Genomic DNA, 72,089 nt, shown 5'->3' on the forward strand with positions numbered 1-72,089 from the left:
GCTTGTGTGGGACTTTGCTGTCTCCTGCACACTCTGAAATAAGATTACATGATGGAGAAGATCAATTTACTGAGAACATTTAAGCTCAGAATATTAAGCTTTTTGTGCAATCACATCTCCTCTCTAGCTGTGTGGCAGAAAAGCTAGCCACAAGATCCTTGACAAATTAGATATTACCACATCTAACTGTGTATATTTAAGCTTATCAAACTGAATCGTTGCATTGTGACCGTGCTCTTACACAGACAAGGACTCCATTTAATAAATGCAGTGCCATTTAATAGTAATTAATCACCCAACTAAAATGTCACATTAAGGTCAAAGAGACCAGGAGACAAAAAAGAAGAGAACATTAAATTCAGCTGACAAACATAGGAAAAGAGAATATAGAGCCAAAGAAAGTTCTGGGACATTGGCAGTGGTAAAACATTTAATCCAAACTTTTTTACTTTCCATTCAGTTCAGAAATAATCACATTCACTTGGTTCAAAGCAAGGTCATTTTTGTAACTTTTAAATGAAATTTCCTCATTGCGTGTACAGTGACAGCCCATTGCAAGCTTGGAATTGTTGGTGCCTTTTACAGATGTTGTATTCTCAGCATTTGCTGTTTCCTACCTCCCTGTTTGTCTCCTTTTTTCTTTGCTATTATGACATTCTTCATTTGTGTGGAATTTTCCTTAATATGTCCTGAATGCGAGCACTCTAGAAAGTCTCAAGTTTTTGAAGTTTACAATGCAGAATTTGATTTCACATTACTACTGTGTAGTGCTTTAGCTTTTGTCGTGGTTTAATCATTCAACGGCAACAAAACCAAAAAGAAGTAATTCAGTTAAGTAAGAGGATTATTTGTGTTCCATGTTTCTATAAACAGAAACTCTACATAGGAAGCTGTTTCAGAGGAAACATATTTGCCATCTGTGGAAGCAAATACATATGGAATTCCTCATTCTAAAAGTGGGATATTGCAGAAAAGGAGAAATTCCACTGTTAATCCCATTTCTTCACAATTGTGTTACAATTTCAATGTAAGTGTATGAACAGGTTTATACATGTGGCTGTATGTGTATACACTTGCATTATTTCTCAGTGTCCTTTTTCTTTTCCTTTCTTTTATAGAACTTAGAAGCAAGCAATCGCTATCCACTTTTAAGACACATATTTTGAGAAGCTAAATATACTGGTTTCTGTCCATGAAGAAATGAACTTGTAAAATACAGTCAAGGATGAAAATATGTTATTGTCAGTGGACATTACAAAATTCAGACAAATGGCTTCTAAATAGACTTGTTTTTTAAAGCATCTATCATTTCTCCTTCCTGTTCCAGAGTTCTCAGTTTTATGTCCAAGGATTTTTGTATTAGCATTGTGAAAAAGAGTAATTCTTCAAAAATTACTCTACATTTGGCAAGATCTGTCTTTATAACTTCTGCGTCAGTCCAAAGAATTTTGGCCTTTCCAAAGGTTAAATATTATCTTTCAAAATTGTGTAATTCTGTCTTTGTCAGGAAATGTCTCCATTTTCTATAATAACCTTTTCTTTCCTTACCTTTAATGTCAAAAAGTTCACATATGAATGCTCAAACTTATGATATTGAAATATTTGTCACTAATTTCTCATACTTAGATGCAAGGTAAATATTAACTTGGTACTGATCCTGGCTCTGACACATCTGGAGAGGCATTTTCCTGCGTTAAGTGAAATCATAGTTTGCAGTGCTGGCTATCATACACTGACGCACATTTTAGTTTTTAATGAAGGTTTTGATGAGGCAAAATTCCAGAGTTCTGATGGTAACATCTGAATTACCTTTGCAGGCTTTGTAGATGAAAAATTACCATTCTCTATCAGTTGTCTACATTTGTGCTGATTTCTGGAAGAACAGAGTTCACTGTATTTCCACAGAGCTTCTGGGACAATCCTACAGACATGACCTTATTTCTTACACAGCCCTGACAGTACTTCAAGAAAACCATGTTTGACAGTATAGGTTGAAATATTATCTCGTTTATTTCACGAGCCAGTGGTTTCCAAACTGTGGTCGCATTCCAACCTAGTGGGCTGTCTTTAGTAGAGTTTGGCTGGTCTGTGGTCTGCAGCAGATCCTGTGGTTAGCTGGTCTTCCATTAGGAAGAAAATTTTCTGGCCAGTAGCACAGCCTCTTCCAAGATGTGTGATCCATAGCTCCTGGAACACAACAGGGTTTTACATTCGACTTTTGGTATCATAGGCAGATTTTTTTTTCCAAACCTAGTTTGTGCTGTGTTTGAACAAACTAACAGTTGGCCACACAACAATTGGTAGCTCTAGTAGTAGGTGATTTGCCTTTTAAAGGCTATTTTCAGCAGCTAGAGGAAAGCCAGTCATTTTTGTAAGTGCAATACACAGCTCATAGCAGAGGTAGTTTGGAAATGTTTAGCTGAAGTATAACATTCACCAACATTTCCAACTTTCTGTTCTGGTTCTATTGTTTTCTTTTCTTTCATTGGCATCTCTATAATGGCACTCCACCTCCACTTGTGTCTTGCGTTCATCCTTTCATACACTCTGACTTTGGCCCTTCTCTTTTTCTTTTACTTCAACTTTGGTTTCTGCCTTCAGTTCCTTTCTCACCCTCCTTCCTCCCCTCTCTCAACTTTGCAACTCCTATAAACTTGCTGCATTTCCAAATATGCCTTCTATTTGTCCTGGCTGTGCAGGCCACTACTTTTACTCCATTGCCTCTCTGCCTGGAGTGCACTGAGAGTGAAAGGGCTTCGGTCTCGACTCTGTCCTTTCCAGAGACTGCTCTCGTGCTATCTGCTGCTTCAAAAAACTCCTTGTTCAGCTCCTTGTAGCTCTAGATTGAAACATGCTCTTCTGACAGACTTCTTGGGGACAAACTAGTTGTTGTATGTACATCTGAGCATGTGCAGCGTGAGCTTTTGAGAAGACTTGGCTAAATATGGGTGCAGGTATGTTGCTGTTGCTTTGGTAACCTTGTCAAAATACCCTGCTAAACAAACAAGTACACAAAGAAGAGAATATCTTTCTTTATATCCCAGGTGTTTGAATAGATTGGAAAATGTTTCTTTGTGAAAAAAGAATCAGGAAGCGAACTTTTCATTATAAAATGTACATTTTTTTGCCAGAAGGCGTGGCTCCAACATATGTAACATTGTTCACTGTGTACATTTGCATTTTTTTTGCACAACAGTATGGGTGTAACACTGTGTCTTCACTTCCCACCTGTGATTTGCTCGTGATCAGCACATTATTTTCCATGGAGTTGTTGCCAGAAGATGGGCTTTCAAAACACAAGGAAATATGGAGTAGTTTGCTGTCTAAATGAAATGCTGTAGTTTGACTCACTATACCTAAAGGACAGGGGAAAATGGAACTTTTAAAGTAAATTCAATTTTAGTTACAAAAAACCCCACAAGTCTTGTACTAATGTCTGTCAAACCTACCTGCATTTGACACTTTTGTTAATAGTGACATAAACCCACCATTGCAGTTGCCTCACTTTAAACTTCTAAGAAATTACTTGCTGCAGTAGATCTCAAGAGAGAAATAAATCACTGATCTAAATCCTAATTTCATCTTCACTAACTGTTTGCATGAGGCTGATTATGTCAGTGTAGTCCCATAATTAGCAAAAACTGGGGGCTCTCTGTCCAAACCCATGGCCTCTACATGACCAAGGCCCAGTTTAAAAGGGTTTTGTTTTATGAGCTGAACTTAGTGCAAGTATAACTGTGACACAATGAATTGGGACAAATACTTTTAAAATCCCTACACATAGAGCAACCTACATAAAACACAGGGAAAGAAGCCTGCTGGCCTGCAAGGGGGGATAAATATGCCCTTGATACTCTCCTCTCCTGAGCCTTGGGGACTACTGGTGCCTTTGAAAGGATTTCTCCCACGATGAGGCTCACAGGGAGTCAAAGCAGACACTGCATTATGTATACATATATGTGTAAAGGCTGTATGTTCTGGTCACAAAACGGGGGAAGCAGGCTGGGCTCATGAAGTCCCTTTTCTTCCAAAATACTTGCCCGCTTCCTGAGCAACGCCATAAGGAGCTTACCTTGCTGAGGATCCCTCACCCCCTCCAGGGGACAGTATTCCCCAGCCTGTGCCTGCGTTGCGACATGCTGGGTGTCTTTTATTTGTTTTCTTTCCCGGTGATACTACCCCTCTTGGGGCAGACGCTTTAGTGAGATGGATCGCACTCAGGTAACTGGCAGTTCAAGGAAGTCCTTCCCCGGGTTGTTTACACCAAGGCGTTTTAGAGCAGCCATTTAGCTTCCACCCTGTCCCACCCCGCTGACCAGCTGTAAGTGTAAAGGCCGCCAGTGGGCCTGCAGGTCGCTGATAAACTAAACCCCCATTTGGCAGGCAAGGAAGCCAGAACGATAAGGATGTTGATTTATGTTTTATCTGTCACTACATTTTCAGTAAAGTTGGGCAGCGAGCCTTAACGAAGCCAGGGCTGTTATCACCTCTCCTTAGCCCTTTAAGTGCAGCAGGCTCTTTGGTGTCTCTCGCTGAATGCCGCTTTGTTAATTGCGACGGTAAACAGGACACAGCGCTGACCATCGCCGTGTTTTGCTCAGGCGGCACTTACCACAAAACCGCTGGATTTAGGAAAGGAGCCTGAGTCCAGGGGGAGTCACACACGAAGGAGGGTTCGTAGAAGTACTCAGCATTTCCTGGACTTGCTTCTATCATTTAAAATGTATTGCATACCTTGAAGTGAATGTAATGGCTGGCTTAATTGGAGATAACTTCACTGAAGTGGCCGTAGTTACCATTTATGTCAGCAGTGAATGTGCCCTTTAATGCTGTGCCCCTCAGGTATGGCTGTTCAACATAGGAAAAACCTGACAACATTCATTACCGGTGAAATAAATGTTGTGAATTATACGTATGATTAGGTACCATTTTCCCCTCATTTTGGATATGTGAGCATTATTTCTCTGAAAGCATCGTAAGATTTTACACATTATATTTAATGGCAAACACATTTTTGGTTTTGTGAAGCACCACATGCTTTTTGAGGCCAGTAGAAGTGCCCACAGAGAAGAGGATGGAAAGAGCTGGGAAAGAGATGCAAGCAATAAAATATTAAAAATATTCTGGCAAAACCAGAACATGGAAAATCTGAAAAAATCCACCCTAATCAATTCTTGTTACACCCTATGCAGAATGGTAAAAATACAGATTTTTATTTTACTTTGTTCCCTTTTGATTCTTTTCCTTTTTTTATTCTTTCTCTCTCTCTCCCCAAATATTTCATCTTACCTTTCAAGTCTGTCATTATATTTCTTTCTAAACAAATCTAGAAAGAGAAAAAGGAGCTAGTTCCTGCTTGAGGTCAGTGGGAACTTTGCCATTGACTTTAAATAGGTCCAGAAGAGGGCCCAACAGAGCATGTTATAGCTTCCTTTATTTATCTTAGGTTTTATTTTGAGCAATGTGTCTTTTGTATGACTGCATTATTTCCACAGTGAACACCACAATGATGGACTCATATACATTATTATATACACACGTACTGAACAAAGCGGTTCTGATAGTTATGCTCTTTTAAACAAGAGTAAAAGACAGCTATGAAAATACAGCACAAGGATGCTTTTTTGGTGCAGATTCAGTACAGCATTAGTGTTCTCCATAAGTTTTTGAATGGTGCTACTCCACACCAATTGTCAAAAAATCTGTTGATTACTGAGAAACAGCTGATTAAAAAGAATTAATGCTTTAGTCTAAGAAACCAGGCCCGAAGTTCATTAGGTTTTGTAAATTATGCCCATAGCTGATCTGTTCTTCCTGAGAGAAATGGTAGAATGAATCACTGTTCTCCAACTGGAATACAGCAGGAACTGTACTGAAATGTTTGAGCTTAATATCTCTAGGCTAATGGGCCAAGGATAACAATACAAAGTTTGGCAGAAATCTGGCTGATAACTGGGGATATCAGCTATGGAGTGTGGTGGCCATTTGTTATACAAGATTCAGATGAACAAATGATAGAAGGGACTATTTCAGTTTTTTGTTGATGGCAGTTGTGAACCTTGGGTACTTTGTAAAGCTGTCTCTGAGGAATCCCCAAAGGGCCATCTCATGTATAGAGATAATTTATCTCAATTACAAATGCACTGTATTCAAACCGTACCAATGTACATGCAATGTACAATACAACTGTACAATGTAAATACAAGAAAGAAATGAAGATGGTTTTGCTGTAAAAGTGGCTGCTGCTATGAATTGTAATCAACAGCCCCTCTTTGTCTTGTCAAAAAATAAGGTAGACTCCCAGCTGGATAAAATCTTCAGGTCACAGAGGTCTGGCAATGAGGATGGATCAAAGGCATATTTTTCTCTCACAGTCATTATGAGAGATTCTCTGGATCAGCTGTTCTTAGGACAGACTAGCCTGAAAGTGCAGCACCTCTTTCACCCAAGTGAAAAGGGCCAGCTGAACTGTGAGGGTGTGTTGCAGGAACCAGAAAATATCATTGTTGTGTCCATTCCCTTCTGCTAGCTGAAGTTAAAAATCAATTTTCCTACCAGTTAATGTAGTTATTTTACTTGTAGGGTGGCTTTGATGCTGCTGGGTTTGTATTCCACAATATGTTACAGCAGCTGTCTGGAGAACATATAACATATTTACTTCTGGTTGTCACGGAAGGCACAACAGAAGCATTTATGGAAACCCATGGGTGAGGAGAGGCCACAGAGCTTCCAGCAACTGAAGTCCTGCTCTCTGAACAGAGGCACACAGATAGTGCCCTAGAAGCAGGGTGAAATACCAGCTCATGGCAACATACACAGTGGGATTGGTGTTTGCACCCAGAAAACATTTCTGAGGATGAAAGAAACCTGTAGTCATTAGTTACCATAAACATATACTGTTGGCAACCAGTTGTCACTCTAGCAACTTCAAGAGAAGAAACAACTGCTTGCTGAATGAGCAGCCCTGGCTGCAGTATAGCAGTCTAGTATATTTGTTGCACTGGAGCTGAGTAAGAAATTTTATAAATATAATCTATTTTTTTTAATTGATAAATTTCCCACAAGCCAACATGGCTAATCTACAGTATATTTGCTTTCCCAGGTATTTGCTGAAAGCTTTCTGAGAACATATCTTCAGTGCTCATAATAAATTTGCCTGCACATATAGCTTTCCAGTGTTTTTTTATGTATTTGGGGCAGAGGAAATAAATCTCTAAGGATTTGGATCTTATAAAAATATATAATGTGGAAATGTAGATGTTCTTGCACCAGCTCTGGTGTCTGTTTTTTCAAGCTTTCCTACAATTAAACGGAATATTCATGGAAAATAGGTTAAGAAAGGGTGTCAATAGCAGTGTAATAAATCCAGTATTTTATTCAAGTGATTATCCAGGAACAGTTTTGGGCCACTTTCCCAATTCTTATTAAAAATAATATAAAAAAGAGAGAAAGAAGTCCTCTCATCCTTTTATGAGTTATGCCACTTTAGAAGTCGCTATATTCCATTACACAGTCCTCCACCCACTTGTTTGCCCAAATAGAGTTTGCTACTAGATGGAACCAGAGCAGCTGCCTTGCCCCAGAACAGCTGCTGGTGCTCTATATTTGCAGCTTCCTCTTGCTCTCTGATACTCCATAAAACTGTTTATACTCCCTGTAAAAGTATTTTCACTCTGTTTGCTTAGTGACCATGCACCACAAATATTCTCTTTACCACTAACAATATGAAATGAAAATGTTTGCAAAACTTTATTTAGTGCCAGTACCTAACAAACTATAGAAATGCTCTGAAGTGAAAGTGTGTATGCAATATGTGTATGCATGTATGAATGAAGTATTTACTTAATTTTTCGGTGCAGCAGAGAGGTGGTGATGTACTTTTACTAGCACTACTCCAAGACTGCATGCATTTGGTGTCTAGTGCCTGGTTTTATAACTCTTTGAACCTTATTTATGGTCTGTGGAAGAACTGAACTAAGTTAACTATTTTTGCAGCTTTTTTTGGAGCCTTGGCCATATCTATTCAAGATCATATGTTTATGCCACATCAATGCAAATTTGGGTTTTTTTTGTACCTCAGATCAGGTATTTGAGCTAGTTTGTCCTGCACTGCTTTGATACTACCCATCATAAACCATCTGCACTTTTGTTCCTGCATTGCTGTAACCTGATGTGTTCTGAAAGAGGAATTGTCCCAGAGCTTTTATTAAGGTGACACATTGGAAAATATTTTATTCTATTTAGGAAGGCAATTGTTTGCCTTAGAAGGAACTCAGCTTAGTAAGAGGGAATCATAGTGCTTTTTAATTCATTGAGTTAATTGCTGCTACCCCAAGAGTCAGAGGTAGGCTTGTTTGCTCTTCTGTTTGCAGCTGGCTTTTCTTTCTCAGATGATACACAGGGTGGCTGGGCAACACTTGGTAGCTTTCATCCATTCCTTTGCTACTTTCATTTGGTATCTCACACACAGCATGTATCTCCAATGCCAAATCCTCTTTATCAAGCCCACAAAAACAGGCTGTGATGTGTTGCCAGCAGGAACAAAGTGCAATGGGGTAAAGTCTTGGAAGGGAAAGCTTTGCTTCTTCACAGAAAGTGCTCATACCCAATAGCAGCAGGATTTGCTCTCTAGCTGATCTGCTTTCAATGCAAGGCAGGATTTAGGCAGAACCACCACAGTACCCCATTTCTCTGAACTTCAGGGACTGAGAAATGAATACTTTACCTCTTGTTTTGGGTATCTTTAAAACATGCAGTTTGGCTTAGAATATTTATTGCTTTTCTTGTGATTCTGAAATCCATGACTATTGTCAGCATAGTAAATGTATTTGTTTTATGCCTAAACTTTGTTCCCAGGGTGTGTGTGTTATAGAGATTCTTTAGTTCAGTTCTTTTTACTAACATATAAGTGAATAATAATATGATGGATTCCATATTTTTATACATTCCAATTATCTTGTAAAAGGGATTTTTTTCTATTATTATTTTTTTCTGTTTAATAATTTGTTTTACACTGCAAACCAAGGGCATAACTCAGAAGCCTTCAGCTAGATGTAGTGTTTCAGTTCCTTTCCTGCTCTCATCAAGCGCAGGAATCAGCACTACATGGAGACAGACAGGAAAAATTTTATTTCAAAAATACATCTCTGTTTCCTCCTGCATTACAAGAGTCTCACACTCAAACATTTAAAGACCTTTATCTTTCACAGCAACTAAGGGTCAGTCTATAGAGGAACCAAAATTGTTGCATGCCACCACTAACAGTACTGCCAGAAGCACTGCCAGAACATATGTTTTCTTAACAACACAGTTAATACATGAACCCAGATAATAAAAAACTATATTCTGACAGATGACTTCGGGCTAAAAGAGTTTGCAACAAGACAGTATACTTTCTTTCCCCCTGGGATCTCTGTAGCTTACTTGTTCTGAAAATTGAGTTTTGTGGTGTGGAGACTTTTGAGCCTTCAAAAATCTTTCAAAATGCTCATGAAACTTGCCTCAATATCTCTTTGATGATAAACATCTTCCATGTAAAACAATATTTCTTCTCAGTATCTCTTGACAGTGAAGAGGTTCTTTTTCTTTGGAGGATTAAAGACATTGCACCTGCTCCTCTTCCTCTTTTTATTGTGCATTAACAGATAATTTGCAATACTTTTACCTGGTAATCTTCCACAACATTCACGTTACAGCCGATACCTCTATAATTCAATTAAGATACCACAGATTGGCTTCTGTGCACTGAGGAGCAGGGTTTGTGTTTCTGTGAGTTCCTCTTTGTCTTTGGGAAAGTAGCCAGAGCTACCTCATGCACCCTAAATTTAGAGGGGCCTTTGTTTGTCCAAAGTAGTTCAGAATATCTAATACTATAAAATGTGTGGGAGAGATGGTTTTATCTTTTAAGCATCCTTATCCATAGCTTCAGGAATAACTAACGTTTCCTTTAAATCTGTAGACTGCATATGTTTTAGATTAGTTTCATTTGTGTTTTTGTAGGTTTTATGAGTTTTTTTAAAATAATTTTCCTGTTTTCTGAGTAAATTATATGAAACATCTGCCCTAAATTTAATCTATCAAGCTCATAAAGGGAAAAGGCAGACGTTTTATGAGTGATATTATAAAATTTAGATAATTATCATGTTTGTTTTAGCAGTTTCTATTTTGGTCTCTGCACTGTATTCTTCCATTAAAAGACAATTTTTATATGGTGTACTGGTCAAGGAGAACAGCCAGTGATCCCATAAAAAGTACATTTAATAGTCGTCCTGTTAATCAGCAATATTCTATGTATTTTTAACAGAACTATATTCATTGTGTAAGCATAAACCTAATCTCAAACTTGTTATATGGTTCTCAGATTAAAAAAGGAAGAAAAGTCTCTGTGTAGACAGGATATAATTCCTGCAGCCTTCACTAGCTGTCCAACTTATGCAAGTTCAAATAAGATATATAAAGTATGTCTGGAGCAATGGATGCAAGATGGACTTGTGGTACCCTTTTCCTCTGCCATCTGCATCAGTTCAGTGAAGTTTTGCCATCCTGTATCTACCATATGTACAAATCTTTCTAATGGAAGGTGGAAAATTATTCTAGGGGGACATCATCGTGTGCATGTTTGTCCTTATCTCCTTTACTCAGCATCTGCCACTGTCTGCTGTCAAAGACAGTATCCTGTGCTAGTGTAAACCTCTGGTATGCCCTGATGTGGTTATCCTTGCTGCTCATGTGCTTATTCTTGCCCCTTTTTTGGGTTTTTTTGGTGTTTTTTTTTCCTTTTATTCTAAAGCAGCTACTTCTACTAGCTTTGCAGGATAGAACCAAACACATGATCAAAACCGGATGACAGAAGTATCTTACTTAAGAGAAGATGCTGATGGCTTAGCTTCAAAAAAAAAAAAAAAAGTGTCAATAAAAAAGTCACTGCAGCTCTCTTCCTTGTAGTCCTCCATGAGAATACTCACAAAAAAACCATATTGGAGCTGTAAGTAATCTTCTCAGAACTGGATCACAGCCTTTCAAAGCTCATATGGATTCACAATATTTTGACTATGTTGGTGAGGCCTCACCTCTCCTGGGCAGTTTTTGCTCCATCTCATCTTATTCTTTATTCCATTCTTTAAACTCTTTGAAGTGAGGTATAACTTGCTATTGCTCTTCTAGTTCACATATTTTCTTTCCTGATTTCCACAGTACTTTCCTCAGCAAGTGCATGCTCAGCTTGTCTCTTGGGACTTCGTGCAGCCCAGGAGGTCCAATGTGTCTAGTTAGAGTAAGATCTGTGCTGGCTTAGTGGGAAAGGCTGATCCTTTCTGGCTTCAAAATTTTTTGCATGCTCTGTAAAAAATGAAAAAGTGATTGAAAATAAAATGCCCCATAGAAATGTAACAATTTTTTTTGTTATTTTTTATTTTTGCTTAGCAATGTGAAATCAGTGTATTTTTCTGAGGGTTATTTATGCTTCAGAGGAGCTGAGAGGGGAAGGCAAGAGAAGCATGCGTGTTATTTTTCAGTGTAGAGAGTCTGAATTTTTCTCCCCCCACTATATATCAGTGGATAGAGAATTCATTCATTTGGAACTTACTAAGTGGTGCCAGAAGGCAACTGAAAATAGTAGCAGTGCTAAAAGCTCAGCTGTATGAATGATATGCAGTTTATGCCCAGAATCTATTATAGATTGTTGGAACTTCAGGGTTTAAAAGACAGATTTTTCAGAATTTCTGTTGATCCAAAGTCTATGCCAACAAGGCTCCAAGGTCACTAGTTAAAATTCAAATTCTCCCTTATGGGTAGAATATGCTATAGCATGCATTTGTAGTATCTGTTCTCATACTAGAAGGTAGGAATAACTTAGTTACTCTCTGAAAATATCTGACTATCTTTTCTTGCTTTCTGTTTGAGGATTCTTGATTTCCACAGTCATCCATGGTAGAGTTTTACTGAAATATTTTTTCACATTTTTCTGACCACTCATTATGCTAAATTTAGGGTTTTCTTAGCTTCTTTTTGTTGTCTTTGCTGTTATTCCTGGTTAAACACAAAACTTTTCCTTCCTGATCAGTAGTTTAAATGGGATAAGCACTGCAGACCAAACAGAGAGATCTGTGACCCCACCTGTATTTCAGGCTCTCACTGCAGGCCAGTACCACAGCTTCTGGGGGAATTTAAACAAGCCCAGGATGCCCGTGAGAGGCACTGCAGCTCTCCCTGCTCTCCACAGCGCAGTGAGGCTGTGGGCTGAGTAACACTAGCAGGAAAATGGAGCTGCCTGCTTTAGGATGTTGTTGTGATACGGCACGAAATGATGACACAGACCCTGCTGCCCTCGAGGGGAACAAAAAGGAAGAAGAAGAAGAACTTTATTTTCTGACTCCAACATTTATAGTTTTCCAAAGGTGACAGTGGATTGGAGGGTGACAGTGCCACCTCTCCAATGCCACTGGACAGACCAAGGGTCCATCAATTCTCTCCACCTCCATGAAAGAATGCAAAACATAGGTTATTTACAGAACTGTGTGTGAGAAAGTTTGTTGAAAGAATGCAAACATCAGAAGGCTTAACAAAGTCTTACAAAATCAGGGCGACAGGATGTGGCCACTTGCAATTTTAATTGCAATAATTTCTGGTAGCTGGCTTTGATATTTATCTTTTCTAGGCCAGGGTCTATGACCAGTCATTTAAACTTTAATTTTTAACTAAGCTGTACTGCTGTGTTGGTGTGGCCTGCTTCCAAGAACGCCATAATTCCTGTGAAATCAGTGGGTTTTCCAGTTCTTCCCAATGAAAAAGTCATGCTTGCCTGTAATCCCTTGTTGGGAGTAGGAGCACTAACTGAATTGAATATGAATAATAGCAAGGGGCATTTTTACCTCAGAAGCTAGGGAAGGAAAGGGAGTTTAAGTGACGGGAGACGTTGGGGCTTCTGTTTTGTTGCAGTGTGAGTGGAGCCAGAGGGCAAATTCTTCCCTCCTGCTCAGTCTCATTATTCTGCCCTCTGTATATCCCACCAGCCCACTGACATCCAGAGTAGAGAAGGGAAAAACACACTTCTGGGACCTAGCAGGAGAGCTGACTGCGTCTCCCTATTCTCCTGTATATGTGAATCCGGCATACGCCAAAGCAAAGTGCAAAATTAAAATATTTTTTCCTTTATATGTTTTCCATAATACCATTACTTTGAGAATTCAAAATGCCAGAAGGGATTGCCAGTGTTTCATCTGGTTAGCTTACATGCTGATTGATGACTTTGATAATATGTGTAGTTTAATGATATTTACGCTGTCTGTCCATCTGGTATATTAAAAGAATGTTGAGAAAACAGTAGACGTGCTAAAATCCTATGGTAACAGCTCATACATTAGTGGTGTTTTGTTGTGAACAAAGTAATTTTTCAGCCGAGTCATAAAGTAGCATAAAAACAAGTGTGGCACTGTTTGCTTCAATGAGGCTGTTGCCATGTGACCACCATTCATCTGACATAATTTCTGACATAGCTTTCCTTAGTATGATATCTGATTAAGGCTCCCAGCCCTGGTGGAGCCAGACTAAGTAGTCTGAGTGAGGTGGCTGAGGAAAGTTAATGTGTCAATGTTGCTACTGGGTGAGAGCTGCTCCAAGTTTCCTTTGGAGAATGAGGATAGAAATGGCTGACGATCTTTCTAACAGGAAGCTTCCAAAAATATTTGAAGATCTCGTAGTAATTAAAGATGTGCTGAGCTCCAAAGGGAGATGTAATCAGTTCAGGAAAACATAAAGATACCCTTTCTGTGTGAGGAAATGCAAATATCGAGAAGAATTTAAAAAAGAAAAAAAAATGCTAAGAAAAGAAATTAATCACACATTTGCAGAAACTAATTAAATGTCTGTGCAGCTTGTGAATATATTTCTGGCTTGTACATGTAAATAAACAATACTCCTTTTTTAGGTCTAAATTTCTCTCTAATTAAAAAAATATACATAAGGCTTGAGGTATTCTTGTTCCCTTAGGAAAAGATAGTTTTCAACAGGTTCAGTGAAAAGTAATTTGCAATGTTCATCTGAGATGGGATAAATTCCACTATTTCTGCTTTGGCTTTTGAAATCCACAAACATTATCACTGTATCTAGTAATCTGGAAAACATACTGACTAGCCTGCTCTTTTTTGAAACCATATAGACTAGCCTGAAAAAAATATTGTCATTTTCTTTACAAAGGAATTAATGGATTGATGAAATATTTCTTTTTTTTGTAATTCCATTTCTTAAGTCTGTTGTTAATCTGTGTCCCAATTTTGGTTTTGAATAAGGGAATTATGCTAATATTCTTCAATTTTTCCTTTTAAAAATAGAATATGGTAGTTTTTTTTCTATGCACAGATGCCTTAATTCTTGATGTATTTATTATACTTTGAAGTGCCGTGGGACTAAGACCCAACTTAGACTGGTATGGGATTCAGATCCACAACGAAGACCTCCAGAGTGCTTGAAGAATTACCTTCTCATACCTGAGGCTCAAGTGATTTGGGAACATTTACATTGTCGGGATGACAGGGAAACATAAACCAAATAAGTTTCAGTGGGAAGTATGATTCCCTGTGTCTAGATCGTCTTGGGAAAAGGATTTAGGTCAAAAAGAAGAATTAAGTGTTTGATATTGGAAAGAGGCAACACTCCTCAAAGAGTAGGTTACATATATTTTAACAAGCACTTTTAGGTCGTGGAAATCTTTCATTCTGATGCTAAATGGCAGTCTGACCCAGAGTATCTAGGTACTGACTCTGTCTAGATGACCAAAAGTCAGCAGTTCAGGAGAAGTACTGCATTCACATGGCACTTTTTCTTAAAAGCACAGCTGTTGGCACCATCAAGGGATACAGGCCATTGCAAATTCAAAAGGGAAAAACTCAAAGGATATGGCTTCTTGTGAAAATTTTCAGATGAGTCTTATTTTTTCTTGTACAAATATACCTGAAGAAAAATAGAGCCTATTTCCAAGAAATATGGAAATATTCTTGGTATGGGTTACTCACCCACATTCAAAACCTTTAATAGTCTAAATTCTGTATCATTTGGCTTGTGGCCAGCCAATGGGAAATGCTAAGATTTCATGGGGGATTAAATTGGTGCAATTTAAACATTAATTCTCCAATAAAACCAGTGAAATTAATGGACAGACTTATAGTTTATTTTTGCAAGAAAAATGTAGTAGTCTGCCCTATCTTCATATAGTTTGCAAAAAAATTAATAAAATGTATTTGTTTCTACTCAAAGGAATAATGATAAAATGGCTTTGAAATTGTTAGAAAAATGCTGGCTATTAATGTACTACACCCTTTTAAATGACTGATCATATACATTTAGTCTTCTTTTCCTTTAATTAGAATGTGTTGTAATGTGATAGATCCATTTGACATTAGACTCAGCAACACATTACTTAGATGAAATCACACTTAAGAGTACTGCAGACTGGATCTGAGTAGCTCAGCTGATAAGGCACTAGTTTGTCATCTACGAGACAACAGTTCAAGACTTCTCTGATTTCTTAAGTCAAATTAATTTAGTTATGTCAGCTATGCTGCCATAAGATGATAATCCAAGCTGCATGGATGCCAGGCATACTATTACCTTCTTTGGCTAGATTGAAACTGTGTCAGAAACACTGGGGGTAGCTAGAATTCATTGCAGGTGTGGTGAGAAAAACAGAACACATGAATTTCAATAATTCTAAAATAACTGTCAATATACAATTGCTCCTTTGATTCAACTGGACTATGTTTTTTTATTTCCTGTAAGACCCAGAGTGAAACATGCAAAACCCACCTGCACTCTGGTTGGACCTAGGATCTATCTATTAAGTTTACTTAAAATAAGCCCTCAACAATCTCACTGGAATGCCCACGTTGCTGCCTTCTCTGTGCAGGGCTCTAGCATGCATTATTATCATGACTCAGCAGAGGAATTGGTCACTCTGTGTATTTCTATTCTCAACCCACAAGATGCAAACCATTCCTCTGAAGTTACACAGTCTCCACTGAAAAACTCTCTCTTCTAGGGTGCCTATTTCCTCCATGGATTTCCACTGTGACAGTAAACCTTTACAGGAGAGATACGAGGATAACAGAGCCTAAATGCTTACAGAGAAAACACAAACATTCTTGGGCAAAAGTGACTCACTCAGTGAGAGATAAAGGGGCTGGAATTTTCCTAAGGAAATGTCTTATTAACTTATGTTTTATGTCTGTATCTCTGTCAGAAAAAAAAACTGTCATTCCCTCTTCTTCAATAACTTCAATTTCAGCCAAAATTTTGTAGAGGGAGAAAAGATGAAAGTAACCCTCCAGTTTTGTCAAAATATGTGGCTGGGTAGAGAGACAAAGTATTTTATCAATCCCACTGACCAAAAAAAAAAAAAAAAAAAACCAAAAAAAAAAAAACCCAAAAAACCACCAACAACTCAGCATGAACGTTCAGAATATCCACTTATGAAAGTATTGCTCTGAAGATTCTGCAACATATATACCCACTGTACTTCTAGCACTGTGCATAGATTTCCATCCCAAAATAAATCTGCTGTTTTGTGAATGTCTGTGAGAGAGCATGTTGACAGAAATCAGCATAAAAGAAGAATGAAATAATTCTGATAGTTCAATGAACTGCCCAAATTTATATAATGTTGCAGAAACCTGGAAACATTGACACCATTCAGAAATCTTAAATCTGAAAGTAATGATGCTAAAATAACATCCCTCTCTATTTTAGTGCCAAGAGAAGGTATTTAAGCTTGTTGCAAAAGATTAGGATATCAGAGACAGAAGGAGAGGTGCAAATAAAAGTTTGGAAGTTGTATTGACTGTAGAGATTCCATCAGTTTAGTGTAATTCAAGCAAGGCAACTGATAGCTCAGCTTGAAGATAACTGATCTCCTGAAATTGTGCCACTGTCATGCTGTTTCCAAGAGACATTGTTTGCTGTGGAGGTATGTAATTGAATTTCTTATTCACTATTAATAAATATCCTTTACATTAGTCTTCTCATGCAACTTTTATATCCCTATCTAAATTATAAGATTTACTGAGCTGGTAGCATATCTTCAGCTTTTGCAACAGTCTCAGTGATGATCAAATTTCTCAGGAATGATTGTCCACAGTCCTTCAGAGCTTGTAAAACTTTTACATTTATCATAGAGCAAATAATCTGGTAAGCAGCCAAGCCTTCATTTTCCATCAAAGAATACTAAAAAGAATCCAATTCCTGGAATCTGATGCAAATGTGTTTTCCGTGAACTGCTATGTATCCATGCACGGTTTAGAATACTACATCAGAGAAGTTATTTAATGAGTAAAATATTGTTGTTCTCCCCCTCCCTCCATTAGAATTCTACATATCAAGTTTTCCAAGACACATATGCTCTTTTTAATGACTGGAAATAGTTTCCTAGTGATTAAATTCTGCTTAGCTCTAGTAGACTCTTCCAGAACTTTTATAAGCCAGCATAATGTATGCATCTGATGATAGGCTATAAACATTCATTTTTAGGTCACTAAAAGCAATGCTTGGAAAACTGAGCTGTCCATAACCAACTTTGTTTAACAGCTCGTGTGATAATCATTCCTAAAATTATATCTTGTGACTCAATAAAGACATTTGGCAGTGCATAAGTGCTGTCCAGCTGTCCAAGACGTCCAGTTACTTAGAACTGCGATGTCTAAAGTTGCATTTCCACAATACTTCTGAGTCATGAAGGGTTTTTTTTGCCTTGAAGTTCAGTAGGTTGCTTGAAATCAAGATGCAACTTCTTGAAGATTTGAAAAGCAAAAATCAACTATGTCATGTGAAGGTTGTGTTTTCATGCTGGCAGGGATTTTTGGTTTCTATACTTTTCAATAACTTCCAGACACAAACATTTGGGTAAATTTTTAGTGTGAAGCAGAAGGCAAGTGTCTGGCACTTTACATCTCAGAAGCTTCAGGACATAACTGGTATCTGTACATGCAGGTGATTTGGATAAAGTTCAGCTTGGCCAAAGACAAACAGTGATGGGGACAAGGTACCATCTCCAGTGCAACTTCTGTGGCGAGGCAATCTCATTTATTTTTTCAATCACACAATTTTTTATTAGCATGTGAAGTTATCGGCTCTGCTGCATGCAGGACATGGAATGTGGTGCTGTTCCTGTCAGCATCTTCTGTGCTCTTTGGTGTCTCACTTCACAATACGTACTGAAAAGTTGGGTGGTGCTGCAAAATTAGGCATCTGCCCTTCATACACAGACTGGCAAAGGTTCAACCTTCCTAAGCCATCTTCCCACAGCTGCTGACAGGGAACACAAATTTGTATGTTGTGTGAGACTTTCTTTCCTGGTCCCCCATGACTTTATTTAACAAGTTGAAGCATTTGCTATAAAACCACCTTGTTTGCATGGTTTCCAATTGTTCCTAATGTCAAGAGGACATGACCCAGCACAGTGCAAGACATCTTAGCATGGATATCTTTGGGCTCTGTATCACCTTCCATCGCTCCCACAACAATTTACGTATTCACCTCTGTAGTGATTAGAAGAAAGTTCTGGGACTTCGTGAGACAGGGATGGCACAGGAATTGCGCATTTATTCTGCAGCCTGAGAAGCCAACCTTGCCCAGGTTCCCTGCCATTCATCAGAGTTCACATCTCTGTGCCTGGTGTGTGCCCTTCACCAGCTTTTCGTTTCAGTAACTCCTGCATGTATGCCAAGAATCCTGTGGATCAATGACACCCCAGTTTCCATCTTTTACAGAATTAGGATGTTCATCTCCCCCATTTTTTATTCTGGTGGCCAAGTTGCTTGTTCTTCTGGCATCTTGACTCTGGATCCCTTCACTTATAAATTTTTTCCTGTTTTCCATTGATTCTTCCTGCTCTGTTCTCTGGGTTCTTGCATTTTTTCCATGTTTCCAAATCCACTTTTTCATTACTTCCTCTTTACCCCACATCCGCTGTTGCTTTGTTGCCTGCTGTTTCTGTCTTCCTGTATCGAAGCTTTTGTTTCTTCCCACAGGCTGCTCTGGAAAGCTTCTTTTATTTTTTTGGTAGACTCTCAGCCATTATCTGCTCACATATAAGATTGATTTGCTGCCTTTGAGGTATGCAGGCAGTAGAAAGTAGCAATAGTAGAATTAAGCAGTCTGGAGAGCATGGCTAATCCCCAAGCAAGGTTTTTCTTGTGTTTTCAATTGCATGAAAATCAAAGCATCTGCATCTATGAGTTTCTGGAACCCTTTGGCACAGCTGAGCCACTCCTTGATTGCCATCTTATAAAAAGAGAAGCTGGGGCTAGTGCTGGATTTTCCTTTACCATGCCACTCAAAAGCTGATGGCATGATCAGGGAGAGAGAGAAAAAGAAACTAACTGCTATGGAAGCTTTGTGGAAGTTTCTTGAATGTTGTATAATTTTCTTATATGATCAGTGGAAAGGTTTTTTGCAAACTTTTAGTCATAAGCACAGACTCCGTTAAAATATGCAGGTTCTCAAACGCCAAATCAGAATGGTTCATAGTTACTTACTGGCATTTTGAAGTTCTTTAAATTTGGTACTTTGAACCTCCAAAGAAAGGAACCATGCAAGTAAAGGTTTAAAAAAACCCAGCAACAAAGCCCAAAGTGAAATCCTGGAGTTAACATTTGGTTTTCAACATTACTACTTCTAGTTCTTTGGAATATCTTGGCATTGTAGTACAGTTTTCCCATATTTCAGATTCTGCATGGATCATCTCAACCTCTATTTCATTGTACAACAGTTTAAATCCAGCTGACACCTTGAATTTCAAAACTAAATAAAGTAGATCTGGAAAATATTCAGAGAAGTGGGGACAGGATTGTATCAGTGCAAAGAAAAACCTGCTTTGAACAAAAAAATAAAAAGCATTTAGGGAGAGAAATAGAATGGGGGAGGCAGAACATGAAAGAGACCAATAAGCTTGTGACTAGCATGGAGAAGTTAAAAAGACATTAAATTGTTTGTTATTTCTCTGAATATTGCAACTAAGGATCATCAAAGCAAACAGAGAAGAAGTTCTTAGTGCAGATGAGATCAGCTGAGAACTCATTACCAAAGAATGTAACAAATGCCAAAAAAAGTTTGTGGTTTGTGGAGAAGTTTGACATATTAATGAAGCAACTATTTGGTGTGACTATACATATAGAAATAATTTCTTAACCAATCTCTAAATTAAAAAAAAAAATAGCAGATTCTGAATTTATCTTCATTTTCAGAGGATTTTAAGGTGTCCCACTCTTGGGAGCCAAGTGTCCTATAGGGACTATAAATAGTGTACGTAGTACTATATTCTTGTAATTGCTCATGTCACAGAATTTTCTGACAGGTGATTTTTACTTGTTCTAACAAACATATAAATACTTACCAATTAAAAAAAAATTATTGTATTGCATATATTGTGATGTGGAAGCTGAAGGCAAGGAAAAAAAAGGGAACAAGAGCACTACAATTTGTACAGATTTATTATTATGCTTGAATTGATACTTCAAAAGATCTTGTTTTCTACTGGCTGTCCTTTCTTGGCTGTCATATTTCAACAACCTAGTTGAAATTTTCCATTTTATTGGCTCTTTTGAATGACAGGTATTTAACATCCATTGCCAAAGTGATGTATTTGAGAACTTTTTAAATAGAAGTGAAAATGTGGCCATGCCCCAGAAATGCAGAATACTGTTTGTGAGTAAAAGCCCAAGTTGAGAAATCTACAGATACAGCTGCTGGGAGGGTATTTCCTGTTCTAGTTCTCAAGACAGATTTGGCAAGACACAACAGTGGTAAGGAAAATAGATTGCAGGCTTTTAATCTCTGCAAGCTCTCGAAGAACTCAATCACTCAGAAAAATTGGCCCTAGAGCTCAGTGTGTACTTATTATCTATTTTACTGCTCTGTTCCATTTTGTTTTAATGAGTCCTGTTAGATAACATGAAGTCTGGTAGCAATGTTGGATTTCTTTTGAAGCAAGTTTAATTTTCATCTTGATCTTTTACATTTTGCCTGCTCTTGGCTTTAGAATATTTAGCCAAAATCTTTGTTTCTGTGTCCACTTTCTTAACAGTTTTTTTTAAGATTTGGAGAAAATTGAGAAGAAAGTGATTGCAAAAAAAATTTAACAGAGCATAATACAGAAAGGTGTACTGGGATCAAGGGAGACACCTTTTCTAACCTATCAAATTTAATACTCATATAGGTAACAAACCCAACTGTACTAATTTTTTCTTTACTAAAATATATATATCTATAGGCAGTTAACTGATTAGCCATTCTTAATTTAGTTTTTTAATAGCAAGCTAACATTTTCCTTAATGGGGAAATTTCCCTTCCTGGGGAAGACCAAAAAAAACCTAAAAAATAGGCTGCGTGTCCTTTCCTCTCTTGCAACCTATTTTGAATTTGGGCCAACATGGGCTTGGAATTTGGATGCCAGCTCAAAGTTAACTGCAGACCCCACTACTAATCTGTCCTGTGTACTTTGTCACAATCCTGAACTAGGCCTGTGTGCAGATTAGGAGAATGAAGCTGGCAGAAATTTAGGTCAAGGGATGGCAAGAAGCACTTGTAATTGTCTCCAGTGGTCATGATTAATGCTCAGAACAGCACTGAGAAGAAAGTTGCAGTGACAAGGCCAGCAGGCCCTCAAGGGGTGAACAAAGTCTCAAAATGCCTATGAGTTTTGGGAGGCAAAGGTCGTAGGAACAATATTGGGCCACTCCAAACCTATGTCATAAACTGTCAATAAAGAGCTCTTGTGCAGGGCAGGCCTCATGTTTTCTCTGCCTATGTTTGTTTTTCCCCAGCACCCCATCAATTCACAGTGCAGGGTTAATAAAAATCCACACAAGTCTCAAGGTGTTTCCTTTAAACTTCTTTGGAGGTTGTGTGGGTAGACAATAACACACATCTGACTTCATGCTCAGACCTCTAGTGGTCCATGCTCTTTTTGCAGTGCTTTTTAGCACACATTGCACATATCTGTCATGATTAAACTGTTGGGCTGCATTTTTTGGTTAAGTTTATCTGGACCAAAATTTTGCATGTAACATAAATTGTAGGGAACTGTCACAAGAAGAAGACGTGAATCATTTTGGCCACACTGCCAGCATATCTGATCAAATTTATCACTGCATGACAGAGACTCAACCCCAGGTCTGGTAAAAGAGGAGATGGAGCTCCTCTGTCTGATCTTCCTGGACCTCAATTCATTTTTATTCAACTTTTTAAAAGGATATCTATGGCCTATAATCTCATTTTGTACTCTTAAACATCTTCTGTCTGTCTTCAGATTCCATAACATTTCACAAAATTATGCTTGGGTTGAAAATTCATATTAATAGCAAGTTTGAAAGAAGAAAAGACTAATACCTTGCAATCACAGCAGCTATTAATCAAGTTTAATTGCCACCAGGTCTACTTAAAAGATAGCTGATTTACTTACACTGCATTGCACAGTGAAGGAGTATTACATGGAAAATACCAGAAAGAGACAATTATTTTAGCAGGTGCACCCTCTTTTGAGGTTGAGCTAATTTCCAATGTAATGAGATAAGTTCCCATGTTTTGTTTATTCTTTTCTCATAACAGTCTGGAAAAAGATACTCTTTTACAGGTCAGTTTTACCATGGATTTCTGTGACCATAAAAGAAATTTTATAAATAAATGACAGAAAGCCAGATTGATGCTGTTCAAATGTGGCTGGATTTTGCAACCCACTGCTTTAAGATACAGATAGAGCAACTGAAAATTATTTGATCAGTTGTCTGTCATCTCCGAAGGCTCTGTGATGTTTTATCTCCAGTTCTAGTAATTTAAAAGGTCAAATGATTATTTTAAAGAAAAAGCAGCTAAAGCAGAGTGTCAGGAAGTGAGATAAAGAAAATCCTTTTATGTTTGAAAATATAGTCTTATCTTAAAATTCACTTTTCATGTAAAAATAAGGCCAGCTCTGAAAAGAACAAACAATATTTTATTTTGTAAAGGAAGCAAATACAATTGGTGCATTTTTTTCAGTAGATTGCAAGCATGTTTTTTAATACAACTGTCAGTCCTGCACCTATCATAACAAATATGGGTTTATGTATATACATATATGTATTTTTTAAAATTTAGTTATTTTTCCATATTGAACATAATCCCAAAGCTCATATCCTGACTAATCATGAATTACCACAGTAGAATAAAGATTGGCTGAAATAACCAACAAAACACTTTGATACTTTCATGGTTTGGAATTTATCATAAATTTGCAATACACACCTGGTCAACTGAAAAGTTAAATACATGTTTACGAATTTTTTATCTTAGTTTTATTGTAATTAAGCTATCTTAAAGCCTATACTAAAGTAATTTAGTTTATTATATTAAAAAAATATAATTTTTTAATATATATTCAGGGTATTTATTGGCTGCAGAACAGTTCTTAGATGTTTCTGTGTACTAATTGCTGAAACTTCCTCTTCACCATCTTATGCACTTCGTTTCACAGAACTTCTGCAAGAGAGGAATTGGAGTCCTGGCAGAGTGACCAGAAGTGTGACACTCAGGAGAGGAAAAGGTATTTCTGTTAACATCTTGCATGAGGCTTTAATAGTAATCACCTTTAAAAAGCTTGAGGAGATCTACCTGGGATGCTTAACAGAAGTCTGCTTTTAGTATAAACAATACATGAATAAATGTAAGCCAATTAACTTGCAAACAGAGCCCCTAAAAACACCTTGCTAGATGAAGACTGACCAATAGGACTCATCTCTGATGCATCTCAAGATAACATGGTACCTTACTTGCTTTTTAACATATATCCTCATCTGAAAGCAAGGTGGTTAAATTGATATTAAAATTCTTGGAATTTTAATATCAATTCCAACAGCCCTTCAGTCTTTTCTGATTTAGCCTCATATATTCAGTCGCAACAACCCCATGCAGCACTACAGACTAGGGGAGGTAGCTGGAAAGCTCCCCAGGGGAAGGGGACTTGGGGGTACTGATTAAACTTGGGGGTGCTGTTGAACTTGATCCAGTGTGTACTACTGATGAGGCCACACCTCGAATCCTGGCTCCAGCTCTGGGCCCCTCACTTCAAAAAAGACATTGAGGGGCTGGAGTGAGTCCAGAGAAGAGCAATGAAGCTGGTGAAGGGTGTTATGAGGAGCAGCTGAGGGAGCAGGGGTTGTTTAGCCTGAGAAAAGGAGGCTCTGAGGAGTCTTATCACTCTCTACAATCACCTGAAAGGAGGCTGTAGTCAGGTGGGAGCTGGATCCTTCCCCCATGCAAAAAGAGGCAGGACGAGAGGATATAGCCTCAAGCTGTAGCAGAGCAGGTTCAGGTTGGACAGCAAGTAGAATTTCTTGATGGAAAAGGTTGTTAAACATTGGAACAATCTTTTCAGAGAGGTGGTAGAGGCACCATCCCTGGAAGAGTTCAATAAATGACTGAAAATCACACTTAGTGCCGTGGTCTAGTTAACAGTGTGGTGATCAGTCAGAGGCTGGACACAATGATCTCGGAGGTCTTTTCCAACTTATATAATTCTGTGATTCCATCATTTCACATTTTTTCAGCATCAATGTACTGAATAATGAAATATATAATATAGCAAATCTGTCAGATGAGAAGAGTCTACAGAGTTCGTGTTCATCTATATGCAGTCTGAAAGGCAGTAGCATTGAGAACTTTGAGAACTTGTGCAGCAAAATAAAGGCTCTCCAAAAATGTGTGTTTATACCCTACTGTAAAGGTGCAAATGTAGTCAAAAGTACAGAGAACTGTGCAATTCCTATTTGCACATTTATGTTTACAGATTGTTTTCTTCTAATGACTTTATATCAGTAGAAGTCATTGTATTTCTACATATCCCAAACAAACCAATTGATTTATTGGCAATGGTTGCAGTTCAATTGCTTTCATTTTACAAAATTATTCTGGAAATATTTGGTAGCATTTCACAATAAGCAATTCTGTGAATTAGAATGTTTTTTTCTGTGAAATTCTCACGTATTTTTAACGAATATATCTTCCATCAGACAAACTTTTTTTATTTATACAAGAAAAATATTTCACAGAAAAAATGCTGGACTTTTAAAAGAAGTTACTAAATGACTAATGATGAAGTAATATTATCAGACGTTATCACCACAGAATTATAAATAATCAGTAAGTGGAGAGAATTATTTGGAGTAATTTCATTGACTTGAAAAGAATTTTCTGTTAACCTTGACAGAAAATTCCATCACTAATTTTTGTTTCCTCTGGAGGAATATTTCTAGGTGAGGAAATAAGCCATGCCTTTTTAATGAATTATCTATTGCTAATTCTTCCCTCAAATCCAGTCATCAGGTCAAACTTTTATTATTGCCTGTCAAGAGCTTTAAAATGTTTTACATGTATAGGGGAAGAATTATGTTTATTAGCATCCAGCCTTCCAAACTGCCCAAGTCTACCTAATACTTAGTTGCTTCTCATTTTAGGTTAGTTAGTTTTCTACAGCAGAAAAGTGAGGCATTTTATTAAACTTCCCCAAATTACAAGTATAAAGCTCTCTCACAATGAAACAAAAAAGTGACTTTTGAACCACTGGTATTGGTAGCAATATCCTCTTTCTCCCATCAAAACATAAAAGGCAAGTTAAAGCCTTATTTCTATATAGAGTTTCTGCTTTTTGCATTAGATATACTTCATAAGATGCATAGCTGAAAGCTTTCCCTTTTTTATTCAAAATAATGTGAAAATTTCCACCTAGGTTAAATGGAATGCAATATGGTTCACAAGGTTTTGAAGTAGGGACTAGGAAAATAATTTGGCTAAAATAAAACTGACCTGAAGCTTTATGCAACAAAAGTTGCATAAAAGTTGCATTAAAAAGTTGCAAAGTTTTTAAACAAAACTTTGTAGTTTGCAAAAATGTGACTTGAAATAATCTGCAAATTTAACAAGTCATCATGGCAGGGAAATAATACAATTTTTGTCTATTCTGTAAGGCCTATACTCTTATTTTAGGGATCTTGATTTGGTTTAGATAATCATCCAGGTTTTTAGATGCTTATTTAATTCAACCTCTAAACTTTTTGAGTTTGCCCATCTCCAAATTAAAAATCCTCTCTGGGAAAGTTATCCAGATGTAAGTTCTACAAAAGCACACCTGGCAAAACAACATCTGCCTGACAATGACTTAGTGAGCCTCAGTAAAGGCTGACATATGTGCACATGCAATTGGACCTTATACCAACAAAGTGTTTTACATATTAGTGTACACTTGGGAGTCCTGAATCCTGACAGAAAAATATGATGGCTTTTACACTTTAAATTACAGTGAAGCTGTATCCACAGATGGTGCAGGTACAGCATGTGCTCTTATACAGCTGGCAGGTAAGAGGAGGTCATTTCCCTAACAGCCTCTTCCTGATTTCTAGTGTTTGCTACAATGCAGTTGCAATTTGAGATCAGCATTCTGAGTGGAGTTAGTTCCAGCTGCTGATACAATGCTGACTGAAAACTCCAGTTTCAATGAAGAGGCTTCTGTTGATGCTTACAGATGGCAAAATGTCATTTCCTCTCCTCTATTTAAGAGATCTCCCATCTCTTTCTTAAGGTATGTGGGGCACAATTTGTTGTGGTTTGGTCAGACACAGGCCTTGAGTAAGTTAGCAGAGTTTCTTTGAGATTAGTCAGCTGGAGAACTCACAGAGCCATTCTTATGTGCCAAATGGCCATGCTTTGAAGATAGGGAAAGTAAATCTTACGCAGTCAGGTTCTTGAAAACTAACAAAGGAGCTTTAATTCTGAAGGAAAAAGGACTGATACGTAGTCTGTTCTCTTGTGCTGACCTTTTTCTTATAACAAAAATTCCAGTAAATATTTATACTTGGCCAAATTCTGAGAACAGGACATGGCCCAGCTGACCACCAGCATCTAAGGGTGGAATAGAAGGACACTTATGTTCACAAGACAGAGCAGCAGTGCTGCACTTCTTGCTTGAGTGCTGCAGAAACCCTCTAAGGCAGGATTTATTAATTTTTTTTCAATGAAAAATGTAGTGGATTCCTCTGAACACCCAGCCTGACTCATGGTCCTTCTCCTTCTCAAGCTGCCTAATACCTTTATGCATTTGTGAGAGTTCTGCATTACAGAGTTCAGTCTTAGAAGACCAAACCAGTACTGCTATTAGAAGGGCAGGTCTGAACTTTTATCAAGGTATCTTCAGAGGATAAATGGGCTGAGATAAAAGTTGTCTATGAGAGCTAGGAAAACTCTCTGCCCACTTCTAGTAGGCCTAATTTAAGCCCAGAGTGCACTCATCCATTTTTAAAGTAACCCCTTCCTGCCTCTTGTTTTGGCATCTGCAGCTCATGGAAATGTTCTTCCATTTCCAGACAGAAAGGAGTGGCTGTACCATAGCATAGGATTAACCAGGAATAGTTCCACAAGCATAGTTGTATAGCCTAGTGACGAGGAAAAAATGAGCCAGAAGTGTAAGTTTACAGAATTTGCTGTAGAAAGACACTGGGTTCTGCTGGAAAAACATAATGAAAATCATTCCCCTGGTCCAAGCTGGGTTGTTTATATGTTGTCTTTAATCTCTTTTAGTTGGGCGTTAATCTGTTCATGTTCAAAGCCTACACTATACAGCTGCCTCTTCCAAACCATTTCCAATCATTTCCTTGTGTCTCAGCACCATGCTACCTCCCAGCTCACTTCTGTACTATAGACTTTTCCAAAAGCTTGTGTTGGTCAGGTGTATGGTAACATGTGACTCAAGTTTGGGCAGTGGTGTCAGCAGATCTAAGGGCTGCCAAGGTGTAAAGCTGTCTCCTTAACAAAGGCACTGCTCCTAACAGTGTGTATCACACTCATCCCCCTCTTTCTTGTATTCATGGAAGCGTCCTTTTTAGATGTTGAAAATTCTGAAATCAGATTTCTTTTCCTGGAAAGGGGTGTAAGTAGTGAGTCAACGCAGGTTAGGCTACATCTGCATTTGGAATCAAATAGCCTCTTGGGGCCTGACCTCAGAGACCAAGGCCAAATCTTTTAATGAGAACTTAGGCAGTGTCTTATAGCAACACAATTGACTTGTTGGGAGGTTTGTATAACACCTACCAAAGTAAATTTCCATAAAGTTGTGGCATTTACACACTTCAGCAGCACACCTTTTATATTTTTTTTTCTTTGAATGGGTAATTAATTCCTTGTTTTTTCACTAATAGAACAAAAGTTCTGTAAATAATTAGATTTTTATAGGTATTAGAAATAACTGAGTAACTTCAGATTAATATCCCCGTGTCAAAGATCAAATATAAATTTGACACAAGCCTAGACAAAGGACCCAGCCAAAAGTAAATCTTCTCCATTTTAGCAGAAACCTCCAAATCTGACTAGATAGCCTGAATAGACTGAAACATTGATGTCTTCTTTCATGAATAATGAAGATTTCAATGATTGTCAACACAGCTTCTGAGAAAATCTAATAATTGTTAAATCACCAGCTTTAGTGAGATAATGAAAAAGCAGTAAATATTGAGAAGAAGGTAAGACTAATGAACTGAGATTCATGTAATTCACAGGCTTTATCTTGAATTTGTTCAACCCAGAGAAAGAAAAAGTAGAGAGTGAGAATTTCAGATGTAGACTAGAAATTCTGAGTTTCTATATTGCAGCAGGGCAGGACAGTGTAGCCTAAGCTGGCTGAAAAGCACAGGGAACTTGGATAGAGCATTGTGGAACACAGGGTGAAAGGTTAGTAGAGACCTCAGTAAAGGACATTTGCCCAGCAGGAAATACCTCAGTATTTTCGGCATGTGAGTTAATTATAGTAGGGACAACTTACAAATATAGGTGGACAGAGCTAGCAGTTGGCCTTTCTCACCTATCATTGTAGAAGCCTCTGCTGAAGAAGGCTTAAAGCAGTATCTTGTAGCTCAAATGCTGCTGGGCCTACAGAGGTTTGGTCTCACTGGTCACTGACCCAGCTATTGGCACACGGGCTGAAATGCTGCTGGCTTTGGTGGTCTCAGCACTTCTTGTTGAATGGGATCAGAAGAACTTGTAAAGGACTGTGAAGCTGCTGAGTTTTTTCCAAGCTTCGAGGAAGCCAGATGAGGCATGCTGTGATTGCCCATGAGACTGGAGAATGAGAAACCTGAATTGGCTGGACAGAATGATGCCAATTAAGCATATGGGAATGTGTTCCTTGTGCTCAACTATACATTTAAATTTAAACAATTGAACATCAGTACAACATTTTGAAGAATGGATACTAGTAAATCTAGTCTCCAGAATGTTCTAATTAAAGTTATTTTAAATAGGACTTACAAAGTTTATATTTTAAAATGTTTCCTGTGTTGACTGCAAGACCTTTTTTCAGAGATTTCTTTATGGTAAACTTGAGGTTTAATCCTGTGTTTTACCTTTTGAAATAGTGTAAAACAATGGATCCCCAAGCTCTGTTTCATCAAGAAATTAAAGTGAGGTGCAGAAAAAAAGAGCTGTAATAATTGTGCATAATATAATCTCATGACTCCTCCACCATTTCTGTCATACCACAGATATTTCCGGATCCTGTCACAGCATCTTTAGAGCCATTTTCCAGCTGTTCTCAGACTTTCTCATTTCTGGAAGCCTGCCCCTCCTTCAGCTCCAACCACAAATGTCCACGCAATAGAAATCCAGTCATTCTCCAAGAGGTCAGTCAAAGAATAACTAAAGATTACCCCAGAATGTCTCTGTTATTTTTTCACTCCCATCTAAGGACCTTTAGAATCACAAAGTCAGGCATGAACTCATTACGTCAAAGCAAGACACCAACTTTTTTGTGAACTTGCCCTGATTGAATTGCGTATAAATATCTTTCCCAAAGTTGCTAAGGTCTTTAGCTCAGGCATGTCCAAGCTGCAAATCAGGATGTCAAAATACGCAAGAAAATGTTAATGTCACAACCCCCTCAAAAATAAAGGAATTAACAGGTTTTCTGTTCTCTTTAAAATTTAGGCAACTTGCTTGATGACAATCAGCAGTCCAGTCACTTTCAGGTGTCACCAGCTATCTCTTGCTGCTGCTTTACTATAGATTTGAAGTTCTATCTCCTCTTTGCTCTTTTTTGGTTGAAAAAAAACTTCCCACCATGGTGTCTAAATACTTGGGAAAGCATTTTCAAAAGACCCAAAAATATATGCGGGATGCTTCAGATTTTGTTTAAAAAGAAAAAAAAAAGGAATAAACCTTCAGAGTCCTGTTGAATATTTGTACATCTGGATATATTTGATTCCTCATGTCTTTAACCTCAATACTAGTGCACTGAACTGCACTAGTTCTTACTGGATCCTAATTTCCAATAACTTTTAGTAACTTAATATCCTAGTTCATTTTTACATATTACATATTAAGCTTACCTTCATGTTGACCACTAGAACATGCTATGTTGCTCAAATATGTACATGTAGAATGCTTGTGTGTGTACCACAAATTAAAAAAAATTGATAAAAAATTAAACTGCTAAACCCAAACTGCATTCAAATAAATAACTTACTCTACTCCCTAGTCTACCCTAGTCCATTTTTCTTTGGTTGCTTTTTTATGGTAAGAAATCTGCTTTTGCTGCAGGATTTTTAAACATTTTGCTACAGAATTTAGCTAATTAATACATAATATCAAAAAACCCTAATGCAACCCAAACCAAAACCAAAAACCCCTAACTGGTTCCTGGAAGCATTAATGTGCACTTGTTACACACAAGAATTTAGACTTGTCTGTTGCAGGGAGCATTTTAGCTTGTACGTCTCACATCTGGACTATGCCTTTGAAGAAGCAGTCTACATTTTCTTGTTTTCTAACTTATGGTTCAAGTAGTTTTGATTCTCATCCATGTAAATAGTTTTTCTGATTCTGTTCAGAGAGATGACTATTATCCATCTGAAAAGAAAATATTTCATAAACTTCTAAGATCATCATTATATGCTATTGGATAAAATAGAGGGATTGTCACAAGGGTTTAAAGCAAATTATTATCATTATCATTGTTATAGAAAGATAAAAACTAGATAGATTTCATTATGGAAGGCACAGAAAATCAATGCATTTCTCCACTATCATGTTACTGAGAAGCATACTAAATGCAGCTTATTAGGAAGTGTCATTCCTATCCCTAAACCAGAAAGACAAGAATAGAACCAAAAGGGGATACTGATAAGAAGAATTATTTTCCTATGCAATTAGCAGTGTTATTCCCTTTTGCAGGATGACTTTGTAGCCAGGAGTTCATGAAGAGTTTTTTCCCTAAGAGATTTTTTGGCCATAGAAAACATCCTGTGTAGTTTGGGCTAAAATAACAAGAGATTCGCAGCTCTGTGACTGCTGATCTTTAGCTCACTTCTGAAAATAGCATAGATATAAAAATCCCTTTTCTTCTAGATGTCTTATTTACAGCAGCCTTTTTACATCAATATTTTTTTCTCTTTCTTCTAAACATGAATACTGACCTCTAAAAGGAAAGTATTTCTAAACTAGCTAATCTAGTGGAGAGATGTTCAACGTGACAAGCTCCTTACAATATGATCAATATCTTAGCATAGAAAAAGAGAAGAGTACATAAGCAAAGTCTAGGATAAAGAGTAATATTACTGGGAGGATTACTAAAATTATAATGATATTTAGAGGTTTCATTTTGCTGCTTTTTGGGCTAAAAATTAATCTTTGTCCAAAGAGCTTGACAAATGATACTGGGGTGATGAACAGACAAGCAGATATGTGAGCAATTATGGTTGCTTGCAGAAGGTGCTTTGATTTTTTATTTGCTGTGGCAGTGTTTTTCTTTGTTTCCATGACAATAAAAAAGAAGACTGTATCTAAAAACTTGCTTTAAATTTTTTTCATTGTTTTTCCTTAACTTGTACTAAACAGGCAATGAAGGAGAGTAATGGTTATTTTCCACATGGATAATCCAGGATTAGAAAAGGTGTAGGAATACTGACCTATTGTTCATTCATTTCAAATAAATTAACTTTTTTGTATAATTCCTTACTTATTTTCATGTCTCAACTATTTGTTACATTTAACTGCTGAAACAAAATCAGTACAAGGTGTTTGTGACAAAGTGCATTTGGCAGTGTCTCAATAATACCTATTTAGAGAGGGATGAACACAGCTCCAGTCTGAATAGGTGTAGGGGAGTCCATATGTACATGCCTGAGTTGCACAAAGGATGAGCTGAATCATACAGCACTAATAGGGAAAGAACTCTCTTAATTATAAGTCTGGGAAAGCAATGCCTAATTTATATAAAAATAAATGGAAGTAGGATATTGGTGATAGTGAGCTGTGTTGAAGTCTCTCCTCACAAACCCTTCTCACCTTGGTAGCACGTCAGCCAGCCCATTTGCTCCAGTCCACGCTGAAGACTTTGGAGTATGAGAGTTTCCACTCCCAGGTTAGCCCCTATAAAAGGCAGCTCCTGTGAGGTCATAAAATTCTTGGAATCTGGGGCTTTAAAATCATTGCCAAAGTTATGTTTGGGTCAGTCAAAATAAAGAAACTGCTCCAAACCCACTCTTGTGGACTGGGAAAATTGCCACATTGCACATGGTAGGTGGACTGTCTTGAAAGAAGAAGACATATAATGCAGAATCATGTGTTGCTTTCATCAGCAAGTGACTTTTGATGCACACTTCTCCTACATCCAGCCCTTAGGTAACAAAAAATTGTAGAATGTATTTAATTTTGGACACATTCCGTATTTACTTGCAATAACTTCCCTGTGAGACTCATTAATGCTTTAAAGCTTCCTATTAAATAGAAACCTCACAGTGCTTTCTTTCTAATAACATAAATTGAAAGGTGAAAATATTTTCTGTTTGTGTTTTAATAATGAATGTGTGTCTCAAAAAATTGCTCTTAATTTGTTGGATTATTTTAGTTTGGTGTCCTTTCAGAGGCATGCAGATGAATAATGAAAGAAAGTGCAATAAAAGCAAACAATAATTATTCATGCTGACCCGAGGTATTTAAAGAAATAGAAGAAAGTCTAAAGAAACAGATTTCCTATAGTGCTACTTGCTTAAGTATACCAAGGTAATTAGCTTTAAGAGGAGATAATTTCAGTTCACTGAGGGTGCTTTTTTAAGTCTTTCTGGGAAATTTGGATTTTCCATTGATAGTAGTTTTAACATGTCACACTGGAGCCAGAGCGAATTAAAGTGAAGAGCTACACAGTCTAAACAAATAGTCCTTCCCGTGATCAGAAGCCTGACAACATAACAGCATAAATTATGTCACATGCCCACAAGTAATGCAGGAACAATTAAAAAAATAATTGCCAAACCTCACTGCAATCCATAAACAATGTGTGATGTCCTTTATTGAGCTAACATTTTAAGCAGTCTAATTTTCCTATTTATCATGTTGCATTCTTACTGATCTTAAGGAAACAAACAACAAACATTGCCTGTTCTGTGATCTCTTATTTGTTCTGATTAAATGGTGACATTGCAATTCTCCATGAAAATAACTGGCTAAATCTTCAAAACCATCAATGAAAAACAGAAGTTCTTATCTGACTTTGAAGCAGTTAGGATAGATACAATATATTTGTTTGTGGGTAGGAATATTTTAGTAACTTATTTTATATATTGAAAATTTCTATTTCAATCTCATTTATGCCTCCTCTGCATGTCTCCTCTACAACCATTTTAAAATTTCTTTTCATGTCACTTTCTAACTGAATAAGAAATTAAAGTCTCTTATTCCTGCTTGCTGTAAGGATCTCTCTCTCTTTGACATGGTTGTCCTCATGATTGAATGTCCTAGATGTGGGCAATTTAAGAGAATTAAGGCATAAACTGTTTGAGGGCTCTGACTCTGCAAACAAATAATCTGACAGTGTTTTGGCCATTGCTACCTCCCTCGCTCTACACAGGTGTTTGCTGCTATCCCTCTGTGAGACCCTTGTGCTCCACTAGAAAGGTTACATTTGACCTCTTCTAGTTCAAAGCCCTCAGTGGCACCTTGAGGTATCTGGAAGGTGAGGTTTAGGTGCAGACACTACGTGGCAGCACACCCCAGCTGATATCCCTGCAAGCAGATACCATTCCGCCCACTGTGCTTTTGTTAGCCCACCAGCAGTGACTTCTACTCATCATCAGCTGCAACAGGAATGGAAAAAAGACTTCACCAATGGTAAAGATGATGGCAGTGCCTATCATCTTCTGTCCCATTCTTTGCACCTACAGATAAGAGGCTCTTGATAATGACAGTACCTTGATGACTGCCCAACTGGATGGTAAGATGAAGGATAGGTTTTCCCCTACCTGAGTAGAATTTAAGAATTACTCTTTAGCACTCATGCTTCTCAACATGAAATCCTCCAACTGGACGATGCAGACCAAGAAAGTGTATTAGATCATTTCACATATCACTTTGTCCTTTCCCAGCCTCAGTTTTCATATACTGTTTTCATAGATATTGTTTGTTGATCATGTATTCATGGTCAACTACAGCTCTGGAAAGTTCTGTGAGTATTTTGACCAAAGCTACATAAAGAAAGAGTAATCACAGTATATGAATTTCTTGTTGAGGATGTAGATACAGTCCTCAAAATTGCTTGGCCATGTACACAGCTGAAAAGCTTTGGTACTCAGGTTTTCCAAAGTGCCAGTACTACATTGGCAAAGTTAGAGCCTTCTATTAATCTGTTTTGTTTTTTTTTTTGTCATTATTTTTAATATATAAATGTTAAGGATGTATTTCACTAGTTTTCTGACTCAAAATTATTTTATTTTTCTTATTACACTGCAAGAAATTATTATGAATCTCTTCTAATAAAAAATGCACTTGGAAAGGATAAATGAGAGGTGAAGATCCTTACAATACTAAAGAAACAGTAAGGTCTTCAGTAGGTCCGTGTTGTTTTCCCTCTCTACAGAAATCACTATAAGCAACATTAGGCAATAAGTTAGTTTTATGTTGGTATGGCTCCATACCAATCATGGCAGGCATTTTTCAAAGAGAGAACTAAAATATTAAAAGTCTAAGTGAATTAGGTGCCCATCCCATTTTAGAATGACCTGAGCATTAGGAACAAACATTTTACCCGGACTCCTAAAATCAAGACCAGATGCCTTTCTAAACACTATGCTGTAATTCAACCATATTTTTATTGGACACAGTACAGGAACTACAGGGTGAAATTCCATGGTTTCTGTTATGTAAGAAGTCAGACTACATGATGGCATGATCGCTTATGTCACTAACATCTCTGAATAACTGAGGATGAAATAACATCCGATTGGATCAAATTTTACTTCCTGGGTTCTTGTGTTGTCATCATTTCACTCAATCTCCAGCCACTGAAGCAAGCTCTGGGGTAAACAATATAGGCAAGATTTGTATTTTTAATGTAACAAACAAGGAAAACCCTCAAAACTTTGGGAAAACCTTCCTGTGAAATTTCCACCATCTTTAATCAGCTTATTCCACTTCAGGATTGAGCTGAAGGGAATGCATATCTGTGTTTCTGCATTCACACTAATGCTGTTATCATCAGGAAATAGGGAATTTATGCTAGGTTGGTATATTAAGCATCAGCTTTATCAGCAAAATCAAAATGGTGATTGAAAGAAATAGAATCTATTTCTGGAATAAGACTTCTATGAATGTACAAGTGATAATGCTTACTGAAAAACAGAGGCCTTTCTCTTATTCTCTGGTTCAGTTATGACGGAATGTACAAATTTTCTTTTGAGTGTGGAAAATACCTTCTTATTTTCAGCACTCTAGAAGCCAAGTATTTTAAAGAATCCAAGTGTATTGAAGCTTTTGAAAGAACCCACACTCCAATATCAAGAAAGGCTCTGCATGTTAAACCACGCTCAACAATAAAGTGAATTTTAAATGTCTTTTCTGTTAGGCAGGGTCACTTGAATGAAAGAAAACTGGACATCGGTCCTGTCTAATGTAAGATTCAAGAGCCAAAAAACTCCCACCACCTTATCAAAAAACAACCCAGAGTAATCAGCTTCGGTGGGAAATGAAAGGAAACAATAGGTATGCTTTGACCTCAGCATTGTTTTTCCCTTCGGGTCTGTGAAGTCATTAGAAAACTCTGGTACCCTCTGCTGGCCAAGCAATAAATCTGTAGCCCCGGAGCCAAGATGACATTCCCACGGATGCTGACAGGCAAGCACGTGAGCAGCTCGGAAGCAAGAGCCATGTTAACTTGAATCCTCCTAAAGAGCAAAACAAAAACCCCATGGAACAACATACAAGAAAGTGTTAGTCAGGAAAAAGTTTCAGGTTACCAAGAGAGTGCTATAAAAAAGGGATCTAACTAAGATATTTAACACTAGGTTTTTATTAAAGCATTTTAAAAATATTAAGCCTCTACCTAAGGATGCTTGTTAGATTTCCTGAGTATATTGTAGCCGTGCTATATAATGACTGCAAGTGTGCTTGTGTTGTGTTCCTGTTGTCTTACAGATCCCAACTCGCATGCCAAGGAACTTGGCACGTCTAGTAGACTGCTTAAACATCTAAAATGCGCATATGCATATTTCTTTGAGATAGAGTGATACCCTCTGTTACATGAGCTCACCTCTAAGCAGTTATCAGTGAAGTTAGAACTTTGTTTTATCCATTTAAAATAATGTGTATTTGGTGCCTTGCAGTTCAGGAGGTTAAAAAGGTAAATGGTTTCATGTATACCATAGGCCTCTGCTAAAAAGAGGACAATAATGATGAGTCAGACATTTTTCAGAGGTGGAAAGTAACTAGTTAGAATAGTTAATCTTTTGAGATGCATCCCTGGCATTAAGTGGATTCTTCTCATTCAGCTGAAGGCGCAACAGCTGGATTCTGTCATCCCTGACTGGGGCGGTCTTGTTAGTGTAGGATGACCTCTGGAGCACTAACACAGATAATACTGGCACCTCTCTCCACTCTAATCAACTACCAGTCTGAGCAATTCTACAGGAGATGGGGGCATTAAGGCCATATTATTCTAAACAAAATTCATTGATGGTAGCAGAGTATTGTGACAGCAAAAGACAGATTTTACCTTTCTCACCAAAGGTTTTTAGGGCTAAATTTGTGGAATGGTCTGTAAAAAAAGCACAGCTCCATATTTTCTCCCTTCTTAAAGTCATATTTTTGCAAAACTAGACTGTTTGTGTCAAGTATGTCTAAGCTAAGTCTCTCACAGTTTTACTGCCATATACAAAACTGCTCATTGCAACCACACATAGTTAATGTGCTCTCTCTTAGTCTCTTTCCACACAGATTAGAGCTGGCAGGAAATTTTTGGGCATTTAGCTGGAATGTGAAAGGCTCAGGTTCAAATTACTGTTCTGTCCTGCCCTGTTTCAGAGCAAGGCAGTGAAAAAGGATCTTCTAGATCTGAACTGACTACTCTTGTGGCTGAACCAGTACTGTTTTGGTGACAGAGCTCTTGTATTTTGACCATTCATAAAGAAACTTCATTAAAAACTGACCTGTTCTCATGATGTACATTAACTTTCACTGAAAAAATTTCCTTATGTAAAGTTTTCAGTCATAGCTAATACAGCTAGCTATGCATGAGAAAAAAAAAATAAAGGTAACAAGACTATCAGTAGTTGTGAAAAAGCAAAATGAAGCTAGCTAGCTTTGTTGAAAGGGATTCATTCGCCATGCAGGCATTTGGTGTCCTGCATCACACTACTTGCAGAGCACAGGCATGCTGGAGATAAAAATGCACCAGTGTACCACATGCAAAGTACAATATGTTAATTTTATAGGCAGCAAAAATTCTGTTTATCCTCAGCACTTATTAGAAAATTACCAATACCCACACTGTCAACTAAGTTGAACATTCTGCTGCACTTGTAATTTTATAGTAATAACATATGCCCTCTGAATCCTTGGGATAATGGAATGCTGCTGCCTTGTGCCTGGGCAATATAGAGGTGATGGATTTGGTTGCGTTAGAGAGTGGCTTCAGTTGTGTTTGGGAGTGTTCACCTCTGAAATTCAGATCCCACTGCTAAAAGCACAACAGAATTGAATGTCAGCATAAGAATAAAGAGTGTTTACATTTACATTACAATCAGTGAAGAGAAATAGGGTGTCATTTATCCCCTCCAAAACAAATATTAATTAATTGACAAATGCTGCCTTTGATTTTTCCTGTCAAATAAGAAAAGAACAGTGATCAGCTATGAACAATTTGGGGTGCTTACTTGCCCACAGTCCTTCACATCAAAGATAGGAATAAAACCCAAATCTCCAGGGTAGATTTGCTTAGTTGGAGTAAACATTGTGTTGCACTCTCTGTTGACAATTTTATTACAACAACACCAGGCTTTATCTGTCATACAGATGCAGCTCTCTGTTGAGAGGCAAATGAATTACTCAGTGTTTGAGACAGGAGTACAAAGCGTCCATGCAATTGAGGACTGTGCCATGACAAATACAGCCATGGAGGTCAAATGCAGTGGTTCTTTGGTGTGGGTGGAATGCTGTAAGAGAAGTGGTAGTGTTGTGCTATTTCTTAAGCTTTTAAAAGATAATGGAAAATGAAAGCCTGATCCTTTAGTAGTTCATCACTACTACTGAACTTCTTTAACAATATACCATAGTCCTTCATGTATTGAACTAATGATAGCAGATAAAAGGGAGGTGTCATCCTGTTTGTGAATCACTAAAGAAGGCTTCTTAAAGTTTTAATTTTCATAGGCTTTCATAGAAATTAAAACAATTTTAAAGTTTAAATAGTCATAGAGTACTTGCAGTTCACTTAGAGTGAAACTTTATTGGGAGGTAGGAGGGGAGCCAAGAGAGGGAGAGCATGATTTTGACAAAACTTTCATCAGAGAACACAAATGCCAATAGAATATAGACGTTTATATTTCAATTAATTTTTTTTTTTTAAAAAGGAAGAAAATATAATCATCATGGAAACGATCACTAACTTGGTCCTTAGGACACTTATTGGGCCCTCAGTTTCAGTCCCTTATCTGCCTGATGCATACCTGGCCTGTAATCCTGATGTCCTATATCACATACGAGTTTGTCTGCTGCAAAGAAATTCTTGCTCTTCTTGTAAGTTCTTTCAAACCCAACTCAGCTTTGGCAGCCTTCCTACTCTGCTGCTTATAAAGATCATGTTTTGATTGCAGATTGCTCAGAGCATGTAGGTGATTTGGTGATTTTGTACCTTTTAAAAGCCCAAAGAAGGTTTTACTCCTTTCATTTGTGTCTGATTCTGCCCATCTCCTTCTCTCTGTGATTTCCTCTACTGTTTCTATTTCTTATATTAACCCCATCTAAGTTGTTTGTTCTTCCCATTGTTCCCTAAAACCCTTGCAATGCGTTTTCCTGATTGAACGCTGTCAGCAGGGGGAGCATCACAGCATAGGAGACTTCCACCAGGGCTACTGGGTCTTCATAGAAGAATGGAGACTTGCAGAATCTTAAAGAGAGAAGTTTGGCCATCAGCATGTACATCGATGAAAGTTCCATGACCGGAAATGTTAACTCATGTAAAAGATAATGAGCTCTTTAAATTGAAAGAAAAAATGCCAGTCTACATAGATGTCAGAGTTGCCATATAAAAAAAAAGGACAACACGGAAAAGATAAGATTGTATTGGAGATCTTTCTCCAATTATTTATAATTTTTTTTTTTTTAGATATTCACTTTGTTGTTGCATTCATTGTCCAGTGTCTCTCTAGAGAATGAGCTAGTTCTTTGCTGGTGAATTTCAAGGCTAATAAATTATGTTGATACTGACCAAATGAAAAATAAACCAATTTTGATTACGTTGGCACTGAAGGAAAACCGCTTGGGCAATCTTTACCATCTGGACATGCTGTACACTTGGCTGATTCTTTCCTTTAGTGAGTCATTGTTTTCTGGTAAATGCTGATTAGCACTCTATGTGCATTTGTGAAAACCTCATCAGGTTAGGCTGCTGTAATCAGTGCAAACATCAATATGCTACCAACATATGCCAAAATAAACAGGGTGCATCCTAGATTCTGTATTAAGAATCCAGAGTCACTATGTATGAATATTCCTATAAAATTATCATAAAATATTTTAACACAAAAAATTATGGTAGCTAGAGATCTAGATGATTCCGGATGTAAGGACATTACAAGGATATGTATGTTTAAACAACTTGTGTACACTGAGAGTGGAATGAAAAAGTAAGTTTTAAAACTAAATTAACTCTGACTATTCACTAAACAGAAGATGAAGGTAAACTTTTAAGACTCTTCAGCCACAGTGGAGTAGAGAAACCTCAAGTTTTCTAGAGTGATGCTACTTGGATGTATAAGATTGTGGCAGGATTTGCCTCTTTGCTGTCTGAAGTGTGCAGCTTGTCTTTCACTTCATGCCTCTAGCTATTTGTAAGCTATTTATGAGCAACCCAAATGTCCCTGTGACTGAATTCTCTGGGGAGCCTGATGAGGTAGGTATCTATTATATGTGTTTAAGTCCCACAAGTTATTCTGCCTTCAGCCACAGTAAATTTTTTTCAAAGTGCTGGCTTATATGGTTAGGTTGTTGGTGTACATTTTTTTTATTATTACCCTGTGGGTAGAATATTCTTCTACATTTAATTTCTCCCTAAACTTGTGGGGCTTTCAGTTTATCACCCCACTGAAGAGGGCCTGTCCTGGCTGAGGAAACTCAGTGATTCTCTTGTCTCAGATCAGCAGTGAATGTTCAGGACCAAGACCAGGGACAGATAAAAGACCTGGCATTAGGTCTTACAGTTGGTGCCAGCCCTCTTGCTTCTTAGAAGAGATAGCAAGATCCCTTTCTCCTCACCACAATTATTTTCTAATCCCCAAAGCCAGAACCACACAAGGCTTCCAGAGCTTTGGCATTGGCAAAGCAGATTGTGGGACTGTGATTGTTTTGGTACCACAAGAAGATGTAGGTAGGTAGCAGATGACTGATGTAAGTAGAGACATTCTTTGCCTATGTTTGGGTCCCACCCTAAGTGCTTCTTATTGCACAGCATTAGAACATGCCACAGTTTTAAAAAATACTTATCTATTTGGTTTGTATGCACAGAAGTACTACTCTTTCCTACAGAAAAAAAGAAGCAAATAAAGTAGTCTGTGATCACATAGGAAGACTCCAGTATTCAAAGTCTTGAAGTCCTAAGGCACACCCTAAACAAATAGATCTTCTTTCTTCTCTGCATGTGCTTGATGTTTTGCTAGCAAGCATTGTAAAGTTGTGATTTTCTTTTCTCCTGGGCTGTTTTTCTACAACATATGTATGTCTTTAGTTCTGCAAGTTAAGTAGGTACAGTTTTTCATGCAGTAAACCAATTGGTATATATAGTATTCCTATGTTTAAAATGCCTTTGAAGACTCGTCCAAAGCTCACTGAAGCCAATGACATCTTTGTTTAATTTCAATGGAATATGAATCAGGATGTGGATTGAAAGAGAAAATGTGGTCCTGTTTCTGCACTGAGAATTATTGCAGGCATCCTTGAAAGTATAGGATGTTATTTGGTTGTAGAAATAATGAGATCACATGGGATCATGGACTTAACAGAAATGGCTGTTTCACACTTTCTGAAGTGTGCACTATAGTCTGAAACTGTACCGGTCTGAATAAAACTTCAGCACACAGATATCTTCTCTGAGAAAAGAGATTTTTTTTTCACCAAATTTCCTTCTATTTTTAATTCAGCAAAACTGAAGAGAATATATATATATATATCTATTTAAATAGATTTAGAAGAATATAGTAATCTACAAAAGTATTGTAAATCACAATAACAGCCTGAATTTTGCTTAACACAGCAATATTTTCATTTGTCCAAGAGCTGTTATTCATGAAATCATAGGATAATTCGGGTCGAAAGACACACTTCAAGGTCTTCTAATCCAATCCCCTGCAATAAGCAGGGACATTTTCAACCAGATCAGGCTGCTCAGAGTCCCATCCAACCTGACCTTGAATATTTTCAGGGATGGAGCATTCCACCACCTTTCTGGACAACATGTTCCAGTGTTTAATCACTCTCACATTCAAAAATTAGTTCAATTTTTTTTTTTTTGTCTGAATCTACCTTCTTTTGATTTAAAACCATTATCCCCAGTCCTATTTCAACAGATCTTGCTAATTTTTTTTTAATTACTGAAAACTGTAATAAGGTCTCCCTGAAGCCTTCTCTTCTCCAGGCTGGGAAGTCCTTATTCCGTTACCCTGCCTTCAGAGGAGAGGTGCTCCCTTGGTTATATTTGCTCCAATAGGTCCACATTCTTCTAATGTTGAATCCCAGAGAGCTGGATGCATGCTTCAGGTGGGGTCTCATGAGAGTGGAGTAGAGGGGCAGAATCATCTCCCTCACCCTGCTGGCCACGCTGCTTTGGATGCAGCCCAGTTGTGTTTCTGGGCTGTGAGTGCACGTGGCCAGCTCATGTCCAGCCTCTCATCCAGCAACAACCCCCAGTCCCTCTTGGCAGGGCTGCCCTCAATCCCTTCATGCCCCAGCCTGTGTTGATACCAGGGGGTGCCCTGACCCTGCTGCAGCCCCTTGCACCCAGCTTTGTTGAACCTTGTATTGAGCTACTCCCTGAGATGAGCTCAGCTGAGTGGAACATGGTGCTAATAATGCCAGTGTTGTGGGTTTGATCCCCACAGGGGACACTCACTCAAGAGCTGGACTCAGTGATCCATGTGAATCCCTTCCAATGCAGAATATTTTGTGATCCTCAAGTTTGTCCAGGTCCTCCAAATGGTATCACATTAATTTTTAAGAATTGTTTTCAAGTTTAAAAAAGCTACAGCAAACTGAAAATTCTGTTGAGCACACACATCCAAAAAGCATTTGTAAGTCTTCTGGACAGATTTGCAACTAATTGTAGCTGCACTGTGTCCTCTTAATTAAACAGAATGATTCAACAGTTAGAAAGTTTTCATGGGTCAATTTTTGGACTGATTTTAGAACAAAAGTGGAGGAAAACCCCATGTGCTTTAAAGTAATAGAGGCATGAAAGAACTCCACAAATTGTTATTATTAACAGGATTGTTTATTTAAAAAAAAAAAACACCTTTCAGAGATGTTTATTTCCTTTTTTAAAAAAAATCAGTTAAAATGAGTTGTTTTTGAAAAAGAATTTTTAAGTGAAAAGAAAAATTATAGTTTCCATTTCAACTTTATGAAAATCCTTGGGGATTTAAATTTAAAATATCTGTTTTTTTCAAAATTTATTTACTGTAAACTGTAATACAGGAAATCAGATTTGACACGAATTGTTTTGTTTTGACCTTAAACCATTTTTCTAGAGAAGAAAAGAAAATGTTCCCCACTCTGGAGAGTGAATACACGATGGGCTACATTGAAATGGACTCACTAAAACCACAAACCTTTCAGCTGCTGACGGCAGTTCTCTCCTGATAAATACAACATGAGTCCATTGCACTGTGAGTGCAATAGTGCTGTGAGACTGAAGAGCCAGCTTTGAACTGAAAAACACTTGAATGTGAGAGAGACATTTGCTGGTAAGAGGGGTCAGACAGAACTATAATTTTCCCTGTAAGCCTTCAGTATCATCTGAAGCCAGTACTGTTGCAGACTTACCTCTGGTTGGACGGCACTCTGCTTTCATCTGCTCATGGGGACAACAAAAATTGCTACAAACAGAAAGAAAATGTATTTCTGGTAAACTATAGTCTTCTCTCAAACACTTCCTGTTGTCTTCAGAGCAAACCCAAAATGCCATCGGGTCTTCTGAGCATTAAGTCTTCTGAGCATTTTTCAGCTTTCTCAATTACCCATCTATCTCAGCAATCAGCCTATTGTTGTTGAGGAAATACCCTTCACAAAACATATTAGGGATGTCATTTCAGTGATTATTTTCTATGGAATAATGACCGTTTTGTTTCATTAGTGACTTTCTGGTTTTAATCAGACATTTATTTTTCACATTCCCCAAACAAGGTTGCCCAGCATATGTTAAGGGAGCTGTGTGTGTACCATATGGCTGAGAATAATGAATGCTGTAGAAAATGGGGAGAGTAATGTAATATAATAGATAATGAATTCAGCTACATTGTATGATTTTAGCATTGTGAAGTTGCAAAGATGGAGGAGCACCCATGGACTTCAAACCCCAGCAATTTTCACTTTCAGTATTCTAAACTGTCTTTTGTCCCATCTTGGTCAGATGTCTCTGTAGTCATGAAATAACAAAGAAGAAAGGCTTAATTCTTGTATAGAAGTGTTCTATTTAACTCCGGTTTCAAGACAGGTAAAGCACACTAAGTCCAAATATGTGGAACTGGAATCACCATGGAGACAGGCCTGTGATGTGTGGGCATTGGGGTACATTTTCTACATTTCAAAACAGCATTCTGGTAGTTTCTAAGTAGCAAGACCATGTACTTTGGCTTATGCTAAAAAAAAATGTTGGCTCCAAAATAAACTTAAAAATTCCTTTTAGAACTTGGCTGGACTTCCAGAAGAGAATTTTCACATTGCTCTAATCATCTGCTATTGAGGTTTGAAGTCTGTAAGAATCATCAGCTCAAATCACCAGAATGAAGAGCCGAAGTAAAAATGTTTTGATTTCCTAACCAATATCCACAATTTTTAAAATGTGTTCAGGAAAACAAAATGCTTGTTGAATGATAGCATGAGATATAAAAGTGACATTTCAAGACATTTAATAATTTAACACAAATTTTTAACCGATATTAAACTTATTATTTGGAGTTTGGTTGATTCTGTGATCAAAATCCCACATAACACTGAAGTTTTCAGACTACATATTAATAGTGAAATGTGCATTTGGCTGGCAGCTCTCTGACTTGCTCTCAAATAGAAATCTGAACAAATTATCTGGATGAAAGCTGGCTCAGAGCTAACTACCTTGATCCATACACAGCCTTATCCTAATAGTGCCACGTTTCATAGCTGTGTTAATGTTGAAAGTTAAACACACAGAATGCTCACCCTTCTACTTCTGGCACGTGTATTATAGTCAGGGCTGTACATCATATACTGTCCGTAACCTTGCTTACAAGGATTATAACTTATGACTGTTACAGCTGCAAGTTATTTAATACCAATACCTAAAAGCTGTGCTCATTAGGCTCCTAACCCATGTCTCTCTGAAAAGCGTATTATCATAGTTGGCAATATCAATAATTTTACTTAAGGTAAGTAATATAGCCCTGCCTTGATTTTATGATTTAAAGGTAGTTACTGAGAACCCTTGAGTTCTTAACATATAATTTAGGATCAGCTAAATGTACACAAGACCTTACTTATTGGAGAATCAGGGGTGTATACATACACATATTCGTTTTTCTTTCCAACTTTTGTTTCAAGTGTACCTAGTAGATTTATTGCTTGACTGAGCTTCGGTAGTCTGACTCCCTGTGGTGATTTCCAAAAGTCTGCAGGCAGGAATATACCCTTACTGTTGCAAAAGATTATGACATCATGGATGTTAAAAAGAGAATGAATGATGTGGTTAGTCATGCATTCAATATAGTACTAGAGAGGGGGTTATATGGAAACATGGCCTTTCTGTCAGGTAGAATAAATGACATATATAATTTGTTTTGTCCTTCTCTTAAAAGAACAGGGGAAAGGAGATAATCTGTCTTAATAAGGGCATGCTTAGAGTATCAACCAACAAGAAAGCAATATATTCTTAAACATCCATATGTGATCTCCTTATTAAATTAGGATGTTGAGCTAAATTTAAAGTATCAATATATAAATCAGTCAGTCAGTTAAATTAGCCAGTTTTATACTGATAAATGGGAGTTAATAAAGCAATTACTTCTTTCTGAACCATAAGGCTCTGGTTTCCAAATCAGTTGTATGAGTTATGGATTACTGACGTAATTTACAAGTTTTCATTTACCTGACTTATACCCTTGATTTCTGAGGAATTAGTCCATTATGGTATTAAAGGCACAACAAAACAGCATTTACTTAACATTACGATTGGAGCAAAGCAGCAAAACTCTCTGACTTCTCAATTTATGATGACAGTGTCCCTTAGTCTAAGCTGCTGTTGTTCATAACGTATAGAGAGTTAAGGACAGAATTGTTGCCTTAATATTGAAGGTCATGACTTCTCAATGTCTGTGTCATGACCTGTGTTCTATACTTGTTGAGTTTTGCCTTTTCTTTCCCTCAATTCTGTAAGGACACACCACTAGCAGGCAGTTCTGCACCTATGCTGGCCATTTGCTATGAAAGAGGTGGCATTAAAACTTGTCAGTGTATTGCCACATAACTTTCACGTTTTCTATTTTTATGAGACTCAACTTTGTATAGGTTGGCGTCATTGAAGGATTGGAAATTATTACAATGTGAACAAGGTCAAGCTTATATAAGGTGTGCCTTAAATCAATTTTCATTTTAATTTTTCACACACTTTTCTGCTTTTAATGCTTACTGCCTAGTATTTATCTTATTATTCTATTCAGCTAGAAGTAACCTGTCTCCTGGGCCACACAAGTCTTGAAGAGTTGCACAAACTAGCCAAAGTCAAGTAGAATTTCACTGGGGTCCAACCAGTTCTTTAAACAGCAGTTCTAAAACTCAAGAAAGGTAATGGTGTTCAGATTAAACCATTTACTATCCTCTACCATGTTATTCATTGAGAGTACAGTAACAGCAATGGCAATAGCTGTTATGAGACAGAGCAATAAGAACATTTAAGGAAGACTTCATGATTCATGCCGACAATGGTTGTGTAGCTCAGTTCATTCAGTGTTTCAAAAAAGAACCCCCCAATACCAGCCAACCAACTGAAAAAAACCCAAACCCAAAAAAACCCAAACCAAGTCCTAAATCAATTAAATCATATTCTGATGGAAAATATAATTTTTCTCATGAAAAATATTGGTGGTGATGGAACAAGCTGAGAAATCAAACCTGGGCAAGTAGTGCCTGAGACATCTCAGATAAAAGTGAGGAATGAATAAGAAGGCAGACAAAAAAGTCAGGCAGAAACAAAGGAACCAATAGCCCATTGCAGCAGAATTCTTGGAAGAAAAACCCCCCAAACAATAGAAGAATTTTGCGGCTAAGAGTAGGATTGTCCTCAGACTTGGCCTAAATGGCAGACTCCATTTTACAGACTGGCAGAATTAACAAGGGTCTGGTGAAAGAGTAACTCTAGTCTTTGTATTTACTTTGTTATATTTACCTTGCAGGCAATCCAGAAACTGGGCTAGCACTAAGTGTGGGATGAACAATTTAAGAGTTTGTCTTTCATCTCCTCAGTGCATCTCCATTCAAATATCAACAGTTAATATATAGGAAAGGCTCACAGCTTCTGTCTTCCTTAATGGCATGATCAGTGCTGCTGTGTGATGTGGAGCCAGTAAACTTAGTCGCTCACTGTGAAGGAACTATTTTAATTAATAAAAGGAATCTTCCTATGACAAGAATTTTATTTTTTTCCTTGCTGAAATGTATTGAAACACAAAAATATTTACTCCCATAATTATTATACACTGATATCTGCCCAGTGCATCATGTGTTTTAAAGCTCAGTCCAAGCTCCAAACATTAATGACCCAAACAATAACTCATGACAGAGACAGTCAGCTGGTCATCTCCCTGGTATGTGTTGGAGACAAAGTATTGTTTTCAGATGTCAGACTGTATAAAATGCTTCTAAGGAGATAGGGTTAATGGGTTTCTTTAATTTTACCAGCATTTACCCTCAAGCCTTATGTAATTGGCTAATACCTATTATGTTAAAAAGCTTCGACCAGAGCAATTTGGCCTGCACTGCTGGCATTAATATTTTTGCAAGGCATCAATAGGTCTTCCAGTTATAGGTAGATAGGTGTTACCTATCACATGCCTGGCTAACAGAAAGATAAATGGATTTTCTCTCAAATAGGATGTATTCATATTAAAATATCAAAGCATCTTAATAAACTTAATTAAAAATGCCTACTTTTGATAGACCAAACAGAAACTGGTTCAACTGCCTAAACTATTCCACTGTTGACTCAGGAGAAGTCAAACTGCTTCCATTTATACACCTTTCTGTTTGGCCTCAATGAAAATGAAAGTTAATTATTTAAAAGAAGTGGCATTTTGGCAGAACTTCACATTTCCTTTCAGTCATCTATAAATTTATGAGATTTTAGATAACAGAACTTCCCTTAATATACCTTCCAGGATGTTAAAGAAATGCTATTTGTTTATGGTATACGGAGCGATGCCAGATCTGGCTAGTCTGGAGGCAAGATTTTTCAAGCTTTTGATCTGCAGGCTCTGGTTTCCAGAATGTTGAGATCCATGTTAAAAAGGGATCTGGTGTACAGAGTCTGTTCACTGCATTCCCACAATTATAAAACAGAACCAGATAAAAAGACTGATAAGGGTGGATTAAAAGTATGGAATAATGACTGCAAGGACAGTGACCAAAAGGACAGTGGTCTATATAGAGTAGGTATTACAAAATCAAGAAGTATGTGGAAGAGGGGAATATAAGATCTTTATTTTCTTTTTCTTTACACAAGAACTCAGCACATGAAAACAGTGTCAAGAGAAGGGCTTTTTTCTCTCACCACATAAGTAAATGGTGGTCACAGAGTACTGTGGTACAGAGTTGTTAGCCACAGGGTGTTAATGGAAAGCAAAATACAAAAGTATTTGAAATCAAACAGTACTAAACTAATTTCTGGAAGATGTATCCATCAGTGACTCTTAAACATGTAGGAAATTGCTCCATGATTGCTAAAAGTGGAGAGATTGTATCAGATTGTTCTGTACATATTTTTCATTTCCCTACATGACCACTGTTGGGGGAGGAATACTGGGCTTCCAAACCATTGTGTCCATGACACTTTTGTCATGCTTAATTTTCAAGGATTAAAGGAAAGGAAAATTCTCCCTGGTTATTATTGATTATTACCTCATCTCCCTAAACTGTCCTCCAGACCAGCTCTCCTTCTTACTCGTCTGGGCTTCCTTTCTTTTCTCCATCTTCTTCTTGTAATATACACTCCTTTTAGCATTCTTATTAGGAGGACATTGCAGATGGAAAGAACCTAATTCATGTATTCAATATTGATATTCTGTATAGCCATGTCTGGACTCCAAAGACAGTAATTTTTCCTTAAGCATGATTACATTGTTGCCGTGTCCATTTTGTTGGCCAGATAAGAACTAGATTTGTCATACCTGATTGTTCTGAGCTAGATTGTTTGTATGTAACTTTTGGTTACATAAGTTATGAGTTTGTATATAACTTTTTGTTCTAGATAGTATAGAGGATAATGGTTCTAAATAACCACAGGATCATGACATTTAATGTAAGCAAAAACCAAAACAGTTTTCATTTTGAAAAACAGAGAAAGGCAGATAAAATTCAGTCTGCATGTACTTAATATTCTCCAAAATGTTGCAGGTTGAATAGAAGGCTGATTTTAATAAATTATTCCAGCTCTGAAGGCATGATACAATACTTGCAAATTCCTTTAAGTTTATTAGACTGGCAGTTCAGCATCTATCATTCAAGGCAAACTAGCACAATAATGATCACAAATAACTCATCACACTTCACTGCCTTGGCTCTCTAGTATGGTTCATTTTGCTGTTATTCAGCTCCTACAGGTGAATTTGATGAAGTAAATCTCAGGGAATCAGTACTTAATTCTCTCTTATATGTGTTCAAGAAAACAGTTGGATGGGTTTTATTTTTGTTGGGTGTTTTTAGTTTGTATTCCTCCCTCTGCCTCTGACGTTGTATTCTTAGACCTCGTGCATGAAACTGGGGAAACTACAGAAAAACTTCCTAGGCTGCAAAGATGTAATGGAAAACAGGCTTATACGCTCATCCTTTGTTTGGATTATCATGAGATATTTTGTCGTGGCACAACCAATGTAATCTATTTTGGATAATTCAGCCACCTGGGCTAGTGCAATCCACCCCTGCCCATGGCAGAAGTGATGGACCTAGATGATCTTTAAGGTCTATTCCAACCCAACATATTTTAATATTCTGTGATTCACTTCTGATTCCTTGGATAAGTTTGGGTGCCTCTCTTTTTGGCTGTGCTGCATTTTCCCCTCTGTGGAACTCATTGGCCAGTGCAGGCAGACAAACTCTGGAAGTAGCACTTCATGGCATGGCTGTATGGGCCATGCAGGTGCCAGGAAGGTGCGAGATCCCAGAAGGATTTTCCTTCTGCATGCCTATAGTGGACCCTCATGTCTCTTTCTTGTCACCTTTGCTGATTCTCCACTTTCCAGGGAAGATTTATATTCTTTTGACATTGAAGAGTTAAACAAGGGGGAAAAAAAGACTTTTACGCTGCCCTGTAAAAGTCGTGTTTTGCTGGCAAACAGCAGCAAACTTGCTAGGCTTTCTTCATTAGAGCCTTGCCATTTAAGCCATCAGCGTCATTTTGTGAGGACATCAAACATGTGTACACCAGATGCCGGCAACACAGAGCAGCTCTAAGGACCTGACTCAACTTAACAATAATCTGTGGACAGCGGGTGTGAACCTGAGCTGGGCCAACACCTCATCAGACTGCATGGCTAATTGATTTCAAAATTAGAGTTGGTATTTCTGAACAATAATCTTAAAAGGCAGCAATAAAATACTTCAGAATCCTTTGAGCTAGCCAAGCTTTCATCCAAATGGCTTATTACAAAGAGCTGGCACACCTGAACTTTGGCATAGACAAATAAATCCCAAAACAGTAAATGGAAACCACATTTGGCACTGGAGGTTTGTCAAGAGAAGTTTGTAGTCATCAGGAAACAAGATTTTGGATTTTTTTTTCCTTAGTGGCAGGAAGTAATTCACTGGATGTATTTTATTCCAACTGCTGTGATTTATGCAATGAAAATATAGGTAGTTGGGGAGAATGCTCTTTTTAATTTTTTTTTCTAAAATTTCGCTGTCTTCAGGATCCCAGAAGCTCTAAAAGCACAGGAAGGGTTACAGTTATCCCAACAGTGATAACTTAATTGCATCTGTCGGCCTCCCTCTTTGAACTTTGAACTGCTGTTTTGTGGCATCATGATCCAAAAGGATTTAGATCTGACTTTTGTGTGGCTACAATAAATTATACCTAAGTATCTGAGCAATGCCTGGAATCTTATCTTCAAGGCAGGATGAGGCATCTCACTTAAGGGATGGTATAAATTTGGAATACAAATCTCTTTGGGTACTAGCATTTCAGATCGGATAGAAAAGATTGTTTTTTTCCTTTGCAATAGATTGAATTATAAGAAAATCAAGGATATAAATAAAACCAATAATTTCCTCAAACATTTCCTGGAAAAATGGCTCCTCAGAACTGCTTCAAAATGGGACTAAACCAAAATTTGCAGCCAGAGGATGACCTGTGCAGTATTTGAAATCCATTTGCATTCAACACCTCCATTGTTCATAAACAATTTTACACATTTGAATTTGATGACTAACGATGTAGCAGTCTAGAGGCATTTGCAACTTTCATCATTAATTGGTCTAGGTGAAATGTTATTCACTGCTTGATTACTAGTTTTGTGTTTAACTACTAGTGGTTAAGTTTCACCATCCTGACAGTGTCGGGTTGAGGTTGTGGTAACTGAGACAGCTCTCGTCGTGGTTTTGGATAATTCTGTTCTGTACCATTAATATTAATGTTAGCACGGTTCAAACTTAGCTCAGAATGTGAGTCTTGATGGTATGCATTGCATCTTCATAAACAGTCTTAAGACAAGTGCAACTGCAGAGCTATTATACATTGCTATGCCAAGGGATATAAGCAGTCTTTTCACTACACAACTGACAGATGGAGCAAGCTCTGTTTAGTTGACTCAAAAGATTGTCTTTTCTTTTGGTTTATGTCTAATTACAATTTTCAGTCATGTCCTGATTCTGATCTCACTTACAATGTGGGTTTCCAGATGTATCCCTGGATTTCCACAGGGTTATTCATAACAAAAAAATTGGTCTATGATATGCCAACTTTCTGATTATCCAGGGCCCAATTCAGTTATACATGTTTAAAACAAGCCTAATTCTATTAGCTGCCAGTCTGTAGTGCTGTGAGAGGATAATCAGACCTTGTAGATTCATCTTACCCTTATGAAAAATTTTGCTATGCACATTATTTTCAATCTTGCCAATATATAATTATGTCTCCTGTGGGCCAGACATGTGAGAACACCTTTTAGTCATGTACTATACTTTATCCACGTTTAATTTTAGAAACATTTTCAGTTGCACAGGTTTGGGGTATGTGGGGCAATTCATATATTTACCCATTAATACCTGCAAAAGTTACTCTTCTCCCTATTTTGGTCTAATAAAGTGAGCTGAAAGAATGGAAATTTTAAAATAAAATACCTCATTTTATATTATGGGCATCTTGGTCTTCTTACATCCATACACATATTGATTTAGCATCCAACTACTTAGTCATTAATGCTCATTTAATTGTTCGGTGTTAAAATAAAACATAAATTAAACTAAATGTCTTACATGCAAATAAATACTAATGGGAGAGATTCAGAACTCTCTTACTCCTGCTCAAACAGCCTCACTTCAGCAAAGGTTACAGAGGTGCAAGTGAGGACAGTTTTACCTCTAAATTTTTGCATTGCTTGTAATGACACTTCCCTTTGCATGTGCAGCCTAAAATCAGGAACTCATTTTTGTAAAGTCAAATAAGGGATTGGCATTTGTAACTTAACTCCAGCACATGGCTCTTCATGTTTTCCTCCTACTTCTACAAGTATTCATATGTAAAGCAAAAGAATACATCAAAGTGACACAAACAGCATAACAAGAGTCTGTCTACAAAGTCCTGCGCCAGCTGGGACCCTTACATGGTTTAGATTAGAGTCCGGAGAGTGCTGAGGCTGGACCACCGCAGGAGAAAGAGCTAGGGGACACTGCAAGTGTTCCCATGCACAGCAATAGACAAACACCTGGGTCAAATTAATCTAGGTTTATCCACTGTGAAAATTCACAGGGTTTAATGGCTTTCCTTACCTGTGAAGGGGTGGTCTACTTATAGGACTTCTGTACAGAGTCTGATGCAGAGGGGCAGATTGCAGACTTTTGTGTGTTAAAGGTCAAAATCTATAGTAAGAGGCAAACAGGTGGGAATTGCCACACAACAGAAAAATACAGCAAATATATGAATTTCTCAATTATCACTAATTTTTTTTTAATTTTGAAAAGCAACTGAGATGCTATTAGATCAAGTTCCAAGAGAAAACTATATTTATTGATCACAAGGAAAAATTGTAAACTGCATTCCTGCTGTATGCTTCAGGATTATTTTATTCTAGAGAAAGATCATGGAACACATGTGATGTTTGTATTTCTGTGGAATTACTTTGAAGGCTTTTCCTCTGTTTATCTTTTAGTCTACTCTATGCAGACACTTCATTACAAGACATTTTTCTATTTTCTCGAAGTTTGCTCTCTATCTTCCTTTCATGTCAAAATATGGAACAGGAGTTTGTTATACTTAAATCTTCTTCAACTAAGTCACAAGAGAACCAATGGAGAGGGGATATGGACCTACTCATTTGCAAAAAGAATTTTGGCTGTATCACATATTTTTAAGAATATGCTTCAAATATATCATTAGTCCCATTAACTATCATGCATAATAAGAGGCAATCAGCAGGTTTCCTAGCTCTAATGCTGCAGTAAAAATAGCTTTGGGTTAGGGTTTGTTTGTTTGCTTTATCCATGCATTACTCTTTGATAACAATGCTGCAAACACGACTGTGCTTGTCTTCTATATGGAGATGGATGAACTGGCTTTCTCCAAATCAAGGCCAGGAATTCAACAAGATAACATGAGTGAAATCAGAAAGTAACTGGAATTTTTACAGGGTTTCTTCTACCCTCTAATTATCTCTTAATTTTTTTGTACTGCTAGCTGGAGCAGCTTCCCGGCGTGGTGCTTACGTTGCTGAAAGACCAGGGGGTATCCCTGGCTCAGCTGGCTGAACTAACAATATAAAATGTTTTAATGTGGCCCACCACAACTAACAGAAAGCTGTATTGTTGTGTAGTGTTATTGATTTATCTGTAGTGACAAAGCCACCGTTTTGTTGCTGTAGGAAGTCAGTTGCCTTATCATTATAGGTAAAGCAAAAGCCTTTCCAGAGTTTTAATGCCTATTAAATATTATATTTACTCTGGCATTGAAAAACCTATTTCTCTGTGAGCAATTAAGACATAAGATTTGCTTCTTGTTTTTTAAGTAATCCCATCAATCTATCAATGTAAAAAGTAGAAATGAGGCAAAGGGACAAAGCAGTTCTAAAAAACAGTATTCTCCACTGTCAATCTGGAGGACAGGCAGAAATGGCTAAACAAATGTGTTATGCTTTGGAAGTACAAATATTTGTGGATTGTAAAATATTATAACTTAATAAAAGCAAACCCCAGCTTGAATATTTAAATCTTTAATTGCATATAGAAACACATAATGATTTATGAATGTATATTTATCCAAAAAACGACTCCTAAGGAGAGCAGTAAAGGACCATGATGCCATTGCTGGGGTATAGGAAATTTGTGAAGAAGGGCAGTTTCATAATTCCTAGTTAGGGGAGAAGAGAACACTTAGAAAGTCCCACTACATGACAAGCCCTGCAGACCAGTATTGACTACTGGCACCACGGCAGTCAGTTCAGGCCATGTGATGGCCCTCTGAGAAGATCTCTGCAGATGTATAGCTAAAAACATCAGTATGTTGGTTTTTTGCTTGATTTCTAGGCCTTGACCCTTACAAAGTTACAAATAATAATCCCAAAGGAATAGGATGAAGCAGACATGACAACAGTTGTGGAGAAAATAGTTTGTAATACTCAAAATAACATTAAGGAATATGATATATAGGTAAACAACATGAATAAAACATTACATTGGCCTGGAGTCCTTTCCTTTTTTTTAACCAGATGTTGCTTTGCTAAATCATATGGGTATTTTCAGAATACATATTACACAAGGCACAGACTGTTAAAGGCAATGATGATATAATATTAATCCTTTTGGTGCTTCTCCAGTGTGTCTGTTTGGCTCTACTTGCCTTGAGTTCATGCTGATGGGAGTCTAAGAGACATTGAGGGAAGTGAAATCTGCATCTCTCCCCATCAAAAACTACCTGTGACACAGTGTGCCCTGACCTCTCAAAAGAGTGCCAGCAAGATGCTGGTCCAAAGGAAAGCATCTCACAGAAAGACAGTGCATTATCAAGCATGCTAATGACTTTTTACTAGGATCAGAAGGGCAAAATTGTGATTTAGATATCTACAAATTAATTGTTTATGTTCTACCAAATGTTTCTAGCTACAGTAAAATGTCTGTGCTAATTTTAGACATCTGAAGACCCTGATTGCAAGGATGAAACAGGACAAAGAAAGATACTATAGTTTGAAAGTGTAGTAATGGAGAAAGGACACTATGTTATCTGATGTGCAGTATGAGGAAAATAACATCAAGAACAAAATAGCTGATTAATATGCCTTATTCTAAGCATATTATTTTTGGAATTGATTTAACTTTTCTGGTTACCACTTTATCTCTCTCACTGTGGAGATCAATCTATGCCATTTTTCTCCTTTTATAGTTTTATTTTTCCTTCTTTGTCCAGCATTATCAAACTATGACACAAATTCAATTATGATGTTGTGATGCCAAACCTGTGGTCCTGGCAAAGTGTATCATGCAGCATATCTAGGTAAGTGAATTAAAAAAGCATCTGAGCAGGTATCTGGTGTGTGTCACTGCTCATTCTTCCATAATAAACTATGTTCTTCTTCTCATTCATTTGTCAATCACAGTAACTAAAGATTATTATATGCTGTATGTACGTGACACCAGCAATTTGCAAAGTCTGTTGGCAAGAAAATCAGGTTAGAATGACAGAGTGAGAAATTAAGCAGAAGTCTGATGTAATTAGCTATAACAATCAGTGCTCTAATTTCTGATTTATTGTTTCCTGTTTTCCTGCTGCTTTCAGTCCATGCATACTGTATGTGCTTCATATAGGTCAAACAATTGTCTTATCAGTCCTGGCAAACCAAGAGGTCAGAGTTAATAATATTTATTTAAACATGCAGGATGCTTCCCACTGCAATTAGGAAATAACTATTACTAATAGATCTTTGGTGCTATTTCCTCATTTATAAGACTTTGTAAAGACATAAAAGCAATAGGGAATTCAGATTCAGGCTTCTTCATAAATACATTTTGCAGATAGATTTACATGACGAGTAGCGTTTTGGTTTGTTAAACTGGCCACACTGAATTCCACCAAATGACAGTCTGATAACAAAATATCCATATGAAACATTTGCACATGCACATATCTATTCAATAACAATGGGCATGTGGCATTATATAATGGCAGATCTTAATAAAAAAATGCTATCCAAGTCTCAGCCCCTCTGAAATCAATGAGAGCTTTGCTGCTGACTCTGATGTGATTATGGCTTGGCCCTATAAATTTGCTCTGGCTGCCTTTTTCACATTGTACAGAATTCAAGGTCTTTGGAGGAGCAATCCCTTTTCATAATCCAGGACTGAGCATAATTTACTCGTACACAGCTTTTGCAGTTCCAGTGGGGATTCATATGACTGGTGGTTTTGACTGCCTATTGGAAATATGCATAGTAAATTGTGCATCTCACAAATTTACTACGTGCATTGAACTCTTTAGTTAATAGACACATTTTCATAAAAGGTGAGTGCAGGAGAGATGCTTAGAGGTCATGTAGTCTGGTCTCCAAAGTATTTATAAAAATAAACTAGAACTAAAATATTCATGACAGAAGCTGACCTAGTCTATTCTTAAAAAAAAATGGGAATAGAGATTCCACAACCTCCTCACGTAATCTATTCCACTATCTACTCCAGCACTCTTTCAGAGATATAATAGCAGGAAAGTTCTAAAATAAATACTCTTGCTGATGTAAATTATCTTCCTTTCTATAGTAGACATGGGGAATAATTATTTTTTTGTAGTGATCTTCTACATAATTATGTAATATTTCTTCTTAGTGTCTTTTTTTCCTCTAAAACTATTATTATTTGTTAGCTCTCATCACTTGAAATTCACATTTACTTGAGGTCTAATTTATCTGTTTTGTTCTGTGCTGAGCCTTGTCTAATTTTGACAGCACAATTGCAAAACTTGGTGCTGTGTGTACAGCTCTTGTGTTTCTACTTCCCATTGTGGTGCTTTCTTTATTGAAGTGTTAAAACACCTGTGACTCATGTGATGCACTATAACATCCAGGTCCTTTTCTGTAGGACTGCTATCTGGTCAAGACATTTCTCAGAGACTATTTGTGAAGCTGATTGTTCCTACTTAAATATTTTATTTACCTTGATTGAATTGCTTTCTATTTATTATAGTTTCTTTCTGCCATTTGTCTTCCTTATTTTGAATTCTAACCTTGTCCTCAAAAATGCTTGCGTTCCTCCCAGCTGGTTATCATATAAGAATTTAATAAACTTAATGCCTGTTGTACTGTCCAGAGCATTAATGAAATGACTGCACAGTACCAGACTCCAGACAGATTTCAGTAGAACTCTTGTTGATACAGCCTTTCAACATACTGTTTTCCAATCTCTTCTGCACCCTTGTTACAAAGGTGTAAGGAAAGAAGTTATTTTCCTGTTTGGTTGGGTTTTTTTCCAATGAAGTTAATATTTATGCAAAGCAGCATAGGCTGTTTAATAAGTGAAGATGCAGTACATTATTTTTGGCTGCTACTTTTCAGTGGTTAATTTTTAAGTACTTAGAAATAGATATTTTGTCAGTTTTTCAACTGTTTGAAGTCATGACATGGTTCCTTGGCTGTACTTTTCCCCACTTTTAAAAATAAGCATTATAGTTCTCTCTTTTTTTGTACTCAAGAACCTTGACTGTGGGATCTGACCTCTGCAGATTCTCTAATTTCTGATGATTCTAATGATTTCTAATGATTCTAAGTTTGGTTACCCCTTAGATATCTTTGTGAAGTCCTATGTAACTCACTGAAGACTGAAGTTTAACCTTGTTGCTTTCAATGTTAATCACACAATTTGTAATGATCTCAGATCATTATTTTTTTTTTTTTGTGAACCATGAATCAAAGAGTACTAAACATTTTGTCCATCTTGGCATTATCTAGCACTGTTAACCATACTGTTGTCTTTTCATCCCTGTTGACTTCCAGGATAATTTATTGCTTAGAAAATTTATTTTTGAGGAGAGGATCCACCTGTTCAGAACCTCTGGGCAACATCCATCAGTGGGAGCCAGTTCTGAAATCATCTGTCCAAGACCCAGGGCAGTGTTGGAAAGGAGTCATGGCTGCAGCATGTAACAGCAGCAAATTTAGGATATGGATAATATCAAGGAATTAGATTCTATGAGGTTTTCTAGGATTTAGTGAAATCTGTCTATAGAGTTGTGTGACATTACCAAAGGGCGCATGAGAATGGAGGGAAAAGGAGGAATGAAGGTGAACAACATAAATGTGAAAAACATCAGCTGTTTAGACCACTTACTTATATTATTCTCAGGAAATGTCGAAAAATTCCCTCCCATTTCCCATCCTCCTGAAAATTAGGAGAAGTGTGGAGTTTTTCTCAGGAATCCTTTGCTTTCAGGATGGATACCTGTCCATGGAGCAGCTGTGTTTGGTAGATTGCAGTGCATATTCATGAGATTTCAATAGATACCTTGAACGATGGGCTCTGGAAGTCTGTCCCTATCCCTGGGCTGAGATGTGAGCACTGGCAATGGCCTGAACCTCAGACTGCTCAGGACAACCACACCAGGAAAGAGGGAGCTGTTGTGCCTTCCAGTCTGTACAGTGAAGGGAGCAGGGCTCCAAAGGACAAGAGACTCACACTTTAGACAGACATATAATGACAAATTAAAGCAGGGTTTTAGCTTCAGCTTCTTTTTTTGCCTATTCTAATGGGAACTTTCTTCGAGCATTTTTATTTGCTTCTGAAGTTTCCACTTGTTTCTCATTTACTGGTGCTACTTAGAATGATTATGATTTTGGAAACTTTACTTGTTAGTATTACTTATTTTTCTTGCATATCCAAGCACTTTATAAACAGGAAGAGCTTAATTCATTGCTATTCACATGTCAAAGTTTGGGTAGAAAACCATAGCACAACTGGAACTTTGTTCTCAAATGTGTGTGTCTGTGAGGGTTCTGTAGGAAAATATCACTGTGTTACTTTGCTGGCTATCACTCAAGGATACAGGAAAATATCTTAAAAATTCTTGAGATCACAAAATAAACCACTGTAAGAGCCAATTTACTGCTGAAGAATTTGTATTTCTTGTATCTACAAATTAGCATCTTTGCTAAATATCCAGCTAGCATCAACCATTATACTTCCCACAAGCCAATTTATATCACCTTACAGTAGATGAAGGTAGCTGTAGGATATCATAAAAACAAAAGCCACACTGATTAAAAGTTTGTGGCTGATAATCATTGCCCAGATTACTAATACTAAATATTAGTTTAATTTTTTACAATTTCAGGAAAATGTGAACCCAACAGCACAATAGTCTGCAACCATCCTAGTATTTATATCCACCAAATTTCAGTGGACTAGTTTTTCTAATTTTTTCCCCTCAAAGTAATTAATCTTACTTATTTTCTTCCAGATATTGATGCTAATTTTCTTTGTCAGTTAATTTGAGGGTAGTAAATAAAACTTGGGCTCAGTCCCCCTTGTTTGATAATTTAATACCAATATTATTTAGGTTATTAGTTTTACTGGTAAAACAAGAAGCAAGTTGCCGGAATACAGCTGTGACCCCAGGGCAGGAACTTTCTGCCGGCTGTCACCTTCTGACAGTTTGGGCTGTTAATTACCTCCAACAGTTGGAGCACAAGCACCTCTGTGTCTGCCAGCTGGCAGCCTCTGCCTCACACTGGCAGCCTGAGATTGAAACCCTGTAAGAAAAAGCTGCTATGTAAACAGTTTGTTGTATAATACACAATGGCAGCAGCAGACCCACACTGGGAATCAAAGGTACTCTCTGCATTCACAAGAAGTTAGGGCTGGAAAGGGTGCAAGATCCTGCTTGCCTCTTTCCACCAGTCAGCAGACAAAGCATAAGGTCCAAAGTGAAACAGCTTGAGCTGAGGCTTCTCAGGCTCTGCATACTGGGATCTGAATTGTTGTGGTACTGTTGAACTATACCAATTACTTTAACATGTGAGAATAAAAGACTTTAATTGCCTAGTGACACGCCAGTCACCAGCCCAGAGAAACTGCAAAAATAATCTCTGAGGTTTCCTTCTCAGAAAACAAATGCAGACTTCAAAAGTGCATTCTCAGGTCCTCTCATTTAAGAACTCATTCTCTGAAGTGGCACAGATGTCCCCTGCAGCTTGAGCTGCTCTCTATCTGGGAAAGAGCTCATGATTATACTTCTGAGGGAGCAGTGTCACCATGCTGTATATAAAACTTGAGCTCAGAAGTGTGAGAAGCAGTTCCTTATCCCAAATTCATGAAATGATCTCTTTATAGTCATAATGGCTCAAAGCGTGCGGCTAAAGCAGTGCTGGAGCCACACAGTGGGACACCCCCAAGATGTGGCTTGCAATTCCCCTTCCAGAAGTTTTTAATGTATTTACTTGTCAGATGTTTAAGTTTAGAAAACAGAACCACCCTAAGCAAGAAAAAGTTACCCAAACCCCCTTGTTAGCTTCAGGTGAGACGTTAGAGCACTTACAGAGGGGCAGAACTGGATTGTCATCTATCCCAGACCTGAGAAGGTTCAAGCTCCCATCTCATTTGTCTGCAGAGCAGCCTGATAATTTCCAGGTGAGCTATGGCCAACAGAGGTGTAGAATTGCAGAACAGATGAAATCAAACAAGAGTAAGAATCCTGGTCCAGCTATGGACTGGGATGAGGTATTCTGGATCATTTACTTATTCTCTGTAATGTTCAAGTATTTTATGTGCTGGCTGCTTGGTGCAATAAGTGCAGTGTTTCTGTATCAGAAATTTGTGGAATTTTAAAAACCTGGGATAGCAACAAAATCATGACTTATCTCTCAATTTCCAATTGGGTGCATATAAATCTGAATTCAGTAAATGGAAGGAATGTAAGGAATATTCCCCACTATTAGGTTTGCATACCCAGTATAAGGGTGTTCAGACATCTGCTGCCACCCTATCATGCTTAGGTAAAGGCCATTTATGCTGATGGTAAGCAAAATCTTCCTGGGGCCTTTAAATGCTATCATAAGAACAGAAAAAAAAATTATTTAAGAATCAAGGGGAGCAGGATTTGAAATAAGTGAAAAAGAGACTTGGAACAAAATTATTTCAGTGGAAATCTTTTTAGGTGATCATTATAGAGCATTCTTTTTCTCTCTGTCTTACTAGATTTTACTCAGAGTTGAAATAAATCAATCATATCTTGATTTAAATATTATTTCTTACACAGAAATGAAATTTCACATCAGTGGCACACTTTCCATAGATTCACAGTGTTGGTTGTTAAATTTATACTAAGAAATATTGTACTTTATGTCCTGTGAAATAACTCCTAGAGAGAAGGAGCTACTCTTAGAGAAAAAAGCTACTATAAACCAGCAATTTGTACAATAGAAGTGAGCCTGGGTTCCCTTATGTAGATACAATTCTCATAATTTTCAAGTATTTCACCTACCTCATCTTTTAGATAAACTCAAGCACAGAATTTACTTTTCAATGTATTTCAGATCAGGCATGGAAGCATTTTATCTCCTTTAATCCCTTACAGACGAAGGAAAGTCGGAACCAGCATAAAGCTGTTTAGTAAAAGAGGAGGATAATCATCAATTTATCAAAAATTAACAACAGCAGCCCAAGTACCACCCATCTGGCCTGCTGACATCCAGGTAAGTCTAAGCCTCCCAGGCCAGAGGTGCCCACATTATTTTCAGAAAGGAAACATCTGGGAATGGCTTTTTTATCACTATAGAGCATGGAATTTCATTGCCATTTTTGTCTTCCTGACAGTTATTTCAAACCTAAAAGCTTAATGAGGTTTAATCTCACAATATCTGTTCAGAGCAAATGGCTGAGGTAGAATGTACGAAATTGTAGTTTTGGCTATGATGGAACTTCCAGTATTCACAGCAGTATGAAGAGAAGCAAAGTTTGACCCAGTGACTTCACACAGGCATAACACATAATTTTAGGATGATTCCTAAACATAATTTTAGGAGGATTCCAAAAATATGTATGTATTCTGAAATTTGAAATTTAATGTAAAAGAAAAAGAAATTTTAAATCAGTTTTTTGCATGATTTATACATATGAAATATTGCTTATTAATTCTCTTTACGTTGCTATTGAAGGATGCTTTGAAAACAATGCACAGAAATGAAACCAATCGCAATGTAAAGAAAACCTGTCTTCAACACTGGCAGAGCTAAAGGGACATCCATTTCTTTGCATTCTCCTCTGTAAAGTACTGGGAAACCTTTGAACACCTCCCATTCCTGCAGGCAATTCCCCTCTCACGGTTAACTGCTTCACTGCTGGCCCAGCAGTCACATCTGCCCTGTGTTGCCATATCATATTGGTGCTCCCTTGAAGCTGGGGAATTGCCAGCAAGAGATACCTGGTATCTATCACCAGCAGTCAAGATATCAGAGTGACTGGAGCAAAGCCCTTTTAAAGTTATATTACAAAAATTTTCTGTAATTTTCACAGATCTGAAATATCCTGACAGTATTGCATTTTTTTTTCATTTAAATAGGCTTCTATTTTATTTAGCAGTAAGAAAATAAAGTATTTTAAAAAGTTAGCATGACTTTTCTTTTTATATTTGAAAATATTATTTAAAATGTTTTCTAGAAAAAAATGTTTTTCAGCAAGTTTATCGTCTTCTGTCCCTTATATTTGTAATAATCATTTAAATATTACTTATTTTGCCTAAAGATTTTTGTATTCCCCTATCCTTTCCAAGATATGTCTGATTTGATTTCTGCCAGAAGGTTTATGTGAGAAAACCTTTACTGTTACTCGGGCTATTTTGCTGGAAAAACTCAGAGTATTTTATAATTCTTTTTTTTTTTCCTAAAATAACCAGATATCATAGTCTATTTCATAGATACAGAGCTGAGTTTTTAAGTTGTTCTGATAACTGAGCTCTTTTAATTGCTTAAAATGTCAAGTTTCCCATTTTCATTCGCATAATGTATTTTGCTTTGTGGGTTGTTTGTCTTACTGATGGCACACACCATCTTTTTACCCAGTCTTCCTGTCAGGTGGATCTTTGAACAGACATTAAACATTTGCCATATTCCTATTTCACACTGACATTGCATATAGCTAATTTTCTGCCTGTGAGTGATCCTGCCTGACTCGGTTGCTTTGCCCTGCTAACGATGCAGGGTTGTGAGTGCAGGAGGCCAGTGTGCTCTTGGGCACTCGCTGTCCAAAGCCCAGTGTAATCTGCTGAGTGCCAGCCCTGCAGTGGGAATGAGCCCGGCCAGCTGATGATCCTGCCTGATGAAGACATAAAATTCTGTGCTTGAGGTTGGAGGAGATGTGGCCTGCAGGAGAGGGTTACTTTATATTGCCCCCCGACCTTTTTTTTTTTTTTTTTTTTTTTTTTTTTTAATGTGATTTCCAGTACCATAGAGCAGAGGGAAATGAAGGAGAGAGAAGTTCAGGAGGAAGAGGCATTGCTCAGGCTTTCTTTGATCTGCTCCAGTCGAAGCTTTTCTGACCCAGGCAGACAGATCAAAGAAAGAAGCCAGAATACAGAGCACTTGAGACATTTCATGACTGTAGAAAATACTGCCCCAAAAGTGCTTCCTTTTTCGTTTGAAAATATGCTTGCCTTACATATAAACTGTTGTGGCACTTATTACTAAAACCAGATGATCACAAACTATCGATTATTTTATATACCTCTGTCAGGAAGGCTTTAGCTATATAGTGCCTCAGATAAAAAACCTGTGACTGGTACATGAAGACTGCAATAAAACTAACAGAAACAAATGATAACAGATTGCACATCTATTTTATTTCTTAATATATCTTTGCTTAAAGAGATTCCAATTTAAAATGTTCAGTAATCCAGTGATTGGTAGAAGATTTTCTTTGAACATGGGTAAATCTTAGTCTCAATAATTTAGTGAGAGGCAGCAAACTGCTGTATTGCAATCTTCAATCTGTGGTACTGAATAGCCTTTACAGAGTAGAGAGATATCATGAATAAGGACCAAATCCTTGTTTCAGTATAAGCTATGTGCTGCATGTTTTATAGCCATAATTAGACCCCATTCTGCCCCAAAGATGCCTCCAAGTAGGGCTGATCCTTGTGATTAACTTCCCATGCTGTGAGCAGTCTCACTGATTTATCTCCACTGGCTCTTCATGGGCCTTCTTGGGATTTCTCACTGGGCTTGCACATCAAGTGCAGGACATACCTTTGGCACCAGCTCCAGCAAAAACCCCTTCTGCTGAAAAGTCATAATAGCCTTGTTTATGTGGCTTTCTGGGTTTTTTTTCCTTGTGGGAGCTGATGGGCAGCAGCAGAGAGGCTGAGTGCAGGTTCCTTCTCTGAGACAGAGAGAAGGGTGCCATCTACTGAGGCACTCACATCCCCTCCTGCATCCCACAGGCTTTTCACGGAAGCCTCTCCGCCATGTGTCAGACTGAAAAGCTCATAGGACCAAAGTAAATCCATGCATTTGATGAAACTCGTTAAAAGACATTTCAGGAAGAGCTGCATTTGTTCAAATTACTGTGTTATTCCATTTGCTGTGTCCTAAGTGAGAATGAGCAGCTTTATGATGAACAGGGATGTGATGCAAAAGATCATTTTGGCACATGTATTTTAAAATAACAAAATTCGTCATGAAAACTGGCTATTTACACTGTTAGAGGATGGGATGAATTGAATAGTGATTGTAAAGTCATTTTGGTTGTTAATTAACTCCGAATTTAAACTGTGTATTTTTATGGAATCGGAGTTTCTATTTAGTCTTTGTTAAAATCTGCTTCATGCTGATAGTTCTACAGCTATTATCATTTTATGGCATGCGTGGGACTTCAAAACCATTATCTGAAAATAGATTACAAAATTATTTCTGCTAATACTTTTATCTGATGCTACAAAATCCATCACTGTGATATTTCATGCAGCAATAGTCACAAATAAACAGCATATTTTTGTCTTGCAGGATCATCTTTGAAAATTGTCTTCTAGCACGGTCAGTATGTTTGTTTCAAAAGCCAGATCTGTATTTTGCAGAACAGACTCGTTTCATTATCTGTTGGTATCTGTCTTCTTTAATGAGAAAAGGGCACTAAAGACACAGGAGAGACAGAGCAAATACCTTCATATGTGACTGTGAGTAAATCACCATCTCTGTGTAAGCCCAACACATGCTTTCTGTTCATAATCCACAGGGGAGTGTACTAATCATGCATTTTTACTGCAGCTCTATGTATCCAAACATTTGACCAGGTAAAATTATTGGAGATGTCAGGGAAAAAGATATATTTGGTGTTCTTACTTTCACCTCATCTTAGAACATAAGCCCCTGTAAATAAAAGCTAATCTTGGCAAATCATGTAGAAAAAGTCAAAATCAAGTTGTCACAGCAATAAACAGTCCAACGCAGCTGACAGGTCTCTTTGTTACAAAATAATACACACGTCAGCCGTAAAAAAGATAGGCTGAGACCTAAATGTACTGGTTTTGAAACAAGTATGAAAAGTTCTTGGTTTTGGGAACCTATACCACTGAACCACAATAAAGTACGAAAGGAATTTATTTGGTTTTTTTCCCCCCTAAACATTTTTCATCAGCCTACCTTGATCTAAGAATTTATTGCAGTCTGATAGCAAAAGGAGAGAGGAGCACTGGCAATTATTTGTACTGGCTTTGGGGGATTTTTAAAATTTTACCAGTGAATGAAAATTGTGATTAAAAATGCTTCATGCTGGTGCTCTTTGTGCCTTTTTCATTCTTACCACCAGATTATGAAATAAATGTAAATTTTTAAGTGCAGATATAAATGCCATGAGTGTTTAGCATCAAGAAGAATTTATGGCGTATCAAATTGTTCTCCTATGTTTTTGGACAAGTTTTACAATCAACAGGTTAAGTTAACAAGAACTGTGAACTATTTCTGAAAGGTATTTATAAACAGCAGTCAAATTTATGCATGCAGGAAGATACTGAGAAGTTTGAATAACACTGTCACTGTGCCTACAGTCTTCCTCCTCCCACTTACTACTTAGTGGTAGGATTCTATTTTCAAGATAGATAAATCTCTAACCAGGTATATGAGTAATTTTGATTTAAGCTTCCAAATGAAACAGAGCACTACATCTGCTACCCAAAGGCCACACCCTTGTAAAAGTACTTTTCTTTATAAGTTTCTGACCTTCCTTGAGTACTGTAATTTCTTTAATACAGCTCAACAATGTTCAAAATATTTAAAGTCAAGTTCATGTTTCTGAATTTAATTTAGAAGCAGTATAGCTTAAGTGTTTATTGGTGTTTGATATCATTACCTGTGATTTTGCCATAGGTAAATGAATACGGTATTCAGAAAAAGCATTGAAGAAATAGGAGTTTACCATACCTGTTAAAAATGTAGGTGGGTGCTTTTTCATTTTCATGCCTACTTTTCTATTATTGTAATTTACAGAGCTTCTGAGCTCATAGAAGTGTTGTTGTGACAGTCACTGGAGAGATACACAACAAAAGGCAGTACCAATTCAATGCACTTTGTAATGATTTATTGCCTTTCTTTTTTACATTTTTTTTAATGCTCTCTGCCCCAAAACTGTGAAGAATCATCACAGATTTAACTGAGTCTATCTAGGTTACTTTGAAAAAAAGATGTCAAAATACAATAGTCTGACCACTACCAAATGGTATTTTTAATAAGTTGTTATAAATCTGTTGATAAACAGAAAATAATCAAGAAAATATTGCGTTCAAATTTCCTAGATAAATGTGAGCAATATGCATGTGAACTTTGAAACCTATTGCATGCATGAGTGCTATGAATCATGAACTCCAGAATTTTAACTGCAGATTTTATATTCAGTCATTGTTTGGCTTGAACACAGAGTTGAGGCACTCCATACTTTAGTTTTTGTATATTTAAGAAAAGGGAGAGATGGCAAGAGTATACTTGCCCACCTCCCCTTTCAAGGGATGATCAGTTAATGCTGCTATAACACTAAAGATAGGCTTTCCAGAACTTAAATATGATTAGACATTTATACAGATAATAAAACATTCATGCTTACCTAGGATAAGATAGAAGGGATTTAAAATACTCAAGCCTCCTGGCATAACTAGCTGCTTGAGATTAAAAGGGAAACTTCCCTACAGGCAGGTTATTACTTTTGGTGGTTGTGGGGTGGTTTGCATGTTACTTTGAAGTATCACACAGTGTGTTTGATGGAACAAGATACTAGTTAAAACAAACTGCTGGCCTCAACGAGGATGGCAGACCTTACTCTTGTGTGTTTCTAGATCCTCAGTACCTGGTGGAGGTGAACCCTTTAGCTTCTGTGTACATCTTACTGATGCACAACATATCTGTCTAGGGCTGCATCACATGGCTGAGGCATCACATGGCTAAGGAGTGTCCCACCTTGCCAAGACCTTATGTGTTTCAGTTTTTCATGTTTTTGGATGAAATTTAAAAGCTTGTGGTTCTGATTTGGTTCAGTGGACATAATTCCAATGAGAAAACCCTTACTAGCTAACAACTCTCCAAGCCAGCTAAGTTGCTTTGACAGAATCAGAAAGTAATTAAATAAACAATTCTGGTGACAGACTTGTGGTGGGGTCATCCACACTGACAGAACAAGGACAGCATGTCCGAGTATCATACTGGTACAGCTCAACTTTCCTCTAACCATTGCCATCCATTTTAGCAACCCAAACATATCTGAGCTTACTAAGAAACAAGAACATTCCTCTTCGAGAAAATGCTATTTATGGCACTATGTATTTTTAATTTTTTTTTTTTTTAATTTTGCCTCTTTTTGGCAGCAAAATGGTTTACATTTTTAAATACACACAACTACATGCAGTGTGTGTGTGGTATGTGTACATGTGTTTGGGCAATAACTAGCTTAAATTTACACATGATTAATTTTTTTTAAACTTGCTTATCAGAAGCATGTCACATTTAATTTTTATTCAGTTCATAGTTTCTGTTTTATTGCCTCATTATATTCTTCAAATTTACTGGATATTTCGCTCTCAACACTTTTCTTCCCTTTTGTTGTATACTTTTTATATATAAATACACACATACATGTACAGAGAGAGGAAAATAATCACTCTGGGGAAATCTTGAAACCATTTTCCTTTCCTAAACAGCAACAAGGGATTTACATTTATAAATAGGCAGCCAGGAGCCAGCAGGCAGAATGCTAACACACAACATCAGTGAAGTTACACAGATAATTTTTTCAGTTCTTTTATCTAGTAAACATCCTAATGATCAACATCAAAGGCTGGAGTAAGAAGCCGTTCTCTTTTGTGCCAGACTGAGAAAGAGTGGGCTCTTTTACATCTCATTTGGGAGATATGAGGAGCCTTTGAATGGATCATTGCTTTTTATGGGTAGTAATGAGGTGAGAAGTATTCTAGTGTGTGGCACAGGCCTTCATTAAAAGCGTGAAACAGAATGGCTTATGGTTAAAAGGAGTAATTTGTTCTAACATACTTGCTAAATTGTGCTGTAACCATGCCAGGTCACCGGACTACATTTTCCATAGGATTTCCGATTGCATTTGTGAGTAATTATTCTGCCTATACAGAGTTGAGGGATTTTTCCAATGACTTGTGCTAACTAGCTGACAATACTCATTCCTTTACGGGAAAGTTCTCTAAACGCTGTATTTTAAGAGGTGTGGAAGAGCCAGATTCTTTTGCTCAATCCTATATTTCCTGAAAAAATTAAGAACCAGCACAACTACATAAAATAAGTGTAACTGATCCAAAGGTCGTATTTACAAGAAAAGAAACCAGGGAGCCATCCCCAAGGCCTTCACCTTCAGTCTGACAGGATTTTATCAGACAGGTCCACGCAAACAGAAGGAAGCCAAGCTGCTGTATATTATTGTCTCTTAAGCAGCACATTTGCACAGCCTGGTTTCCCCAAGAACTGCTTGGCCACTTCTGTCATTGCAGTAGACAAGTGGCGGTGGCCGCCACTTTGGGAAGTCAGCCACCCGTACTGAGCTGCTGCTCAGAAACGTGCTAGGAATCATGCAGGAGCACAGGTACCACAATGTGCATATGCTTCTCCAAGTTCTCATTCCTGTCATGCTTGCAAACACAGGATATTTCTACCTGGAGTACAAATTTCTGCCCAGATAATCTTTTTCAGGGGTCAGAAAGGTATAACCCCTGGGAAAACTACACTCCTGAACTGTGAAGGACTGTAAAGCAATACACTGGCAAAGGACAATAGGAGTCCTTTTTTCAGCAAACACTGGTAGCATCCAGAACTATCCTTTAGGCATGAAACCCACACAATCTGCTGAGGACTGTGCATCCAGTTGGCGGCAGGATATGGAAGAGAATGGAGACTACAGCTTTCCCCCCTCCAGTCACCACATCACACCACTTCCCTGCTGTCTCCATCATCACAGCACTGACGGATAAACCAGCTTTAATCCTTGCCACACAAAAAATGACAGTTCTGAGTTTTGATGTAACATAGGAGTAACAGCTGACCAGAGAATTTTCTACAAAGCTCATTTAGAAGGAACTGCTGGGGTATTGAAATAAAAACTACAGAAATTATCTGGTTCAGTTTGTGTCTTTTATAACAAACAAAGAAGTAAAACCTCTGGGAAAATTCAATATATCATTTTTCTCTCTCTCTTTTTTTTTTCTATCCTATTTTATGATAAATATCAGTATCTAGAAATAATAAAAATCCTATGAAATTAGTATTTTCATTAACTCAAGCCAAGCCTTTGTTTTAAATGCACATTGAAGAAAAATTTTGAGATTTCAACATTTTGCTCTGAGACGGGCAAGGAAAGTGTTTGAAATCTCAAAACCATCTCCTTCCCAGCTTTGAACTGAGGGGAAGGGACAAGACTGTGCCTGTACATGAGTGCGCATGTGTGTTTGGCAGCAATTAAAATAAGAGAACAGTGCTTAGAGCCATATGCTCCCTCAGAAACTGATAAAAAGTTGCATGTGAGTATAACTGATGGGGAATTTGCCCCATAATGTTAGGACAGCTAAGTACAGTTGTTTCTTAAATCAGATTACTATTTCTTTCTGTAAAAGTCAAGAAAGGCTAGTCCACTTTAACCTATTCATATGAATGAAAAAAATAGAAGAGTTTTGTGAAGAATACATGAAATCAAGTCCTATAACAATTTGTCTTCTGAGCATCAGACACTTAGGAAACTGATAAACGCATAAATTATTTTCTCCACATATTTTCTAGCCATATTGTGAAACACAGAAACGTCAATATTTTATGTTCATCAGTAAGTGCTGGGGTCATTCCTCATAATCCTATTCACAACATTTTGTTTAAATTTGTTAGTGACAATGATTTAAACTGCTTATTTTAATGATGTGAAAAAAACTAGAATAAAGCAGAGCAGTAAGTCTGCTTTAGTTAAACAGCCACTCCCATGAAAGTGATGTGTATATATGATTGTGTGTTTGTATATATTCAATTATAATGTATATATGTATTATTATATATATGTATATATTATTATCTAATGTATATATATTGCACTGTTTGAACAAACAACAAAATACAGTCTTAGATTTTGCTATATGTTACATTGTTTTTCCTAGCTTTTTCAGGCACAGAGATTAAATGTCAAGAAAAAGATTGGGTAGTATGTCAGTAGACATCTGGAAATTGTAAGAGTTCAGGCAGTGACTATATTTTCTCCTTGACTGCAAGTGAGGAAACTCATCTGGTTTCTTACAACAATGAGATGAGCTCAGGTTGTTGTGAAAATTTTTAAAGGATGCCTGAGACAAATATCAGCTACTTGGTTATTGGGAAGGTCTGAATGTCCTAACAGTGAAAGATCTTCATGCCAGACTGGTCATGAACGCGATATCCACACACGCTAAAGTCGGGGTATCAACAGAGATTGTCAATTGTCTGGTGTTGTGAATAACATGTTTTAACATATATTTTGGTATTGATGGCTTCTCTATGGTTTTAAATAGTGTTTAAAATTAGATCTCTGTTTTGCTACTGACATCTTGGAATTTAGGTCTGCAAAGCCAGCATTGGCCACCTTGCAAACACCACAGTTTGTGCTGCGACTACAAATCAAATGCACCTAAAACCAAAACTGACTTGAATACAATGTTTCTTGGCTGCCAGTGTTGTATGATCTTCCCCTTTACCCAGCTTCATCTCCAGACTGGCTTTGTCACCACTTGTTCGAAGGAGTTTGCTCTAAATAATTGCTGAATTGATAACTGCTTAAAAGAAGGAAAAAATAAAGATGAACAAAATGAAATCCCTTGAAACTATTTGGGAAACAGGAAAATTAAAAACTCCATTGATATGACTACCAGAAGGTAGTATCCTAACCACAGTTTGAAGCCCTGGAGTCAGATTTACTCATAGAAGGTATGAAGATCTAGAAAATGTTGGTCTCAATCCTGCCTGGATCTTCCAGATAATACATTTTTTTTTGCTTCACAGAAACAAAGTTTTTTAAGTTTGTAAAGGACTCACAGATTCTGATAACAGGACTGTGAATGCTGCTATTAATGCCTTCTTTATTAACAATCATTAAAAAAGCAAGATTAAAAGCATTGTGACAAGAGTAAGTTCTGTTCTATGCCTCAGTTTCTCTTTACAGCATGTAAATCAGCAGATATCTATGAGCTTCACAGAGTTCAAATGTCTTGGTGTTATTCAAAGCCTTTATTAAGAGGCAGAATCTGAAAGGGATATGGTTGTGTGTATAGACAGTTGTTTTGTGCAATAATGTCACAAATTACTCCAAATCTCCTTTGATTAATCTTGAGTCAAATTATTTTCTATCATTTGTCAAGATATTTCTTGCTTCATGAAACCTAGCAGCGATGATAAAAAAAAAAAAATTCAAAT

At 37.4% G+C, this 72,089-nt stretch overlaps 2 long non-coding RNA genes across 4 annotated transcripts; one reads left to right on the top strand and one right to left on the bottom strand.

Moving 5' to 3' along the window:
• Window positions 1–1,987: 1,987 nt before the first annotated feature.
• LOC121331445 lies at window positions 1,988–4,313 on the bottom strand. The gene is made up of 2 exons (XR_005952019.1): window positions 4,073–4,313; window positions 1,988–2,187 (listed from the first exon to the last, which is right to left on the bottom strand). It is a non-coding gene; the product is annotated as an uncharacterized LOC121331445 (long non-coding RNA).
• A 152-nt stretch (window positions 4,314–4,465) lies between these two features.
• Window positions 4,466–31,944, top strand: LOC121348457. 3 transcript variants are annotated; one of them, XR_005954373.1, is made up of 5 exons: window positions 4,466–4,842; window positions 23,492–23,560; window positions 26,412–26,590; window positions 29,541–29,678; window positions 29,983–31,944. It is a non-coding gene; the product is annotated as an uncharacterized LOC121348457 (long non-coding RNA). The 3 variants fall into 3 exon arrangements; XR_005954371.1 differs by having other exon boundaries at window positions 29,541–31,944; XR_005954372.1 differs by having other exon boundaries at window positions 4,466–4,673; window positions 29,541–31,944.
• The last annotated feature ends 40,145 nt before the right edge of the window (window positions 31,945–72,089 follow it).

The sequence above is a fragment of the Onychostruthus taczanowskii genome, unplaced genomic scaffold, assembly GCF_017590055.1.
Source record: "Onychostruthus taczanowskii isolate IOZ18803 unplaced genomic scaffold, ASM1759005v1 scaffold12, whole genome shotgun sequence".
Lineage (NCBI taxonomy): Eukaryota > Metazoa > Chordata > Aves > Passeriformes > Passeridae > Onychostruthus > Onychostruthus taczanowskii.